Here is a 72,089-nt window from a genome sequence, read left to right on the forward strand (position 1 = left end):
TCTTCCCATTTCTCAAACCTCATTACAGTCAATAAAAACAACCCCAGGGTTCTCTTCTCCACCTTTGAACTTTTAACTAGTTCTGATTTTAATAAGTCCCCACAGAGACCAACAGATGCTCTCTGTGAGGACTTTGCAGACCACTTCAGAAGTAAAATCGATGACATAAGATCCAGTCTTTTAGCCCGTCAAAACACAAGTTTTAATAAACCCGGACAATCATATTTACATGAGGAAACACTGGAAAGTTTTGCCCTGGTTGATGCAAGGACACTTGTTCGAGTTTTCTCCCAGGTAAACCCAACAACCTGCCTTTTGGATCCAATTCCCACATTTCTTTTTAAGACATTTTATGGATTTTTTGAAGAACAAATTTTAAATATAGTCAATTGCTCTCTTCAGACAGGCGTCTTCCCAGCTGCCTTTAAAACGGCGGTGGTGAAGCCCCTTCTGAAGAAGAGCGGTTCTGACCCGAGCGTTTTTAATAACTACAGACCCGTATCCAACTTACCGTTTTTAAGTAAGATTTTAGAAAAACTGGTTTTCATCCAGTTGAATCATTTTTTAAATACAAATAATATTTTGGAGAAATATCAATCTGGTTTTAGGATGAACCACAGTACGGAGACTGCTCTTTTAAGGATCTTAAATGATATTAGGTGCACTGCAGACGTGAGAAAACTCACAGTCTTGGTGCTACTGGATCTAAGCGCTGCTTTTGATACAGTAGATCACCAAATTTTATTAAATAGACTTAAAAATCTAGTGGGCATCTCTGGTACTGTTTTTGACTGGTTTTATTCCTATCTCACAGACCGATATTTCTTTGTAAGTATGGATACTTGTTCCTCTAAAACTCATGAAGTTAAATGTGGGGTTCCTCAAGGTTCGATTTTAGGCCCCTTACTTTTTAATCTTTATATGCTTCCCCTCGGGGATGTCATCAGGGGACACGGCATCAGCTTTCACAGCTATGCTGATGACACGCAGCTGTATATTGCCGTGTCTCCTGATGACACAGGACCCATTGATACCCTTTTAAATTGCATTTTAGATATCAAGTCATGGATGGCAGATAATTTCCTACAGCTCAATGAGGACAAGACTGAGGTCTTAGTTATCGGTCCCGAAGGTCAGAGAGAGAAGCTTTTACCAAAACTACACATTTTTAATCCCTCACACTGTGTGAAGAACCTTGGCGTCATTTTTGACTCTGAGCTCAGTTTTATTCCTCATATTAAAAATGTAACCAAGATTGGTTTTTATCACCTTAAGAATATCGCCAGAGTCCGCCCGTTTCTCTCTCAGGCTAACACGGAAGTGCTGATGCATGCCTTTATTTCCTGTCGTTTAGATTACTGTAATGCCCTGCTCTCTGGCCTCCCGAAAAAGAGCATTTCACCACTGCAACTACTGCAGAATTCAGCCGCTCGGGTGCTGACGAGAACCAGAGGGCGGGAGCACATTACGCCAGTTTTGAAATTGCTGCATTGGCTCCCTGTGTGTTTCAGGATCGATTTTAAAGTACTTTTATTAGTTTATAAATGTGTTAATGGTCTTGGGCCATCTTATTTATCTGATTTGCTTTTATCATACCAGCCCTCGCGGATCCTGAGGTCCTCTGGCGCCGGCCTTTTATTTATTCCAAGGGTGAGGACCAAAATGCATGGCGAGGCTGCATTCAGCCATTTTGGTCCTCACCTTTGGAATAGCCTGCCAGAGGATGTCAGGTCTGCAGAGACTGTTGATATTTTTAAGAGGAAGCTCAAGACACACCTTTTTAGTTTGGCTTTCAACAACTTTTAAATAATTTATCTTTTCTTTTGATTGAAGATAATTCTATGTTTTGCTTTGAATGTTTTAAAGCACTTTGAGTTGCATTTTTATGTATGAAAAGTGCTATATAAATAAAATGTGATTGAAATGTGATGATATACTTTCTATATTTATATAAATAAAATCATTTTTATTTATTTTTATGTATATGAAACAGAAGTATACTTTAATATATATATGAAACAGAAGTATACTTTAATATATATATATATAGATATATACTTTATTATTATCATTATTATTATTGTTGATCCTAATATTGTTATTACCTGATAACAAGACAACTGTGAAAACCTTTTTAACCCCTACTGTCATGTTGTGTGTCAAATTAACCCGTTTAGAAAATCTAGGGAGACAAAAATGATTACTATTTGTGCTAGCCGTTTTTAATTCTTCTTTTATTTATATAAAAGTATTAGATAGTATTAGATACAACACGTAAACAACTAGTCATAACACATACTAGCATGCAAAGCGATAAAGTATGGACTAAATGTTAACACTTAGTGAACAAAACAAAATTGCTTTCCACCTTTTTCCAAGTGCAGTGGTCAATTGCACCTGAGACAACGTCCAGTGAGTCATGGGTGTATATATGATTTATTTATATGAATCTACTATCAATAGACCCCTTGCCGCTGAAGCCAGCAAGCGGGCATCGTAGGTTGCAACTGTTACTGACAACTTCTGTTTTAAGTGCATGTTTTAAGATATGGCATGGGTGAGCATTTCCGGGCCGGTATTCTGCCTGTTTTCCATCTGTCTCTGCTGCAACACACCTGATTTACATGATCATATAATCAGCAAGGTCTGCAGAAGCTGGATAAGGATCCTGATCATTTGAATCAGGTGGGTTGCAACAGGGTATGGAGTAATGAGAGCCTCTCAAAAACCAACTTCACTGTTTGCATCAACTGTTCAGAATATATTACGTCAATATCGTGAATTGTAACCTCCAGAGGTTACGTTTACATTTTGCAGCTTTTTCTTTTCTGATGTAAGAGACTCAATAACAACAATACCAAATCGAAGAGTAATTGTGGTCTGTTAGTCAAGTGTGTTGCACCTGCGTACTGTATATTGTAAACAAAATGAAACCAAAATGCCAAAGAAGTACAAGTATTTAAAACTACAAAAGAAAATGGGGAAAAATAAAACACTCTAGCCTCCTGTGTGCACACAATCATCGGAAAATATATCTGCATATATATTTTAAAATCATTTTTCAGTGACCGAAACCGCAGTTTTTTTGGTGTCCACAAAGCAAACAAAAGTCTATGTTTTTAACCCGGACAAAATATATCTTGGGTAAACTCCATCTGTAAAAATGAAAATATTGTCTTGGGAAATAATTACCACAGGTGCATCCCTAGTCCCTTTTCAATTAATGTGTAAAGTATGAGGTCAAATGAAGCTGAACATGAACAACAAACTATAAGCTGCGGTGGGGGCTATGAACCTGGCTTGCTAGGCTGTGTGCACAAATATTTCCCAGGACTTACTGTGGGAATGGGAGTGGATGATATTATTGATGTTCTCTGCAAAGGCCTTAGACTGAAGCTCCAGGGTAGAGCTTCGTTAGACTTAACGTGACATTCCAATGAAGAGGGGTTATACAGTGGTTGAGCCTCAAAGGATGCAGTCAGCCTCACACCCGTTTTGGGGAGGAAAACATGTGTGGGGCTTGACTTTAACGTTTGTTGTAAAAACAAACTGGCATGGCATTGAATTACAACGACAAAAAGTCCTGCATAGTGCTACACTCGTGCGGTACAGTAAGGGCTATTTTTCATGCTATCAGACTTAAACATGTTTTTTTTTTCCCCCCTTGTTTTGCCCCTGCTGCAGTTATGTAATATTTGCATTCAAATGGTTGGCAACAGGGCGGCACGGTGGTCGACTGATTAGCACGTCCGCCTCACAGTCCAGAGGTCGTGGGTTCGATCCCGGCTCCGGCCTCCCTGTGTGGGGTTTGCATGTTCTCCCCGTGCCTGCGTGGGTTTTCTCCGGGTACTCCGGTTTCCTCCCACATTCCAAAAACATTCATGCTAAGTTGATTGGACAATCTAAATTGCCCCTAGGTGTGAGTGTGAGTGTGGATGTTTGTTTGTCTCTGTGTGCCCTGCGATTGGCTGGCAACCAATTCAATGCTGGCAACCCCCGCCTACTGCCCGAAGACTCCAGGCTCCAGCACGCCCGCGACCCTTGTGAGGATAAGCGGTATGGATAATGGATGGATGTATGGTTGGTAACAACATAATTAAATCAAAATTCTGCAATGAAGGGGAAATCCTCAGAGCCACATCTGTTGGCGGTTTCTGTCAATGCGTGCACACACACACACACACACATTTGGATGTGTTCACGTAGCATTTTAAGTCTAGTTTTTGTAACTAGTGTAAATCAGTGCAGCGTCTACAAAAACAGAGCACTATTTTCACGGAGTAATAATAAAGTGGTACCTTGACTCAAAAGTGCCAAAGGGTGTTCAAGGTATAAGACATCACTCAGTCAATTTTTTGCTTTGTATTAGGAGCAAAAATTTGATTTACGGTGATGATGTCTATCCTGGCTATTCTGTGAAAATGCTGTGTACATTAGGCAGAAAGCGAACAGTTCTTAAAAAAACAAATAAACAAAAGTATGCTTACTTCAATCTGTTTTTTGCCACACCCAGTTGAGGTTTACTGCCAAACTAAACACACACAAAAATAATTACACATATATTTAGCAACGGGCTAAGGTGAGCACAAATATCGCCATAGTAACCTTAAAAAAAATGATGTTTGAACACAAACAGGGGAGCACCACATCCAAACAGCATAGAACAATACTCACGGGTATTAAGGATGTCATGATATCCAAATGTCATGATTTTGTAAAAAATAGAGCTTATATTAAAAAACACACACACACACATTATCGTGTTTTTGTCCATAACACGAGCATTCACAAAGAAATAGGTTTGGTCAGTCATCTGCGTTGTTTGGCGCGAAACCCACCACAAATACCCAAGTAGAGGTAAACCAGCTCAGAAACGAAGCACAAAAGCACACTTTTAGAGTGAAGAGGAAACCGGCTGTTTCATTCCTGCGGAGAGTGACATGAATATCAAGTGTTTTATTGACAGGTGAAATTAACAATCAGAAATGACGTCATGACGTCGTGTGTCGCCGTACACAGTGGGTTATTCAAATGCCGGAGCAACTCTGTCCACTCAATCATGTAAACGGGTTATGCAGAATGTTTCATAAATCGGAATTTTGACCTTAAAGCGAATATTGACTGCATGTAAACATAGTCACTATGGTGCTGGGGACAAATTGAAGGAGGAGGCACGGGCGTCGTAAAATCGAAACGTCGTAATACAAGGACTGCCTGTATTGTAGTTCATTCATAAATATGACAACAGCGTATGTGCATCTAACCCTTGGAATCATTGCAGAAATCAATTCATTGAATGCATCATCGTTATTATCATCTTCAATATATTTTTTCCATGCCCGGCACAATCGGTGAGTGTGGATGCGTGTTTTGTCACGCAGACAATCAGGGGTAGAAGGCAGTCTCCAAATCCCCACTTTGCAGGGGCCGACTTTACATCCCGCCAGTAGAGATCTTCTTGCAGTTCCTTATAAACCTGCATTGCACGCACCAATCTCAGGCATGGGCTCCAGTGAGTCTGTTATCTTCTGACATGTAGACCGCCTGCTTCAATTGGCAGAGAATTAAGTCAGCCGTGACAGTCCCACAACAGTACGAATGCACGCGTGTCTATGAAAAAGTCCACCCATGCACACAGTTACAGTAGACTGAACTTTCCACTACTCATGCACTGGGCACGAAAAGGGGCCCTGAGTGGCTTTGTTTCTAGAGTTTATTAAAACCATACTTAAGATAATTTTCAACACTTGACACTTGTATGTTTATCTGTCACGTGCCCGTTCAAGGCTTTAAGATGATGGCTGATTGATCCTCTATTGCCATAGTTTCCACAAAATTATTTCAGAATCCAAATAAATCAGAGGTTGTGAAATCATTTCAAGCGTTTGCGTTTGTCCTTGAAGTTTCGATATTTTTGTTCAATTTGTTTCATATTCACTCTGTTTTTACCATAATGTACTGGTTTTCATGTTGCTGCTTCTGTGGAGCATTAACCCATTAAGGATGGGAGCCCATAACCGCGTTTCTACCACTAGAGTGGTAGAAAGCGCTGTCGCGTCTTTCTACCCTTAAAGCCGGGAGAGCGCATACATAATTTTCTATGTATTATTTAATTCTCTGTCTCTTACCAATGAAATGCATCAGAATATAATACACGCGACCGTGTCGTATGCCCGCGGAGGATGTTCCGGAATACCTTCGAATGGTGGACGCCGCGGTCGCGAAAGCTCTTAAATGACAAACGGTAGTGATATCGACGACGCGATTGTAGACTTTGAACCAGTAGAACCAATCGAACGTGATATATGGTTAAGATATATGTTTGTAGACAATGACAATATCGACGTCAGAAAAGAGGATGGTAATTACCACTCGACTTTTTAAAAAAAAAATTTATTGAAAAGTAGTGCTGCTCTTGCACTGATAGAATGAGTTTATTTTCACCACTTCGATTGAAACAGTAAATATGAATAAACTTGGGCCTGTGTGAAAGCCACATGTCTAAGCTCACAAATTCTTTTGGAATTATGTTTCTGTCTGCTACAGGGGCTGAGATATTAATTATTTTGGGGGTGTTATATTTCTGGGCAAACTTCAGGTTTTCAAGGGTAATTCCAAAGACGACCTTAGGTTTTAGTGAGCTGTAGAGCCAGGCGCTTTAGGACATAATGGGTTAAAGTGTTTGTGGCATTGGTTAACACTTGAGCTCTAATTTTGTTTCATTTGTTAATCATTCTCATGTCTCATAGGTATTCATTTATTTTCAGAGAATGTTTTACATTAGCATAAGAAATGTTTATGGCTGCACATTATGGAGTTCAGCATACTAACAATTGTCATCTGAGAATGCAAATGGGGCAGGCTTGCCTGCAGCTCATGGAGAAAAAAAAAAGAAGAGACAAAACACCTGGTTAGGTAGCTGTGCTCCACATAGGGCTTTCTCAAATGAAGGTACTTTTTTAATCTTCCAGACAGGAAGCTCAAATTACCATAACAGAATTATACCTCACTGGGCTTGGTTTGTAATTGTATCATTTCTGGCAGACACTACTTAGTAACAGATGGCAGTCAAATACTGTGTAATCTCAATGAGCAATATACATTTAAAAACAAAAACATATTTATGGGTTTAGACTGTCTTAAGTTCACTAACTCCTTCTCCTACAAAGTTCACCACAGATATAAAAGTTTCCGTTTCATTTCAATTTGCCCCATGGTAGTAGTAAAACAGTTTATTGGATGGATTTCCACTGCAGCTCTTGTGTTCCATTGCCTATACAGCCAATATTTTACATCTGTATTTTCAAGTCACCCACATCCGATATAACTGTGTTTACATTTATTAACCACCTCGAACAACCGACCTGCACTTGCTATTATGTATGACATGACATACTGCTTGCTTGGTTTGGACAGGGGGTGCTTACACAAACACAGGAAGTATGTTTACCTAATTAACCACAAAAAAAAACCACCCACAAGATATGTACACAATGTATGCAGTGTATATAAAACTGTATGCAAACAAAGGTCACTGTGTGACCTTAGTCTCTGCTTCTGCTTGCCTCTATTGAAACACATTTACTTATAATTGGTAATTATTAACCAATAAACTAATAGAAATAGAATGTGACGGACTGGTCCGTCTGTCAGTCACTGACAGACATCTGTTTTGCCGACGATTGACAAATGATGGGAAAAAATTAAAATACATGGATTAAGCACAGGGCGGCACGGTGGCCGAATGGTTAGCATGTCCGCCTCACAGTTCAGAGGTTGTGGGTTGGATCCCGGCTCCGGCCTCCCTGTGTGGAGTTTGCATGTTCTCCCCGTGCCTGCGTGGGTTTTCTCCGGGTACTCCGGTTTCATCCCACATTCCAAAAACATGCTTGGTAGGTTGATTGGACTCTCTAAATTGTCCCTAGGTGTGATTGTGAGTGTGGATATTTGTCTCTGTGTGACCTGCTTTTGGCTAGCAACTGATTCAGGGTGTCCCCCGCCTACTGCCCGAAGACAGCTGGGATAGGCTCCAGCACGCCCCGCGACACTTGTGAGGATAAGCGGTACCTATAATGGATGGATGGATTAAGCACAAACGGAAACCCCTTTATTTAGTCCACCGTCCGTCTGCTATCCGTCATTAGTTTTTAGCGGCGAGGCTTCGATGGCCGCAGCGAGCACAGGGAGGAAAATAGTGAGTTGTTGCTTGGGGGACAGATTTGAATGAGGGACCAGGCTGTCAAGAGGCTTCCAAAGCGCAGTGAGTCACTATTTCTCTTCAAACATCATTTGAAACAAGTTTAGTCGGACTCGCCGACGGACGCCCGTTCAAAAAGACCGGACCGGCCTATAGACTGGTTCTATTTTTTTTTCCCCCCCCCGGAAAAAAAGGCGAATGACGGACAGCAGAAGGGTACCCGCGCTGCATACGGACGACGAATAACGGACGCTCATTTTGTTGTAAAATGCCCAGCTCTGAGAACTACAGTTTTAGGTAAGGTAACCCAGGTTGAAATATGCTCTTGTGCTGCCAACTATTGACGAAAGTTAGGACTTTTCATTTTATATAACGACAGCATGGCTTTAGCATTGGAAATAAAATAGCAAGACTCACAAAACTTTTGACAAAATAAATAAAAACAAACATTGCTGTGATTAGTGGGCTTCAGATGTGTAAAGGCACTATAGATGTTGAAATTTACAGATTGATTTTGTTAAATCATGTAGCTGTCCACCATAATAGCAATAGCCACCATCTTAAATTGACTTAAAGATCTTTAAGAATATATATGATAAATTTAGATGGTGTGAAAGACTGTGACCAAATGTTCTCTCTCTCAGATCTCTGAAGATTTGTCTGCATCATGTTGTCACAACCATCAACAAAGAAATGAAAGGAAAGCCCAAAGCCCAAAATTCATTGCGAAATTTAAGCCTAAACTCTGTCAGTCACTATAATGTACTTTGAATGGTTCATGCAAACATTAAAGTTTGCTCTTCGAGAGGCTCTAATTATTCCATACTGGGATCTTGGTGTAAAACAACAATCTTTTCAGCGAAAAAAAATAACAGAAGTTGTCAGTAATAATTGCAAAGTAAGATAGCTGCCCTCACTGGCTTCAGACACGAGGGGCCTTTTGATAGTCCATTTATGTAGAAGTCGTGCCTCAGGTAGAAAGATTTGCGTGGCTTTCATACAAAAACACGGCGTATGGCCAAAAACAGAAAACGCCATACGTCCGAAAAATTCAGATGCATTCAACTCTGCGTACGCAAACTACGCATGAAGCCAAGTACATTCCTTTCGTCTATCTCGGTCAGTGGGGAAATGTACTAGACTTCTCCTTCTTCACAGCCTTGAATAAATATGCAAATTAGTACAAGTAGTGCTTGTCGGTGGGAATAATGACTCTGCATGATCTGCTTATTACATTATCAAGACATAAATCACCAATGGGAAAAAGAGGAACAAAATGTGAGCAGGAGATACGGGTAAACTGGGTTGAGGACTGAAAAACTGTTACCTTTGGCAGGCAGTTGAGTGGTTGCGGCAATAGCAAAACGGCCCCCCATCAACAAAAAAAAGGCATAGAAATCGGCCGTTTGTCCCATGTACTATGCACGCTACTGCACCCGCCACTGCCCGGCAACATCTACAACTCTTCAACCGCTCTAAAGCAAGAAAAAAATGCATACATCAGCCAAGCAGTTGCCATGTGGCACTCTACATTCCCACTGTCATTTCACTCTTGATATATCTGAACGTGAGCGTTGAGAAGTGCATATAAGCAACGCTTTTGTGTGTTTTTGGGCTACACTAGTGGAAACAGGACAGGTGGAATTTGAATGATTTGTGTCTGGTGAATGGAGTGTAGTTGAAGCGTGAGATTGGGATTTGAACCAGTCAAGTGGGCCTTACTCACTGAGTATATTTTTTTTCTTTTGATTGTTGACACTTAAGATTAATTCGAACATTTTTTATATCTGGTTTCAGATCCAAGTTGAAGGATGCACAAAAATGCAACAGTCAGCAATTAGTTTATTTGCTCCTTTTTTATTATAAGTCTCTTTGCATTACACTGAATGCTGCAACAAATGTTACGATGGAACCTTGAAAAGACATTTGTAAATTATCATAAATACCAGAGCTGGGCATTTTACAAAAAATTTGCAGTCTGTTTATCACCATCCGCCTACAGCCAGTTTGCGCTTCCGCCGTCCGTTTATCCGCCATTTTGTCCGGCCGGACAAAATAGTAATCGCCTATAGGCCGGTCCAACTATCGTTTTAATATGGGCTTCCATTAGCGTTTCAGACTACCAACTTTGACAAACTAAACAAAGTTAGCTTGCCATGATTACTTCCAGTGACAGAGAGGACAACGAAGAAGAAAATGAAGCCGCCACCAACAACGAAGAAGAAGCAGCCGCCACAAGAGCAGAAGTATTGACACTAACCATTGCTTCACACAACAACAAGGGTTTAAAAGTATATTCATCCACTAGGATGAATCATGTGTCATCTTCCAAACCGCTTATCCTGTACAGGTTCGCCGGGAGGTGCTGGAGCCTATCCCAGCTGACAATGGGCGAAAGGCAGACTACACCCCAAACTGGTCGCCAGCCAGTCGAAGGGCACACACACACAGACACCGTCACTGAGCGGGAACCGATCCCGCACTGCCCGCACACAATTCAGGCGTGTGTACCACTACCCCATCAGTGACGTAAGCCAATTTTAGGATAAAAAATTAAAACTTGAATCACTGGGCAATACTTGAAACGAAAGACTGACTCATATAAATGCGTAAATAAACCGCCTCCGCCATCAACAAAGATGAAAGAGCAGCAAGATAAATGCTTCTCCTTTCAGCACCATCCAGAGATGACACACGTTTTTCAAATGACCCTATCTCGCGAACCATTTAAGCTAGCAACGTAATTGGCATCGCAACGAATTCTGAAAGTAGAGAAGTGGAGCTTTCTGTCAATCCCGCATACGTTACGGGGCGGAGGAAGCCGTGCATCATAGTGGAAAGTGACGAAGGTGACGTGTTTCATGTAACTCATGAACCATTTGTGCTAACAATGTAATTCCAACGGATTCTGAAAGCAGAGAAGCAGAGCTTTGCATGGATACCACGTTCAGGGCGTCGCGAAAATAGATGATTACATAGACGGGGGGAAAAAAAAGGCTTCTCACTATGCTTAGTCTGACAAATTTTTTACGTTTCCCATTTATTGTTTATCGCCTACAAAATGGGCGAATGCCATAGGCGGATATGCGGACCGGTCCGTCACAATAGGCGGAATGCCCAGCTCTGATAAATACACAACACTGTAACCCAAGTATAAGCCTCAGGACCCACTAAAAAAAGTGTTCCTTTCCTCTCTCCTGTAGATCACATCATGACACAATTACAGTATGGTACCCAGCACAAATATAGTAACAACATAAAGATGTGTCAGCACTACAGCATGTAAGACAAATAAGCAAATAGTGTTTGCTTTGTATTTGTCAAGGGTGTACTTGTAAAAGTGGACAAGGGGGACCAAGTAGAAAGGCGCTGAAGAGGAAGGATTTAATTATTGATCCAGGAGAGAGAAATTCGAGCCCTGGAGGCTAAAGGAAAACGTTGCCACTTGACTTTCACCGTGTGTTACTGTTTTCCCTTTCTGGATGAGCTCCATACTGAAGTCCAAACACAGTCTGTTGAGGCCTTGGGCAACACATTTTTTTTTTTACCAGCCTCAGAGTAAGATTCCATCTCGTCTGAGGTGTTTTGTGATTTATTAATATTGCCCTCCAGTAAATCAACACACATTGCACATACAAGCTGTCACTGGTATTATGTGTTTTTCTCATTATTGAAAAACCCCGTCGTAAAGTTTAAACAGGGCATCTCATTGTCTCATCAACACCCCACATCGATGGCAGTCACTCGATTCATTTCTAATGGAAAGAGTCATGCAGTAGCCTATATCGTACATCATTTTGGAAGAGAACAATAATGAAATGCTTGGCTCCTACATGCATGACATAGGCATGACTCTGATCCATGTTGTGACTACACTTGTTTTTGAATCCTTAAACCATACATAGCCAATGCTCCAAACGCCTTTTTCATTGTTATTGTGACAGTTTTTTCATGGTGATGATGATGATGATGCCCTAAAGCAGGGGTGTCAAACTCATTTTTCTGGCGGGCCACATCATAGTTTTGGTGTCCCTCGGAGGGCCGTTACGACTGTGAACTCATATAAATGTATGATTGCCTTATATTAACACGTGTACACAACAAATTGGTTGCTAACTGGTTTTGCCAGTAAATAGTTTGTGGTGGGATTGGTAGCAAATTCTTGCAATATCTCATATGTAGTGTAATAAGTGAAGACAATTAGAAAGAAACATGTCAAGTCAACACACATGATTTGCCTTCGTGGGCCATATAAAATGATGTCCCGGGTCAGATCTGGCCCCCGGGCCTTGAGTTTGACACCTGTGCCCTAAAGAAATCTTAAACATAATATGTACAGTATACAGGTAAAATAACATCACATTTTTCTTGGGTTAGGGTAAGTGTTATAGAGCAGAACAGAGCAGAGTTTACATATTTAATATTACTGTATTTGGATATTTTTATATTATTTCTGTTAAAAAAAAAAATACAAAATGAGCCCTTAATTTTGTCATTACATGTTGCTTTGTTACAGCTCTAGCTGTTATGAAATGCGCTATATAAATAAAATTGTATTGTATTGTATATATCAGAAAACACAGCAATATGGAACGGTCCTTATCTATTTGTACCTTGCCTCAGTACTTGCATTTGCAACTCACAATTCATTTTCCACGAGCAAGAGTCATCACGAGTCATCCATGGTTTCTTGAGCATTTACAGCTCAACTCATTGTTTTGAAAGAAACTCTAGTTTACAATATTTTTGCATATAGGAATACAAAACCGGGGTCTGATCAAGCACGGCATAAGGTCACACGATATTTTCAAGGTGAACGTAATCCTTAAACCGATCAGGAGAGAACAGAAAAAGAAAATAGCCTCCGGAGAACTGTATCGAATTTGCCGACGTGCTCTTAAAACCACTCGGCCTGATGGAACTTGCTCCCAGAGTTATGATGCTCAGGAATGTCGGCAGTGTCAATCTCCAAAGTTCTTTCCTTGAATGGGAGTGTACCGGGGAAAGCAAGTGTGCCAAACAGAGAATGATGGGATGAAGATGAGGGATGGATCCACTCCCTGAAGGAAACAGCAGGAGCTGTAGAGGTGTCCAACTGTCAGCCAGGCCTTGGGACTCTGTGAAAACTTGGTTTTTGCCCAGTCTGCAGAGAACTTGAAATGGGAAAACACAAAATTACATTAATACACCCAATTCGCTTGGCTACCCAGTACCGGTAAGTTAAACATCTCTATGGACAGAAATCAATGATGGAATGGAGACGGAATGACATTGCTTCAAATCACTGAAGCAATTGCTCAAAGTTTGTGAGAGATGGGAATGACAACCGCCCTGCATTAATCCCATTTACTCAATATGACCCTGACATGAAAGTAGAAGTTTAGAACATTCAGAAAGAGATTCTCCCATCCGTCATCTGCAAACCTTCACACCCAAAGTGAAAAGAATGAGTTTACCCATGTTAGCACACAAGCTAGAAAATTTAGTGCATCAGTATCTCTTTTGCAGAAGCAATACACTGTTGATGCTTTACTTTATGGCGCGTGTTTATGGTGAAGTGGTTTACTTGGCCCTCAAACCCAACTCTTTCAGTAAACTATGCTTCATGTGAAAACAATTGTTAAATTGTGAAATACAATTAGAGCTGCCACTATTGAATCCTTTTCGAATTGATTATCCTAATGACTCTTCCATCGAATAATCGACTAACCAGTACTGTGGCACCAGCGCACTACTCAGAGAGTGTGTGTGTGTTCAGAGAGGCAGAGCGCTCCCATCTTACTACTTTCCAAGCGCAGCCTTTGTTCTAAACCAATCACCAGCTCGTGCTTGAAGTGTTTCCATCTGAACTGCCTGACGCACCGAAGCACCATGTGCCCATTTGGAATACCTGTACACCGGCACTCTGTTTTTGGTGCTTATGGCACTTTTGGACAACCTTCTGTTCGGAAAGTCAGAACGTTATTCAAATGTGCCGTTCAGTTAGTTTGAGTCAAGGCAGATAAGACGGATAGTAAACAGTTGCGTTCAGTAATTGTGAGCAGAGCGCATTCAGCCACCGACAGCAGGAGGAGGAAGATGAAACCTATAACAAATAACTATATTAAAGTTTTTCTTAAAGTTTGTCTTAAAACAGCTTACCTTAACTAGAATCACATTTTTCACAAAAGGTACAATCCTGGTGGATTAATGCGCCTTTTAAATCCCTGTTGATGTTATTGTGCAAAGTGAAAGTAAGTTACCATGACTACTTCTGGCAGCAGTGCTTCTTCTTAGAGGTCTTAAAAAAGAAGAGAGAAGAGAGAAGAACACGACAACAAAGACAAAGAAGAAGGTGCCAAGGGGGGGAAGCAGTAACAGGAGCAGGAGAAGGAGTCATATTGGCTACTAACTTTTGCTTTCCACAACAACAACAACAACAACAACAACAAGGGTTTAAAGATGCACAAATCCACCAGGATTGTACCTTTGGTTAAAATACACCGTGGGATTCTAGTTAAGATAAGCCAATTTTAGGATAAAAATAAAAGCTTTGACGTAGTTATAAGCCAATGCTCTGTGGTACTCAAGTTACTAAAAGTTACATTTATTAAAGGTATTTCACTTGTACAGCACTTTTCTACCTTTGGTACTCAGGGGAAGTCAACCCAAAATGTTCATTGCAAGAATTTGTTCTATGCAGCTCCACTCGTCGAAACACGGCATTCTGATTAATATTGTGTTTGTGGAAAGAGTTAAGCAGCAAAATCCACCCGTTTATAGCCAACTCAGAAGGCGGCCATTTTGTCACTATCGGTTGACATAAAATGACCTCACATTTGCTCAGGGCTCAGGTTGTGGCTCAGCTTTGAGCCATGATTGGCCATTGGCTGCGCCCTGAGCAACTGTGATGTCATTTTCAGTTGACAGCAAGTGGCAAAATGGCCGCCTCCTGAGTTTGCTAAAAACGGGTGGATTTTTCTGCTTAACTCTCTCCACAAATGCAATCATTTCCACAAATGCAATATTAATTAAAATGCCGTGTTTAGACTAGTGAAGGCGCACAAAACATATTTTTGCAAATTATCTTTTGGGGTTGACTTCCGCTTTAATTGTAACTAGTATTTAGAAGGGTGGGCACTGTGTGGAGGCGTTCGTAATGGCGTAATAGAGATGTAAATCCCCCAGAAATAAAAATTTAAACTTTTAAATACATTAATGATTTTAAAAAAGTCAACATCTATTTTGCAGAAATTCACCAGTTGCAGGGCGCTTGGAACATATCACCCGAGAAAAGTGAGAGAAAACTGTATTTGTTTTTGGCAATGTGTCTGTTGTATGCACCACATGCATGGATCTTCAGACTAATTGACAAGTGTATATAAATTCACTGACTTGATAATGAAGTGCATCCTACACGAGAGAAAATATAATCGATTTTCTAATACGGGGGGTTAAGCTAATTTGTATGAGACTGAACCAGAAACAGAAAAAAATCAACAAGTTAACATTTTTAAAAAGTCATTATGACTTGACAGTAGCACATCATAAAGATGATTCATGAAAGACATCAGTCTTCTCTGGCTCCATTTCCTTCCTCTAATTTGATATACAAGAAACCACAGCACCTCTGAAAAAAACTATCAAAATTCAATTATAGACAGAAGGCATAACTTCTGAGGTGTCAATCATTTGTTGCATACTCATCACAGGTGTGCAACTGCAGTCTCTCAAAAAGTAAAAATTCAAACCGACAACAGTTCGTGTAAAACCCCATGAAGAATGAGGTGCTTTTCTAGGGTAACAAGGTAACAGGTCAGCATGAGGCTGTAGTTCCAAGGCAGGGCCCCTGACTAACATTTTTTACTAGCAGCACAGTTGCCCCTAACTTAAAATTTTAGGAGCACCGGAAGACAATTCGGAATGCATATGGGAAATTGGATTGCAAAGTAAGTATTCCACGTCATTTTCACTGTATTTACTGCTAACACTTGCAGAAACTACAATGTTTGCAATGAACAATTTATTGTGCACATTTCACCACAACATAAAACCAAAGTATACGTTGTAAAGCTTAAATAGTAGAGCTGGGCATTTTACAAAAAAATTGCGGTCCATTTATCGCCTACAGCCGTTTAGTACCCTTCCGCCGTCCGTCAATCCGCGTTTTTGTCAGACCAGAAAAAATTGTAATCGCCTATAGGCCGGTCCACCTATGATTTTAAACGGGCTTCCATTTGCGTTTCCGACTACCAACATTGACAAAATACCACTCGCGATTTGTCTATGGTACAGTATTTTGAGAATATGATTGCTGGTTCAAGAAATGAGCCAAATGAACGGAGAAAAACAGTAATACTTCAAACAAAAAGTCAATGAGTTTTGAATTTTTTACAATGTACTGACGTTCCAACAATGCCCAACATGCAACAGTGCTCCCCAAACACTGCCACTGCCCTATTTTAGTTGCGGGCGCAAGTCTAGCACACACAAAGCGCAGTCTAAATGTGCGCATGGGTGTAGTTTTCATTCTTTTGGTGTTGGGCTAAACTTTGCACCGGTTAGAATGAGGGGTAACGGGGCATTTGCACCTTTTTGCGCCATTATGGGATGGAAGGTTGTGTTTTTCCGGCCAAACCTCGCGGCATCCCTCATTTGCATCAAAATCAGCATATTACGGCACGCACGCCCAAGTACGTCATGCTTGAACAGTGAACAGAATTTACACTCGCGGAAGTTGGTGCATGACGTCGGCTCGTAAACTGCAATACTCCCCTTTCGGATGATGTAGTCGGTCATTTGTGTGACGTGCAATTGGAGACCACCTTGCACTTCCTGATCGCACGTGTGAGACCCCCCACCACCACCACCATAATAGACCACCTTTAAGCAAGTCTAAAATTTTGTCTCATTTTTGTCACCAACTGCGCCGGAAGGCGAGGAAATAACGCCCAGTTAGGCGGAGCACGTCTACCAAATTCACAACCGCGCTGAAATAGACCATTGCCCCCGGGCAAAAATGACAATGCGCCCATTTTTACGCCAAGCCCACAGTACGTTTCGTCACCTAATTCCGAAGTGCGTGACGGGTGAGGCTGTTTCGTGCGCCAGCGCACGCATACAGGCGCAAGATGGCCCCAAACACGCTAGACTAGACTTGCGCTGGCACGAAAATGAAGTTCCGCTTTACTCGGAGCGCACGGCCGCCAATCTACCAAAATAGGGCCCATACTTTGCAGGACCAGCATAGAAATAGATTAAAAATATCACTCACCGTTTCAACGTGACCTGTCGTGTGCTAACTGTAGTATTTACGAGGGTAGCGACACAGTGCCATGAAAGTCTTGATGTTGGTTTGCGTTGTCCTGAAACATCTTCGATTAATAATAATCTAGTGACAAAGCATCGCTTTTCATCACTGCCTTTGTTGTTCGATTCCATGGTCCAAGTGCCGCTAGTATGAGTCTAGCTGTGATCGGGCTGGTCAAAGCTAGCCACATGAGGCTAAGCCTGACGCATGCCTTTTTTTAATTTTTTTTTGCATCATCACAACATCTGGCATTGTTTCTGTCATAAAGTCTTTCGAGTCAAAGTGTAGAGCAGAAGTGTGTGGAAGGTATACAAGGAATGCAGTTCTATTTTAATTCAGTGCAAGTTAATCTTTGAACAGGTGAAGGCTATTCTAGATGAGCATACAGCAGGGGGAGATAAAACTCATAAGGAGGTTTCTTCGGCCAAGATAAAAGAAATGTACAGCAAATGGAGTGATGTGCAGCCATTTATCAAAGAGCACCATCCTAATAGAACTGTGGCCAACAGAGAAATTGCTCTTTTTATGACAATGTGTGTCCCACTTATGGAAATGTCCCTGGGTGTTTTTTTTTTTTTTCAATGGAGGAGCTGTTGTCCTTCTACCCTCCTCACTTAAAGTTAAAGCGCTGAGCACTTATGCTTGTTTATTGTGTCATTTCTTCATAATGAATACCACACTGTGGAAGTCTCCACATACATTTTTATAAATACCATACTTGATTACAGTTGGATTCCAAAGTACTTTTCTTACAATAACTCATGCACTCATGGTGCACATAAATGCTGTGGAAACATTCCACCTTGAGCACATCAAAGTGGATCGCTGCTGTCAAATCTCACATACATATTTACTTTAAATATATACGACTATTTGGATGTTTAATGGATGAGTTAGAAATTTGCAGTCCTTTTTTTTTTCTTAAAATAATTTGCGGTTGGGCTCAGTCCCAAGTCTAAGGTTGTACAGTTACTAGAAAAGGGTCAGTCAGTTTCAATGGTGGCATCCCATTTGCATTTGCACTAAAAAGCAAATGGGATATTTCGTGAGCACACGTGCGCCTGTCTGTTTTCGTGGACAGGCACACGTGTGCTCACGTGGGGCTGGGGGTGGGGTGGTAATGGGGAGGGGGTTGTCACACAATGATGTACGTTCTGGGGTGGAAGACAGTCTCCAAGTGCCTACTTTGTTGTGGCCAACTTTATATCATCTGCAAGTGGAGATCTTCTTGCACTTCCTTATAAACGTACATTGCACGCACCGATGTCAGGCATCATGAAGCACGAACTCCAGCGAGTCTGTTCCGCCATACAGGCCACGCTTCAATTGGCCGGGAATCAAGTATGCCATGTTCACACCCACAACGGCACAAACGCCCATTTCTAACTGTGCCCATCTACAAAAATACCCAAAGAAAGAAAACTCCGGCCATGCGCACAGTAAGAGAGCATGTTGTGCTACCCTTGTGCTGGGCACGAAAATAGGGCCATTAGTCTTCATTCCACGGCAAGCTTGGGAAGACGACTTCATAATGAAAAGAGAGAGTGAAAAAGAAAAATGGAACTGACCTTGACTGACAAAAGTGATGGCACTCTGGGTCTTGATCCAGAGAAGAACACATGCAGCGCTGAGCGTCTCGCTGCTCGTGCTCACTCGCTCGTCCAGCAAGAGCACGTCGGATTCGCTGGGCTCCTTGGTAGCTCGACATTCCATAGGGTACCGTGCGTCTGCAAGTTTCCACAAAACAAAGGCTGTTTGTTCAATGAGAGCAAAACATGTCCAAACAAATATCTTTGTGTTTGATGGCATATCACAAGATAAATGACAGAGCATGTCAATGAACCACACATGGTAAAGGCTGCATTATCTGTGCATCAGACATGTGTATAACAGTGATTTACAATCTAGTATATGTATGCTAAAATACGCTTCATTTTAAGGGAATGACACAATGTAGAAATGGAAAAATAAAAAATGATTTTGAAAATCTGTGAAAATCAAAGCTGAATTGAATAAACTTAAATTGTGCATACTCTACTTTGCCACAGTGTATGAAATACTTCCTTGATTTGTAACTTCCATTCAGATGAAAACAAATTAAGCAGCAAAGACAGGAAGTCTGTTGGTTCAATGTTGCAGATTTTGGCACAGACAGCAAGTTTGTTTCCAAAACTTACACTAAACAGCAACTTCAAACTTCAAAGACAACTTTTTATGGTTGTCTTTGAGAAATGTCTTTCTTCAAGGCCAGATTTGTGCAGTGTGCGACTAATAGTTGTCCTATGGATAGATTCCTCCCACCTTAGTAGAAAAAAATAGGAACATGACCAAGCAAAGCTATATTATGAAATAAGTGAATTGACTTTAATTGAATCGATAACCCAAACAGGTCTCTGTTGTGTGGCACTAAATGCGGTGCATGGAGTGACACTGAACTAATGGACCGAACGGCCAGTCTGCTAGCAATTATAAGTAGGCTAATTTGTCAATGTCTTGCACCAAAAATGGGATTTTTTTTTTTTTTTTTTTATATGGGGGTTTGGCATAGCTTGATGACTAACTGCATGCTGACGTGGTGGAAATGGTCCAAGGTTTTATTACTGAAGCCGTGTTCACAAGATTTTGAAATTGTCTTTGTAGTAAATGACTTTGTAGTAAATAGGGATGTAACGATTCACTCAAGCCCTGATTCGATTTTTGATTTTTTTTAAAAACTTGCTACCATGTGTGGTGCTGCAGCCATCCACAAACGCAATAAGCAATAATGTTTAGTGCAAGCGTGTCAACTAGGGCTGTCGCATATCCTATCAATAGTATATGTGCTCGTTTGTCACTGTACAACATTGTATAAAGTCAATGTATTATTATTATTATTATTGATGACAGCAGCTGTATCTATATAAAAAATATTATGGGCTAACTACCCGAGGTGGGCATTCCATCTGACCGACGGGCCAGTGTGTCTACCCGTCTATGATGGATGGCCATGTTGCTAACTTTAGATGATAGACGGGAAACTTAAAAAAAAAAAAAAAAAAGACAGACTAAGCATAGGCGGAAGTGGACGTCCGCCATAACTAACTTGGTCAAGTCCGAACGGACCTCAAAGTCCATTATTGACGGATGCCCGTTTGGCTGGAGAGAGACGGAAATGCGACCCACACTGTGTTGACCTTGTATGTACACCAGGTGGCGGTATAGAATCGTCAGTTTCGCAGGATGACTAAGTAGTTGCTTTGAATACAAGTAGTTTTACAGAAAAGTTCTTGTGAGTTAAGTTTTACATTTCTCTTTTCATTTTTGGAAAGAATGGGGTTAGGATGTTGTGAAATGGTATTTTGCCACCCCCCCCACTCAATTCACCTCACACTCCATACCATGTCATCTACAAATTTGCCTATGAAACACCTGAACTACACCTGTACACCAGTGTGCATGCTTGGTTATGTATTTTTTTTGTAATTATGTAATATTCTATAGAACTGTTGAGATGTTTCCATACAATTGTGAAGTGTGACACAGTTGGGAAAAGACTAGCAGGCCTCATAAAAGGCCTCTTTTTTTTTTCGTCTTCTCATTCCATGTTTCAACAGAAAATGTATCCCCCCACACCTCTGTGCTTGAGCTGGGATGCTGCGTGTCTCCTTAAAATATAGGCAGACAGTACTCTCTAAGGTGTATGTGCTGCACAAAAATATGAAAAACATCTCAGTTGAGCACCAAGGTAAAGACGAAGAAACCTCGGAGGTGAACAGGCCACTGAAAAAAAATGAATAACACTAGTTTATGTCATCAATGCATGTTTCTCTAGATTTAATTGTCCATGCACGAGTAATCATTTATATAATCTCTGTTATTTTGTTTTAGATGTAACTGTCCATGTCTTCATGAATAACATAAATTCATGTCACCGATACATCTCTAGATTTTTATACAATATTTAGGTATGATGTTTTCATAAATATCCAAGTTCTCCAAGTTAGATCATCTGTACATATCACGGCTTGTAACTAGATGACATGGAAAGGTTTGACCTGTGTTCTTCAATGGGAATGATTTCAATCCATGTTGATTTCAACAAGCAAATACAGTTCTGCTCAACCTCTGGTTAACAGCATAGCTAGCAATAAGCTTTTGAGGGCATGTGTAGACTCAGGTTACCCCGACATGTATGCAGCCCTCCCTTCAGGGGTTGTGTGTGGGGGGGCGTGCGTGCGTGTGCGTGCGGGTGTATGTGTGTGAACACGTGAGAAAGGCGTACGGGGGGAGTGAACGGGAGGAATGCAGATAAACGGTTGCTTACCTGCAATTTCTTTAGAGGCTTTGTGTATAAAAATGCATGTCCATTTAGGATGGGTGAGGGGCAACTGGTATAGAAAAATAAACTCACTTTTTAAAACATCTCAATGATTAAAGACATGTATTCTGATTCTTTTTTTTTTTTTTAAAGAGTACTGACATGTAACAAGTTCCCAACATATTAGGTAAGTCACAAACTGACTCTACTCACTAGTTTGTCTGTAAACAGCGTGCAGCGTAACTTGATGTGTTTTTTTTTTTTTAGCTTTAAAAAAAAGTCCCTTCCGCTGTTTCGCTCCCAAGAAGAACGTACCCAAATGGCCTGGTGATAAGGTGCCATGTGACCATCCAACCATCAGCAACTAACTGTTATTTACTCACCTACATAAGGTTTTTACAAATTGGTCAGCCACAACATTTAAAATCAGTACTTTATAGTTAATCCCAAATGCCCAAATATTTAAACACATAACATTTTTACAAATTGGTCAGTCTCAACATTTAAAGTCTGGTCTTTATCATCAACATTTACTTGATGAACCCATGTTGTTATTAATAACGCAATTAACGTCTAGACTAATTATATAGACTCTGTATTTGATAATTATCATCTGCTATTGTCAACCTTCATGTTTTCTTACATCCCCAGCACTTATACATAGACCTGTTACTTCAGTGGATACTCTTGCTAGTACAAATTTTATTTAGAATCCTAAAAAACATGATTAGAGATCATGTCATGTCATGTCATCTTCCACAGTACAGCGCTTATCCTACAGGGTCGCGGGGAGGTGCTGGAGCCTATCTCAGCTGACTATGGGCGAAAGGCAGACTACATCCTGAACTGGTCGGCAGCCAGTCACAGGGCACACACAGACATCGTCACTGAGCGGGAAACGATCTCACGCTGCCCGCACACAACTCAGGCATGTGTACCACTACACCATCAGTCACTCGTCAAACAGAAAAGGAGGAAAACAGTTTAACGCTATATCTCCACAACTTAGTAATATTTCTCAGTCTTTGCATGTTTTTAGCAATTAGCATCAAACATGTATAATGTGTTTAGAAAGAAATCTTTGAATAGACTTTGCAGGATCTTGTTAAATGAATACGTCTCTGATGATGTCGAGATAGTGTTGATCAAAACTTAACGTTGTAAGCTCCTGTTTGTATTGTATGTTTTTATAGTCGGTCAATTTTTGGAGCTCTCTATAAGATTAATAACTATTCGTGCAACTGTGCACTGTGCCATGTTGTGGGGTTGTTAATTGTATTTATTTGATCACACATTGACGAGACAAGCGGTAGACAATTGATGGATTTTGAGAGCGTGTGTACCACTACACTATCAGTGACTTTATTAGAGATCAATGTAAACTAATTTATCAAAGCAGGAGGTAAAACCCACACAATATAATGTTTCTTGTCTCAGCCTAAAGCTCTGTCGTATTTGTACATTCATGCACAGACATCATGAAATAAAAGTTCCTCACCAGTGAATCAGTACTCGAGTAGTCCTTTAAATACTTGAGTGTTCAAGCTTGAGTATCTTTTTATTATGATCTCCTCGCATCCACCTTATCAGGAATGATAAGAAAACAAACTACAAGGTGCAATGTTACATGCACATGCAGAGACACCCTGAGCTCTCCATCCTCTCTCACCAATCTTCCTACAACCAGGTGCTTGAGCTATCAATATCAAATCCAACAGGGGTTGACTTTTTCAATTTGTTGAGCTATTGAAGATTGGAATTAAATTGTTGTGGTGTTGTAAAAGATTATCTGAAATGCTTTACTGGGCAGTCCGTCCCTGGGCCAGACCGGTCAGACCCTCCGGCCCGGCCGTATGCCCATTTTTTTAAAAAATGGCTTTTAGTCCGGCCCACTAATCGGCCCTCATCCGTTTGACGAGATATTTCATCTCAGCCTACTCAGTGAAAGGCTTCTTTTTATCCTTCTTTATACTCCCGTGTCAGCGCGACCGACAACTGCCGCATTGTGACCGAGGTGTTGTGCTGTTGGCGACAGGTCTGCAACACATGCCACGCACCCATCAGGAATTGTTGCTGCTCTGATCGGTCCATTATGTCACATGTTGCGATGACATACAGTTTCCCACACGGAGGAGAGAATGCAGAACGCAGCTTGTTGCAAAGCTGCTGCAAAGCAAAACTAGTTTGGCAATAAAATTAAATGCGTAGTCTAGTCATCTCGGTCCCTTTATGGTTGTAGCAGGCACGATATCCATTGTTGTCGCTGTCTTTTTGAAGAGACGCCCCCCGACTTGGAACTTAACTGTTTCAAAACAACTTGTGTCCGGGATAGGGTGACCAACTCCCTGAAAAATAAATAAGGGACACCTAATCGGCGGGGACGGCCGACCTGACTGCCTTCAACGAGGAATGGGCGTATCCATACCAAAATATCGATATTCCGATCCATAGTGCTCAATTTTAAGTATTGATCCTCAAGATAAAGTAGTGATATTTGCAATAAATTCATATATATATTTATTAATCAATAATTTAGAAGATTCTATTGTTATCCAATCAGAATATTCACTGTGTTGCCAAGGGCAAAGAGCTTTCTGTCTTGGCAGAAACGTCTTTGACAACTGCAGAGTAAAACACAGAGAAAGACATGTCATAGTTGGGGCTTAAAATGAGCTCATCTAATCAATTCAGCAGAACATTTTCACATATTTGTCCACTTACTCTTTACTATATATGTAGTTTAAGTGTAGTATATCGACTGCCTGTACAGTAAAAATTATGCATATCTGTTTGAACTTGTAGTTAATGTAAGGCTGTGTGTGTATTCTTTATCTATTATTCATCAATTTATTACTTTTATGTATCATTAATCTATTTAACATACTTGTCAATCAATTGTACTTGATTATTCCACCCCAAAATTATTATATGTTGTGTGTCCATACAATGCTGACATTAATTTTACATTCCCATATTAACAGGGCTGCACATAATTTTTTTTCATGGGTTACTCACATTAGTACCAGGATATTGACTTTGGTACTCACTAGTGGTTCAACGGATCACATAAGTCACGGTTCAGATTGGTCATGGGTTTTGAGTCAGAGATCGGATTGTGTTTTGGATCAGCAAAAGAAAAAAAGCAAAAAAAGATTATTAGAACTTTGACTTCATTTATTTATAAAACACTTTTGCCCATTAAAAAAAAACTCATAATGCCTAATATGGCCATTTAGGATTTAAGAACGCAATATAAGGCAGGATACCTTGTTATTTTATACACTGTACCACGTATAAAATAAGAAGATTCTTATTTTATACGTGGTACAGTGTATAACAAGGTATTATGCCAGACATTTTGAGCTGATTGTTTTCTTAAAACTACTTATAATTTTATAAAATAAATGAAGACAAAGTTTTGTTTTATTTTTTTTACCTTGAAGTGCAATTTAAGGCACCTTCTTTTACACATGGACAGCGCATTATAAAATAATCTCGACAATATTGAAAAATAAGTTAAAAAATAAAGCAAGGAACAGTTGTTGAAGTACCATCCAGGCACTTGTTGCTAATGATAACAGCAGCTTGCTATTAACGCCGGAGACTTGTGCCGTATCATACAATGACAGTGTAATTAACTGGCGGTTTGTTAGCGACCTAAATTCGCGACTGAATATGACTTTGGGATGCCGTTGCGTTGATGTAGGTGGCAAGTTGAGACGTCGAAAACGGAAGTGAAGTTAGCTGTTACGCCACCACGAAGGTCAACTTCAAAGTAAAAGTCTTACTCAGGCTATTGCATTGGTATCAATGACGCAATGTATTATTTGGTAAGCTTTATTTTGAAGTTAGCCTTTGCGGAGGTGGTGTGTTAAAGAACTGTTGCTCCAATAATTCCATCGACATTTTACAGATTATTTTTTAGTCTGACGATATTACGGGGCAAAGTGCGTCCCTTTACAACTCAATACTTACGTTCCTAAATGTGGGACGATTTTGTTTTTTGACGGATGGCAACCCTAGTCCGGGAGTATATTAAGCTGCGTGCAGCACACAAGTATGATGCTGCCACATCAAGGTGGAGTTCATGCACTTCTTCTGGCATCTTCTACTTCCAGAAATATGCCGTAGCAAACCTGCTGTGTATAGTGGTTTGCTGGTATGCGTTTATTTTGAAGACCGTGAACAGAGGGAAGTGTGGAAAATAAACAACTTCTTGAATGCGGCTTCTGGCCATCTGTTGGATCCAAATAATTATACATACAATACGACAAAACCAACCCCGGGGCTCGCAATGGAAGTAAGCACACGCAGTTGGGTTAAGTAGTAAAGTATTAGTGGCGCACATTTGGAGCGTGTCCACTGTGGGTTCGAATAGTAAATTAGCCAGCTAATGATGCTTAAAAAGCTTCTGCCGTTAGTATCTCTCCCGCAGCGGCGTCAATCACAGACATTTTGACATTTTTTTTATGGGGGCGGAGGGCAGAACGGGGCGGGGGCCGACAATGTTTATGAATAAGGGCCGGGGGGTCGCGGCCAGAAGGGTACCCAGGTCAAGGGTGGAGGGTCGCGGCCGGACCGGCAAAAAAGGGTCAAGTGCCCAGCTCTGCTGAAATGTAAGGAAGAGTATCTTTAGATGTAGTTCATTAGAGCCTAGCTTGTGTTCAGAGTAACCGTCAAATTGTTTGTCAAATTTTGTTTGTTTGTTTGTTTGTTTGTTTTAAGTCATGCCCTGTCTCACTCAATTGTTGTTTGGGTAAGAGCTGGGCCCTTAAAACGGAAACTCCATGTTAAGAAAAATGAAGGTATCAAGCTAAGTTTATGAAGTAATGCCAACCTGAATGTTGTTTTAAACTTACTAACAATAAAATATAAAATGTAAGTATTCATACTAAATGAAGTTAATGTAATTGTTCTTAATTATACTGCATTGTTTCGATTGCTGGCGGCACAGTGGTGGACTAGTTAGCATGTCTGCCTCACAGTTGAGAGGTCGTGGGTTCAATTCCAGCCCCGGCCTTCCTATGTGGTGTTTGCATGTTCTCCCCGTGCCTGCGTGGGTTTTTTCCGGGTACTCTGGTTTCCTTCCACATTCCAAAGACATGCATGGTAGGTTAATTGATCACTCTAAATTGCCCCTAGGTACGATTGTGAGTGCGGTTGTTTGTTTGTCTCTGTGGGACCTGCGTCCAATCACGGCTCAGATTCAGAAAACAGGTCAGCCGTGATTGGTCGTTGTGAGCAGTTGTGATGTAAATTTCAGTCGGCAGAAGACAAAATGGCCGCCCCCAGAGACGGCTAAAAATGAGTGCATTTTGCTGCTTAACTTATATTCCACAAACGTAAAATTAATAAGAATGCCATGTTTCAACTAGTGTGCCTGCCGGGAACATATTCTTGAAAAAAATGTTAGGGCAACTCTATACAAGTAGACTGACTGTCGAGTGGTTGAGAAGGTGTTACTGTTTAACATAAGGGACAGTGTGGATGAGAACAGGTGAATACCTGACAAGCGGAACATGTTAAGTGTTTATTCAAAACATAAAAAACATAGATCGCGACACTTTGTGAATGATCTTTACCATGACCATTTCACTTAAATATGTTTGAGAACTTTCTCTCAACAGGTTCATCAGTAATCACTGTTGAAGTCTACGGCATGTCACTTCTTGTGGTAATAGTACTACTCCAACAACTTTCTAGCTTTGTCAGAGATGTTGACGCCGGTAGGGGACCATGTACTCCCTCTGACCTTATCGAAATCTTCTTTTCATGTAATAACTCTCTCAGAACTATCTGGGCCGTGTCTTTAACTTGTTGATACTTGGTGGGCTCTTGATACAGATTCAAGTTGTAATGAAGGCTAGTGAGAAAGTTCTTGTTACAGAGTAACCTTGTCACAGGATAAAAGTGTCATAATAATAATCTTCCTCCTCTACAGACTGACAATACATGAAGGTAGGGATAGAAGTGTTTTTAAAGTATATACTCACGTTCCATTATTTTTTTCAGTGGCCTGTTCACCTCCGAGTTTTTTTTTTCATCTTTGCGTTGGTGCTCAACCGAGATGTTTTCTTCTGTGGAAAGTCCTCTTGTACCACCTCGTTTTCATAGACCGTACTCTTGTGCATTTGACTCCTTAATTTTACGACTTGAAAGGTCTAGGTCATTTTGGAATGTAAGGGAAGCTGAGGGTTCCTCATCAACTACACATATTTTTGTGAAGCACATACACCTTAGAGCAGGGGTGCCCACACTTTTTCAGCCTGAGAGCTACTTATAACATGAGCAAGTCAAAATGATCTACCACCTACTAAAAATAGGTAGTAGGAGCGTTAGGGTTAGGATTGTATGGGAACAGCCTAACAGTTCTATACAATATTACGTAATTACAAAAAAGTACATAACCAAGCATGCACACTGGTGTACAGGTGTAGTTCAGGTGTTTCATAGGCAAATTTGGAAGCCTCACTGCGGCCAGACTAAATAGGTCTGCTTTTAGGACCCAGAAGCTGTAAAAAAACTCGGCCACGGCCAACGGGAAACGGAAGCCTCGCCGCGGCCATGGAAGCCTCAACGTAGATATATAGATGATTACATAGAAAAAATGTGCTTCCACCTATCCTTAGTCCATCTATTTTTTTTAAGTTTCCCATCTATCGTTTATTGCCTACAAAATGGGCGTCCGTCATAAACGGACCAGTTCGTCACATTGGCGGAATGGCTAGCTCGGGTTGCAGCTTGCAGATACCTCACAAACAAATCCATGACAAAGTAATATTTTTTTTTAATCCAGGTAGTTTAGTTTTCTCTTCCTATCGTTTGTTTGTGTGCAGTCGGGTTCCAAGACAAGGAATTTTACAAATTAGAAATAGAGGGTAGTTCATTTGAGGCTAAAAGCTTAGACCATGCGGTCGCCATGTTTCTCAAACTGAAAATACAGTGGCCTTCAAGGCACAAAGAGTATTTGGTACACCACTCCCTTAAAAAATGGGACTCATGAGTTGCATTGTTAGGTTTCATCACCTTAAAACATGGATTACCTTAAAACAGTTGTGAGTAGACCAGTGAGTAGTGAACAGCAGGTCAAATTAAGTCGAAAAGATTAGAAGGGGAACAAATCGCAATTATTTTCTTTGCAAAAATATGCACGTCCATGACCCTGGTGAAGATAAGAGGTACAGAGAACGGATCGGTGTTGTATGTACCCCCACTAGTCGAAACACAGTATTATGTTTTATATTGCGTTCACGTTCATTGAAAAATTAGTCTGCCATCTGATTCGTACCGTGAACGTCACAGCTCACCTTTTTCTGGGTTTGGTCACGTGATGTTTGCAGTGCGAGCCCGAGGACAGTTGGAATGTCAATTTCAGTCGACCGCACAGGGCGGTATTGGCCATAATGGCCCTTGAGATGGATACAAATTGATTGATTAATCTGCTTTATTCCTATTCCTAAAACACATTATTAATTACTTGTAGAATACAGTGTTCTGATTAGTGGAAGCACAACACATTACTTCAGAGAAAATGTATGCATTTAGTTACTTAATACACATTGGATGTAGGACATGGAAACGCTTAGCAGTCAGCAGCAATTTTCCCTTCCCCTACGTAAATTTGTGTGCAGTAAGGTCAAATTTCACGTCCGGGAATTTTAAAAGAATCATTCATACCACTGAGAGAGCAAGTAAGAGGAATAATCAACATTTGACATTGAAAAAAAAAAAGCCCGTTCACAAGTTTGCGTGCTTTGCACTATATGAGACTGTAGTGAACTTTTAAAGTGGAAATCACCCAAACATATTTTTTTCAAGAATATGTTCCCAGCAGGCCCACTAGTTGAAACACGGCATTCTGATTAATATTGCGATTTTGGAATATGAGTTAAGCATCAAAAATCCACCCCTTTTTAGCAATCTCAGGGGGTGGCCATTTTCTCACTTCTGTCAACTGAAAATGACATTACAACTGTTCAGGGCCAATCACAACTCAACTTCAGAAAACAGGTCAGCCGTGATTGGTCGTTACCTGAGCCCTGATCAGTTATGATGTCGTTTTCAGTCAACAGAAGTGACATAATGACCGCCCCCAGAGATAGCTAAAAATAACTTAACACTCATTCCACAAACGCAATATTGAAATGACTGCAAATATTTGAAATGACAATTGTGGATAGGGAGAAAAGAGTTGCGGGTATCTGAAATGTTCTTTTTGGCCTCTTCAAGCAAAACTGTGTCATATGTCAGTTTTTGTTGAGTATGGCGGCGCCATGTGCACAAAAGCGGTAGTGTTTTGACAAAAGTCAACCCAATTTCCTATGCACGCCAGTGCGTAGTGTCGTGAAATCCTGAGCTCTCGCTCGCCTGCAAGTTGGACTGAATTGCATTTCTATTTCCAGGGGCTGTGTGAAAAATGAATAGCGATGAGGTTATGAATCTAATTTTGTTTAAACAATACTTTTGGTTTTTTGTTTGTTTTGGGGCTTCTGCCATGATATCAGTAATAGCGTGTAGACGTTCGAGTTCCTTATAGCGAAAGGAGGAAGTGAGTATGCCGTAAAGAAATTCGGGACATTTGTATTTTTTTTTTTTGTGTGCCAGGGGTGCTTCCATCCACCTCAAAGTTGCTTAGTGCAAGTAAAAACGATACAGACCCCCCGAGGGCATGACAAAAGTCCCATTCAACTCCTTTTAAGTCAATGTTTCATCAAAAGAGTTGTGAAAACATTTTGTTAAGGTCGATTTCCTGCCCAGTGCTGCTTTAAAACTGACCTCTGAATCACCGATCCGGTGTAGTTGTTACATATTAAAAGGGTTAGCCATGAGACTACAGCCCAAAATACAATGATATTTAACCAGAAAAATAAGATTTAGTAAAGTCAAATACAGTGGTAGCTTAACTTGTGAATTTAATTTGCTCCGTGACCACGTTTGTAACTGGAAACGTTTGTTAATCAACATTCCCATTTAAATGCAATAAATTGGTTCCAGCCCACAAATTGTTATATTAACGCTTTAGGGTATATACTGTATGGATATTTTTTTTCTTATTTTAATCGGTGTGTGGTTGTTAATACAGTGCTACATAAAAATAAGTGAAACCATACTTCACTATAAAGAAATAATACGCAAAAAAAAAAAGAAAACAAGATAATTGTGATTGGAAGACGCGTGTGTGTAGGCAGAACCACCGCTGCACACAAGAGCTTGCTCCTGTGTGGAGCAACCATTGAGTTTTATATGGCGTTTTTACATTTTTTAAAATTCTTTTTTTTATTTTATTTTATTTTTTTTGCAGACGCTCCAATATATTATATACTGTACGTATCATACTTACACCCAAATGTTTGTGCCACTTTAATCAGACATGTTGGCGGCCACTGTGAGAATTGTGATTGGAAGAAGAATGTGTGTGTGCGTGTCTGTGTGTGTGTGTAAGCAGTTTTCTAGTAGCTGCTAAGGAGGAGACATCGTGTTTTATATGGGTTTGTGGGCCTTTATAGCCAACTGTAACCTTTAAATCATTCTGAGGTCTACAAAGTAATTAAGATGATTAAAAAACAAACAAAAACAAAAAAACAAGGCACAGCTCAACTATCGCAATGAGGTACTCACAGAACCAATAATGGTTAAATGGCACAAGGAGCACAGCACTGATCCGTCCATGCTGAGACGGTTTCATAACGAAACACGTTCATAACTAGAGACATATTTTCGACGAACGTCTTGTACGTAACTTGAAAAGCTCGTAAAAAGGGTCTTTCGTAACTCAAGGTTCCACTGTATTAGGGCCCTATTTTCGCTGACAGCGCATTTGCTCTTGGGTGTAAAAGCTGGCGCATCTTGAGTTTTGTGCAGGTGCAAGCCTCCTTTAGCATGTTTGGAAATTTGGCAGACCATGCCACGCAATGCTGAGCATTCCAGTGAACCGAATCAACCGAGGCTATTTTCTTTTACAAGCCACCAAGCACGCACGATCTGGGGTGTCTCCAAGTGGCCACTTTGCAGAGGCCAATTTTACATCATCTGCATGTGGAGATCTTCTTGGGTTTTCTGGGAAACATACTTTGTGTGTGTTAATCTCCTCAGTTTATGCTTCCGCAATGTAGACCGTGTGTCTCTCCTAAGCTGAATTTAAAGAGAATGAGAGGAGCCGCTTCAATTGGCCGGGAAGAATGTTGGCACACACACACACATCACCGAGTGGAAGTGAAAGGTGTGAGACGTACGTACACAACGGAGCGAGGAGAGCCCGGGGCAAGATATGGCCACCAATGCAACAGTAATTAAATCTGGCTTACTCAACCACAAAGACTCCTTGTGAAAAATAACATGCAAATGAAGACACGCATCCTGTGATCCTTTTCACAGGATGTGAAAATTCCGTCTTCAACACAATTAAACGACGGAGACAATCTCAAACTAACGGCGTCTCGAAAATAAACCCCGGTAAGAATAAAATTAACTGTACATAACAGTAGCAAATATTTTCATTAAATCATCAGTTTTAAGTACTTGAACTGTTTTGGTTTTTTTTCAAAAATTATTTTAAAAAATGAAAAGATTTGAGATTCTTGCATAGTATGCTTTGAAAGTGTAGCTGACACTGTTTTTGGCTGTCGAACATATTGAAAAGAAACATTGAATTAAAGGGAGAATGATTAATTAAATTGATTTTTATGCTCTTGGTCTTGTTACGGTCTTGGCTTGTCTCTGTCATGGTCTACTCTTGACTCGGTCACAACTCCCAAAAGTCTTGCTCTTGTCTTGGTCTCAGTGAGTTCCGGTCTCTGGCATGTTTTGGTCTTGGGTCTTGGGTTTGGTCTTGAGCGCAACAATATAAAATATCACGTGTTAGTTCCCAGTGTGCCTTAATGAATGCCAGTACTAGACACCAAGTGTAATGATCCACTTTCACATCACGCTGAGTAGTAAATATTAAAACAGCAAGGGGCCTCTTGGGAAATAACACAAGGTTCCAGTGGTTTCAAAATGTTACTTGACCTTTTTCTTTTTTCTTTTTTCGTTTTTGTTTTTACTTTATCCTCCTTTGGGGCCAAAGATTTTAGGTTCACTGACTTTATATCAATATTGTACTATACAGGCATATCTGTATATTGTACAATGAAGATGTTCAAATATGTCAATCTGTCCTAACTTGCTAGTCGGTAAGAGGGAGTGCTGTTCATCTGAAATAGCCCAAAGCAGTCTTGGCAAAAGAAGACAGACCACAGAAAAACAACTTAGTCTAGTCTTATAACTAAAAGTTATTCAAAAATGGATGACAAAAAGCAACAACCAAGGAGATCACCCCTGGTTCCCTGTGTCCTGCATTAAAGTGGAAGTCAATCCAAAAATATTTTTTCCGGCATATGTTCTCTGCAGGCCCACAAGTCAAAACATGCCATTTTGATTAATATTGCATTTGTTGAATATGAGAAATCCACCTGTTTTTAGCTCGCTCAGGGGGCAGCCATTTTGTCATTTCTGTCAACTGTGATGACATTGAAGTTGTTCAGGGCTCAGATAACGACCAATCATGGCTCAGTTTCAGAAAACAGGTGAGCGTGATTGGTCGTTATCTGAGCCCTGAGCAACTTCAATGTCATCTTCAGTTGACATAAGTGACAAAATGGCCGCGCCCTGAGCTAGCTAAAAGTGGGTGCATTTTGCTGCTTAACTTACATTCCAGGAACACAATATTAATCACAGTGCCGTATTTCAACTAGTGAGCCTGCATAGCTCATATTCTTATTGGGTTGACTTCCTCTTTAAGGGAAAAACAGTCTCCATCATTCCTGACCACACCCAGGAAACAACTTCTTGCGATTGTAATCACTTAGGAATCAGCCTCTACCGATTCACATTATATTTCCAAGTCATTTTTAATGATTGTGCCAGTTGTGGATCACCAAAGGATTATGGCCCAATGGTGACTTTGTTAGTAACTCCATAAAGCAAGGCAGTAACTCTTTCTATAAAATGTTCACAACAAAACTTGGTGTACCTAATTATTTGGGTTATTCATCACCCACTAAACCACCTGTTTGCTTTCTGATGGAATTCACTGACATTACCTTAAAGATTTTTTAAGGGCATTTCGAAAGATCAAAGCCCAATTTGGGGGGAAAATACATCACTAAAGTTTAGGGGGGAGGAACACTTTAGTGTTTCAACCTTTGAGCATGACGTCAGCATATCAGACCACACCTCACAATGTTGCCCAAAGAAAAAAATGTCTGCTCGGATGGAGCTCATTTTCCCATCGCTTGTATTTTTTTATCCAGCTAACTAATTGAGATTTAATGATCAGCTCATCTGCTGGTTTCCACGCAATCAATAGATTTATTAAAGATCAATAAATAAATGAATCAATTATTTCCATTCCTATTGGCAACAGACTGACACTGGAATGGATATTTCTGCTTTCATAATTTTTAAACCAGGAGAAATTGAGAGGCCGACCAAGTGCTGAGCTTCGACTGTCTTACTCAATCATAAATGGCGAGCCCAGTGGTTAAGCAGTGCTGCCAAATAGCTAGCTTCAACCCTGTGCTGTGAGCATGCACTCTGGCTTGCTTGCACAGAAGTAATGGCTCCTAGTCTACCAGGAGCCATGAAATATGTATTACATCCACCAAGTGAGAAGGCAAGATGTATTGCTTTCACCACTGTTAGTTAGCTAGGAGTAGGTAGCCATCTTACACAAACAAAAATAGCACTGATTTCCATGGCGTGTCTTTTTTAGACATCTGGAACATGAGCAAAGCCCATTCCATCTTCAGAATTCAGAATACTGGACTGTATCATTTTTAAAATTACCATCTTTAATTCTTCTCTGCCAGTATTTTTTTATGTTAATATGAAAACTACATTCTTTTGACCTTAGCAGAGGACTGCACTCTAATGAGCGGCCTTTCAAAGTACTGTTGTGTAAGTGCAACCCAACCCAACATTTCACTTAACTGCCAAAACATGCAAACACTACTGCAATAAGTGTCCATACTGCAACTGATTTAAAGGTGTGCTACACTGTACTTCTCAATCAAGACGCATATTCTTGTCATCCTTTTCTCAGATCGTCTGCGATTTGACGTTGAACTATAGCGAACATAAATTCATTCCTGCATCATCCTCCCATGCATTGGAGTTATCTAAACCCTGTAAAACCCATTCAGGATTTTTAGGGCCAAAGGTTAGATCAGATTCTCAAAAATTAGTACTGTATTAGCCTTGCGGGACTAAGAAAGATTTTTCCCAAGGGAAAACAAATTCATTTCCATGCCTCAATCACACAACACCTGTCACAATCTAGATTCAAAGAGTGATTAATGAAGCGTTATAAACTGATCACCATGAAGAACAAGACTTGGCTGACTCACAGTTAACCTCAAGTCAACATAAACTCTTGCTATATGTTTTATGATTGTTTTCTGTTTTGTTTTGTTTTTCTTCTCAGCTGCAAACCACAGATGCGCACTATAACGTTTCAATAACTTGAGCTCTTGGTAATTTGCCTGCTCATGCCTGCTGCTTGCCGCGCTGTTTTGAGCAGGTCTGCCAACATTTTGATCAATTCAAGTTTTATTCGAGGTGTTTCACATATGATTGCTGAAATGCCATCAGGTTTACATATGCATACATGGCAAAAACACAAAAACATGTTGTGTCTGGTTGTTACTTGATATATCAGTTGCTATGCAATTGCTATTGTTCTTTATTATATCAAATAGGCCTGACTATAAGATCGAGTTACTGAGTGACACGTTGTCAGTACGTCAAACCTTCTTCAAGTCAGGATGCAAGCTTTCTCCCCGTCAGAATTCCTCCAGTCCTGCTCTCTGTAGTTACTTTGTATTTTCGTTGATAAAGACTTTTACTTTTCAACGTCTGTGTCACGTCTGCTATTGTCCTTACGTGACAAAAATAAAAGAATGCACTCTCTTACTGTACTGGATTGAATCTTGGGGAAATGTATGCTATGCTAATGTAGCTATGCTGATTTTATGAAATTCATGCATTGATGCTGATTTACCATCACAAAAGACAGGAGCTGAAGTCCATTTTGGATACTGTTTCTGTTTTATTAAATTGTCTGTATTTGAGTTCTAAAAAACTAATAATTATATAGTGGAAATGCTCATACTGTATTTAACGTTTGTGTTCATGAATCACTGCTTTTTGATCATGCATTAGGCCTCTGTGATCCTGAAATATTGCATTGTTTGATGTTCAAAAAATTGGAAATCTTCCCGATTAGGGTAACTACAAAGTCACTTAAAGAAATTAGTGGCGTCAGAGTAGGAAATGTGGATAAAGTTGAGGGCGTATTTGAAATAACTGCTGCTGTATCTTGTGTCAAACAATGACCTTTAGGTATTTCTGCTGTGCTTGTCATTACTTGAAAACTGACCTGTTGTGGTGCTTGAGGCTTTCTGGTGTGATTAACTAAAATGTTTGCCTTGCAGGCTTGAGAGCTATTTGTGACGCAGAAAGAAAAATTCACAAATATGCGTATTCCGCAATAAACTTTAATAGTAAACTTAAAGTACCAAGTACCTTCATATCTTATGTCTGAGTGTGGCCTTCTCTTAAACCTCAAAGGAAATGATACAGAGTGAAACAGCTGGTGCCTTGCTCAACAGCCCCTCAGGTGGCATTCTTCTCTCAAACTTGGGCCACAACCTTCAGCCCTCCAGTCAAGTCGTTTAAATCCCATCTGTGTACTACTACTTCGGATGCCCTATCACCAAAGCTGAACCGCTATGTAATCTCAAACATAGAAATTAATAAAATATCATGTAGATTGGTGTACCAGCTCACCCCAACGATACACTTTTTCTGTTCCTATCAATCAACTAAAACCAGGTATGTTCATTGTGGATATACACTGTAAAAAATGGGGAGTGATATCTACTTGAAAAAAAAACTAGGAAAGATTTTTTTCAATCGGAAATACTGAAAACTTTTATTGTAAAATTTACTTATAGCATTTCTGAGTGAAAAAAAACGTTCCTAGATTTTTTTTAAAGTAAATATCAACCCCATTTTTTTACACTGTACTAATACGTCCAGACTAATCGTCCCACTATGGGCCAGGCATATACTAAAGCTGTACTTGTTTTATTCATATAGTACAAGGAAAGAATCAGCAACAAAATATTATCGTCGGTGTTGTTAGTGTGGTAATAAAACCAAAGCATTGAAAGTATTGCCAAGATGTTGGTATATGAAGCAGTATTGGCTAATTACGGTAAAGTATACTATATGTGTAAGGATACTGTATTTTACTAACTGTGTACGTGTCCGTATTAGTCAAATTCCATTAAAGCCAATGTATTTGTAATGAATTGTTTTTAATTGACTTTATAGGCTGCATGTGTTTTTACCTTAATATAATACTATAAATTCTAGTATAAATGAGATGGGTAGAGTACATCAAATGTTGAAAATTGAATTATTTTGTGGATCAGATTACATTATCATATTTATTTCATTTGTTTATGTTTTATTTAAAGATATATTTCGTTGGTAATATATGTCGCATTTAACAAAGGATGTCTTACTCGGGAGTATTGATCCAGATGATGTCCAAATGGCAGTAATAGATGCACTCTTTATCCTTGTAGGAATAACAGGTGCAGCGCTTCGATCTGGACTTTGGTTCCGTTGCGTCAGAATTCTTTCGAGCCGCGACTCCGCCGGAGTTCAACTCCGTGCTGGGCCCCGAGACGCCTCCGGGGCTGACCTCGGATATGACCCAAGCATCACACCTCAACACACCTTGTATTGCACAGGAAACACATGACAGTATTAGGAAAAGAAGGGAAAGTTTATCGCACAGCTTGCACGACGACGTGACCCACGTACCTTGTAAGAAAATTAAAGCAAGGATTTTGTAAAGCATGATTCTCGCCTGCATGGGAAAAGATCCTTATTGCGTGTGTTAAATATTCCCAAATTGCAAGAGAGCCTGGTAATAATGCGACGACGCGGTCATATTAATCCAACACGTGTAAAAATCCACTGATGTCCATGTGCAGATCCTGGCAAAAACAACCAAACAAAAACCCTCCAAAAAGGTCGTTTATTCCTCCGTAGCGTTCATATTTGTACCTTAATGTCATAAATCCTGCACGCAATGCTGTGTCGACCTGCCCTCACTAGTCCCTGCAAAAAAATGCATGTGCCCAAACTCTCTCCGTGTCGCTATCTCACAGCATGTGGAGTGAAGAGCAGCGTTCTTGTCCGCCCCCTAAAAATCACAAATGAAGATCGATGGGCTTTGGATAGGCTGGGGTACACCCCCGCCACACCTCCCACCACCCCCTATCGAATACTGTATGCGTGAAAGGGAGGGCGCCACTTGAGCTGCTGTTGATGCATGGCACAGGAATGAGGGTATGTTTGCTTAGGTTACAGTTAGGGGCGTTGCTAAACATACAGATCGACTGGGGCACAAACCCCCTACTACAATGGTCCCCCAACCACCGGTCCACAGTCCAGTACCAGTTTGCCGGCCACACAGATCATATAATTTAAAAACATCGCTAACATTTTCTGGCGTGGAGCATATAAACGCCAAATGAACAAAGTACATTATCACCATCGCAGGAATGTAATGGACCGTTGGCGGTCCACAAAATACCACTCGGATCATGAACCGGTCGGGATCACTGCCCTACTGTATTCCCTTTGTCTCACACACACACACATTGCCCCACAGCTGCACTCTTACAAAAACTACTACTTGAAATGTTAATGAATGTATTGTTCTAAAATTATTTGAACAATTATGAACAAACAGTACAACAAAGGCATGGCAAAGCTGTTTTTGTGTCACGTTACCAGACCTCAAAGTGCATTGTGCCCTCAGTGCTATTGCACCCTAAGGAAAGCTGTATAGGTGAGTGTAGTGGCAGTGTTAAAATTGATGGTGCCATGGATGTGTACAAACCTAAAGAGGAAGTCAACCCAAACATTTTTTCCAACAATATGTTCTATGCACGCCCACTAGTTGAAACAAGGCATTCTGTAGTCTTTTTGTACATCTCAGGCCACTGGCTGTCGACTGAAAAACAACATCACGGTTGCTCAGGGCTCAGATAATGGCCAATCATGGCTCAGCTTCAGAAAACAGGTGAGCCATGATTGTTGATACCTGAGCCCTGAGTAAACCTGAGGTCATTTTCAGTCAACAGAAAGTGACAAAATGGCCACCCCTGAGATGGCTAAAAACGGGTGCATATTGATTCTTAATTCATGTTCCACAAAGGCAATATTAATCAGAATACCTGACAGCCATTTGCAGTAACAACACCAGTGCTTCTTGTTAACATTTAGTTTAATGTAATATTTAGCCTCTACCAGAAAGTTCCAGGAGATATATAATATCTTTCTACCCCAAGCTCAAATGATCAGGTTGGACCAGGGGTTGGCAACCTTAAACAGGCTAAGACCCATTTGGACCCAGTTTCCACGGAAAATAAAGCCCTGGGAGCCGCAAACACCTTTTCACATTAACCTCCCCAAAACATTTTTAAAACTGCTTTTTTGAGTTGTCAGGCACCACTTTGTTCAAGTTGTATAATAACTGTGTTACTGCACACTCACGTCAACATATTACCACCTACAAAATACATTCAGTCGGATATTTGACGCTTGAATTGATTAAAAGAGTACAAAAACCAAGCAGGCGACATCCGAGTACTTAAAGGTCCGCGCTAATCGTGCCCCCAGCCTTTGAAACGTCACACCTGCAAACACACCTTTTTACACCTTTATACAATGCAATACGACACATCTTTATTTTGGCTACAACGCCTTCACAAAACGCCTTCTTTTTGGTTTAAACCCATGAGTGATGCAGCACATAAAACAATGATCCAATTAATTGCATCTAAAGTGTATATTAAAATGAAACGGAGACTTACCTCACAACACTCGTGAGGGGGTCTTTTTGCAATGAAGCATCTCATTGATCCATATTAAACAAGCCAATGTAATCCAGCGCACACACTTCCGGCCGTGAAATTGTACTTTATTTGAGTATTTTCTATTTTCACCGCTTTAAATTGGCTAGAATTGCATGAAAATTACAGATGAAGTAGGGACGGATCATAAGAATCGATTTGTGATTAAAAAATTGCCATATTTGGACGTCCAAGATTGTAATTTTATTTTAGTATTTCAAGGTCACAATAATCTTCCAATTTACAACTACAATCAAACAAACAAACACACACAAGTAAAATAGTTTGTTAAGATATTGTGCAGTTTTGGTGTCGCTGGCAGCAGGCGTGTCAGAAGACAGCCACGCATGCCGACTGTTTCCTATGCTGTCAAACATCTCTGACGAAGACGAATGATGATCACCAAAATTACACAAGGTCTGGAGAAAGAAGTTAAAAACTTTGACGAAAGAAGACATGATACACGTTTTTGAGACAAATAACATACTGTAAGGAATTGGGTTATCTGTATTGTGGTGACATTTGTGTTTTGCTAAATTGTGTTGTTTCCGAGGTTCCTGAATGCATCACGCGACTCGCTGGATTGGAGGGGTGTGAGAGCAGGGGCGGAGCCAGAACGTGGCTAATGGGTGGGCCTGGAAAAATCAGGTTGGGCCTGAATATTTCTTTTACTGAGCACAATCATACTGTTCCGACGCATTGTATATTCAAATAAAATGACTATGAAGTTCAGATCTTCCTTAGACAACAATTATGCCACTCTAATTATTCAATAAAATTGAATTCAATAAAATAAAAAAACACAACGAAACATAAATTCAAAAATAATTTAACATTAATAAATAATAAAAACGTAATAATAATAAACATTTTTGAAATACAAATTTTAAAGTATATATTTTTTTCATGAATCTCACTGGGTGGGCAAGTCTGCCCACCCATAGCTGCGCCCCTGTGTGAGAGTGAGAGAGGAGTGAGCGGACAGCGAGAAGGACCAGAGATCCATGTGTACTTATGACTGTTGTTGCACTGTAGTTGGAATAATAAAAAGGTAGCCGTGTTGGAATAATAAAAAGGGAGATAACTAAAATACGGCTGACATCGTGTCTTTGGAAGACGTTACAATACACTTCAATCGGACACCTACAATTTATTTTCCCAAGCCACAAAGAGCCGCAACATAAGGATGAAAGAGCTCCGCATGCGGCTGCGGAGCTGTGGGTTGCCACCCCTGGCTCGTACAGACCAAGCAGACGGAAAAATTAATGTTGGTATCAATTTTAGCATTTGACAGCAAATGCATTATTCTACTAATAGGAGAAATGATCATTTTCAGAACAGGACTAACTTCTCGCAGCATGGCTAATAAAGGCATATAACTGTTTTTTGTTAACAAATTCACACAGAAACTGGATATATTGTTTTGTCTCATCATGATCTGCGAGCCCGCTGCTCATGTCCCAATCGCGAAGTTAGCTTCATATTCCATACTATTGATGCATGTTCAACAAGCTTCCCGGGAGTGGAATCTCCGATACTCAACGTGTCATTGCAATGACTTTTTCAAATTGTGTCTTGAGAAATTAGCCGTATGTCAGTGGCAGGGCCCACCTGCCAGCACCACTTGACACACAACGAGCAGGGTAGGGGAGCGAAATTAGGGATCGTCTATAGCGAGCAGTTGACAAATTAATAAATATTGGAACACACTACGGGTACAGGGCGGCACGGTGGTCGACTGGTTAGCACGTCCACCTCACAGTTCAGAGGTCGTGGGTTCGATCCCGGCTTCGGCCTCCCAGTGTGGAGTTTGCATGTTCTCCCTGTGCCTGCGTGGGTTTTCTCCAGGTACTCTGGTTTCCTCCCACATTCCAAAAACATGCATGGTAGGTTGATTGGTCTTTCTAAATTGCCCCTAGGTGTGATTGTGAGTGCGGATGTTTGTCTCTGTGTGCCCTGCGATTGGCTGGCAACCAATTCAGGGTGTCCCCCGTCTACTGCCCGAAGACAGCTGAGATAGGCTCCAGCACGCCCCGCGACCCTTGTGAGGATAAGTGGTATCGATAATGGATGGACTACGGGTACATGTCTGTGACATATTAACAACTGTTTAGCAGTTTTATCTCTCTCTCTTTCTCTCTCTTTCTCACTCTCTCCCTCTGTCTCACTCTCTATTTTCAGCGTACCGGTCAGTCCGATGGTAGTCCACACTTGATACTGGGGCTCGAGAGCAGGGGCGGAGCCAGAACGTGGTTAATGGGTGGGCCTGGAAAAATTAGGGTGGGCCTGCATATTTCTCTCACTTCACACAATCCTCCTGTCCTCCTGTCGTATATTCAAATAAAATGACAAACCAAATAATAAGGAAGTTCAGATCTTCTTTTGACAACCACAACTATGCCATTCTTAATATTCAATAAAATAAGAAACATAATTTCATAATTTACTAAAAATGTAAAAGTATATATTTTTTCATGGATCTCATTGGGTGGGCAGTTTGTCAATCTGGGTGGGCCTGGATGTGCACAGGCCCACCCATGGCTCCGCCCCTGGGCTCATCTCATTAAAGGAGTCTGGCGACCCTCTGGTTAGAACTGTATGTAATCAGAACACAGCATGATCTCTTTAATATCCCATCATGCTTTGAATGAGTCCAGCTGTGTGATGAGGGTCATTTTCCTGTTGATACCTACTGGAGTACCATCACAGGGTAGAATCTCAGTTCTCAGGGTTCAGTTCACTCTAGTCGCTGATGGTGTAGTGGTACACATGCCTGAGTTGTGTACGGGCAGCCGTGGGATCGGTTCCTGCTCAGTGATGTTGTCTGTGTGTGTATCCTGCGACTGGCTGGCGACCAGTTCGGGGTGTAGTCTGCCTTTCGCCCATTGTCAGCTGGGATAGGCTCCAGCACCTCTCCGTGACCCTGTACAGGATAAGCGGTTTGGAAGATGACACGTGACAGTTCACTCTAAGTGCACAGAGAAAACAAGCTTAAAGTTACACTTGGGTGGGATGAACATTGGCACTTATATGATAGGTCTGTATTAAAAAAATGTTGTTAGCACTAAAATTGCCCCCACCCCCACCAAAAAAAAAAAAAAAAAAGCAAGAGGTGATTTAAGAGTATTTTTGGGACACACATGCCGGGGACTTTGCCCCACCCACAAATTGGGTTCAGTCTGCTTGACTAATACATCAGCCTAACAACGTCATTGAAGGAAGGGCGAAAGCAGTTCATGATTGTTTCATGCCTTGCTTTTGTTCACGGCCTGTTGTTTTGGACAGAATTTTGAACATTTATTGCAGCAAATGTGCCCAAACGATGCATTGTGGCTGGGTGTAGAAACACACCGAAAGAAGGGGCCAGTCAAAAAATTCCTGAAGGATAAAAAAGTGAGGAAATTGTGGACCTAAAAAAAAAAAAAGACTGAAATGGCATGGACTTGGCAAAACAAGTGTGATTTGCCCTGCACAGTTTGATGACTCTGATTTTGAAGAGGAAGTGCTGTGGTCGGAATTTGGAGTTACTAAATCCATAAGGCTCAAGCCGACTGCCACCGGAATAAAAAGCACTATGTGGGAGGAACTCAGACTTAGAGATGACGGGCAGTCCTGACGCTCAAAAAGGGAGAATAGAAAGGTAAGTCTTTTGATGTTCATTTTGTTACTTTACTTTTTTTTCATTTTAACATAATCTTTACAAAAATACTGACTGAGGTTCTTCACTTTTAAATTTTGTAAATGTACTGCACATTTCATTATAGCAACTGACAATGGATGGAAAGGTTTGGATATTTTTTCATGGTGGCACAGTAATCACAGAGGTCGTGAGTTCGATCCCGGCTCCGGCCTCCCTGTGTGGAGTTTGTATGTTCTCCCCGTGCCTGCATGGGTTTTCTCCGGGTACTCCGGTTTCCTCCCACATTTCAAAAACATGCTTGGCAGGTCCATTGGACACTCTCTATTGCTCCTAGGTGTGATTGTGAGTGTGAGTGGTTGTTTGTCTTTGTGTGCCCTGCAATTGGCCGGCAACCAATTCAGGAGCTGGCTGGCCATGCCAGGGGCTGCAGAGGAGGAGGCGGGGTTTGGACAGTTTTGCCATTTGTGAGGCACGCTGAACAGTCCTTGACCATGGCTGCTACATCACCGTCAAAGCCTGGCCACCAGACCAAGCCCTTGCAGCGTTGCTTCACCCTCACAATGCCCAGGTGTCCCTCGTGAACCATGGCTAGGATGTGGGGCCTCAAGGTGTACAGGACCACAGTACAAAGCCCCCTAGCCATGCAGACATTGTTCCAACAGGAAAGCTCACCCTTAACCCCAGGAAGGGTGCAAATTCCTCCGACACCTTCGCGGGCCAGCCCTCCCGGGTGAAGGTGTAGAGTTTGGTCAGCGTAGGGTCATCTGCGGACGCTGACTGAAGTTTTTGCAGGGAGACTACAGCTCGCAGAGGTGTATGCAGCATGAGGATCAGACCCTGTTCCAAATATCATGGTTGGCGTCAGGTGCAGAACTGGGGGTGGCACGGGAGAGCAGGTCCGCCACCACGTTGTCCCTGCCTGGTGTGAACTGAGTGGTGAAATTGTATGTTTGCAGTCTCTCAGTCCACCTATACAGCTGCAGCGGCTTGGACCCCGACCCAGTTGTAGCCAACAAGGCCGTGAGAGCGTGCTACGTCCCATGATGGAGCTGGGACAGCACAGGCCCAAATGCAGTGTTAGATGCGGCGCAGGTCACAAACGTGGTGCTTAGTAAGTCAAAATGAGCGAGTACTGGTGGGGAGGTGAGCTGCGTTTTGAGTCGGTGGATGGCAGCTGAGCACGCAGGTGTCCAGAACCAAGGGGTGTCCTGCTTCAGAAGGGCACGCAGTGGCGCTGTCGTATCGGAGTAGTTGGGGAGGAAGCGCAAGTAGAAAGCTGTCATCTACAGGGAGGAGCACAGCTGCGCGGGGCATGAGGGCTGCGGCAGGCGCAACATGGCATCAACATTCAAGTGCAGTGGATTTAGGCCATCAGCGGTCAGGCGAAATCCCACAAACTCAATAGCAGTTGTCGCAAAGATGCACTTCTCCCCGTTGAGAGTGAGGTTGCGGCTAGCCAGCACATTGAGCACCTTGGGGAGGCGGGCGTCGTGTTGGTCACATGTTGCCCCGTGCACCACAATGTCATCCATGTACACAACCACACCTGGGATTTCTGCAAAGATGGTGCCCATTATCTTTTGAAAATACTGGGGGCAGAGCTGAGGCAGAAGGGCATGCAGGTGTAGCGGAAAACCCCCATGTGGGTCACAAAGGCTGTAGGGTTACGACTGTCAGGGTGCGGGGGAACTTGTAGGTGACTGTGACACGGACATGCACGAGCGGTGGATAGTGAGAACAGAGGAGCAGAGGCAGGTTTTCTTCAGGTGGTCAGCTTTCTTCTTCCTCTTTGTTTTTCAAACAATACAAAAGGTGCAAAGTGCAAAAAGTGCGTTGGAGGATTAAAATGGAGTACGGCTTCTCCAGCAGTCGCTTTTCCACTGATGTTATCCGTCACCTTCAATATGTTAAGTCAATTGGGTAAAATCATTTCAACTCCACAGGTGTAAATTATTATCTCGTTAACCAAGTTAAAACCCTCCAACACTAAACCATAATCCAAAACTAAAGAGATACTAATAAACTAAAAAGCCTGTATCCCAAACCAAAACCATCTAAACAATAATTCAAATACTAAAATTTAATTAAAGTCCGAGTGACCACCCCCACATGTTCCTCCACACGGATCATTCCCAGTGTCTGGTTCCCAGACAGAATCTTCTGGCCAGACACTGCCACAGGTGTGCTCGTTACAGTAACCTTGGCGCAGGTCTAGTTTTGTGAATACAGTGGCCCCATTCGAACTTGGCAGCCAAATCCTCCGCTGTGGGCAGTGGATATTTGTCAGGGATCACCGCCTTGTTAGCCATCCTGAGGTCAACGCAGGGCCGCGGGCCTCCCGTCTTTTTCTTCGCTGCCACCAGGTTCGAAATTCAAGGGGATTCCATGTGCACAAAACAAGTCAAAGCCCAAGAGGTTGGCGCCATGACGAGACACTTGGAAGATGAAAGTAGGGAAAGTTCTGGAGCCGTAGCGTACGGCAAAGGTGGCGGTGACTACCATGCCGATCTTAGTGTGACTATATCCAAACAGGTCTTCGGCATTGGCCTTAATCAAGAGCAGGGGAAAAAGACATCTAGCTGTGGACACATTCCGTCGAGACCTTGAGGCTACAGTGTTGAGCAGTAGCGGCTAGCACACGCCATCCGTTTGCACTGTGCACCACTTGAATGGCTCGGCGCAGGGGCCCACAGAGTAAATAGTGGTTGGGCTCAACCGGCCAGGCAAATGGGATGAAAAGTTTGATGAGGGCGTAGAGCGGCACACCCTGGAGAAGTGGTTCATCTTCCCACAGCGCTGGCATCTCTGTCCGGTGGCCTTGCAAGCGGGTGCACGAGTGGGGTGTGAGGTAGAGCCTCTGTTGGCGCAAGGTCTACGTGTGACAGCCCCTTGACATCCGGCCACCTCGGCACAGTTGGAGGCAGAGTCATCTGAGAGTTGAGAATTTGGAGTAACAGATTGTACCAGCGCAATAGAGCGCGAGGCGGTCGGCTTCGCGAGCCGCGCTGCCAACTGTGCTGCATTCTCGAGTTGGAACGCCATTTCCACAGCCTTCGAGAGTGGTAGGTCATGCGGCGGAAGTAACAGCTTCTCTCATAGCTTGGAATCAATTGTGTGCTTTGCTAACTGATCCCAGATCATCTCGTCCTCCAAGCGGCCAAATTTGCATTGGCTCTCCAAGCACTGCAAGTTGGCAACGTAGTCATGTACCGGCTAGCCCGTGTGTTGCCGTCACTGGCGAAAGGTAATCCGCTGGACTATAACACTCTGTGGAGCAGCGAAATGTCCGGCCAATAAGGCAACACAGTCTGCATATGTCTGCGCTGGTCCGAAAAATGCGTTGTTCCTCGCTGCCCAAGTTGTGCACTAGCATAGCCGTTAGCCGTGCATCGCTCGTCTCGTCTAGTCCAATCGCCGCCAGATATGTTGTAAAAGAGTCATACCAGCGGGACCACAGGACTGGGGGCTCACTGGGAAGTGCAAGGAAGGAGGGAGAGGAGCAAAGTTAAATCCAATCTTCGTCGCCAAAATGTTGTGTCTGAGAATATGAGGACATGACTTCAAACTGCCGTAGCAGGTGTACGCATTCACTTTACTGGTATTTTACGACCCTGCTGCAACAACGTGTAGCAGTACGGCATACGGCCATATGCTACATACAGGATAGAGGAATATGTGAGCTGAAAAATAATAGTGAAATGAGTTGTCATAGACTTTTGCTGCCGAGTGTTTAAAGATTTCAGTGTCTTTATAATTTACTAAATTAAGGGAGCGGCACGGTGGTCGACTGGTTAGCACGTCCGCCTCACAGTTCAGAGGTCGTGGGTTCGATCCCGGCTCCGGCCTCCCTGTGTGGAGTTTGCATGTTCTCCCCGTGCCTGCGTGGGTTTTCTCCGGGCACTCCGGTTTCCTCCCACATTCCAAAAACATGCATGGTAAGTTGATTGGATACTCTAAATTGCCCCTAGGTGTGATTGTGAGTGCGGATGTTTGTCTCTGTGTGCCCTGCGATTGGCTCGCAACCAGTTCAGGGTGTCCCCCGCCTACTGCCCAAAGACAGCTGGGATAGGCTCCAGCACGCCCCGCGACCCTTGTGAGGAGAAGCGGTACAGATAATGGATGGATGGATAAATTAAGGGATCTTTATTGTTAGTGTATTTTTTATTCTGGTGTAATTTCTTAGAATATCACCCAAACCGAACCGAAATGTGATTTAGCGTACCGTTACACCCCTAATATATACATACATACAGAGCTGGGCACTTGACCCTATTTTGCCTGTCCGGCCGCGATCCTCCACCCTTGACCTGGGTACCCTTCCAACCTCGACCCCCCGGCCTTATTCATAAAAATTATCATCCCCCGCCCCGTTCCGCCCCCCATCCCAAAAAAAACAAACAAAAAAAAACAAAACGTGTATGAGAGAGAGAGATCCTAATGGAAGAGGTTTATTTAAAGTTTATTAGCTGGCTAACTTACTATTCAAACCCGCTGTTGACAGCTTCAAACGCGCCTCTAGTACTTACCCAGCTAAGTGTGCTTACTTCCATTGCAAGCCCTGGGGTTATCCATCCATCCATTATCTGTACCGCTTCTCCTCACAAGGGTCGCGGGGCGTGCTGGAGCCTATCCCAGCTGTCTTTGGGCAGTAGGCGGGGGACACCCTGAACTGGTTGCCAGCCAATCGCAGGGCACACAGAGACAAACATCCGCACTCACAATCACACCTAGGGCCAATTTTAGAGTATCCAATCAACTTACCATGCATATTTTTGGAATGTGGGAGGAAACCGGAGTGCCCGGAGAAAACCCACGCAGGCACGGGGAGAACATGCAAACTCCACACAGGGAGGCCGGAGCCGGGATCGAACCCACGACCTCTGAACTGTGAGGCGGACGTGCTAACCATTCGGCCACCGTGCCGCCGCCCTGGGGTTGTTTTTGTCATATTGTATAATTATTTGGGTCCAACAGACAAGTCTGCAAGCATTCAACAAGTTACTTATTTATTTTCCATACTTCCCCTCCTTCACACTTCTCGGCCTTCAAATTAAAACCACTACACAGCAGGTTTGCTACGGCGTATTTACGGAAGTAAGGAAGACGCCAGAAGAAGTGCATGAACACCACCTTGGTGTGCCAGCGTCATCCTTGAGTGCTGCGCGCATCTTGACTATACTCTGCACACAAGTTGTTTTGAAAAAGTTGTGTTCCAATTCTCATGGCGTCGCTTCAAAAAGACATCGACAACAATGGATATTGTGCCTGCTACAACCATAAAGTGACCGAGATGACTACACGATGCATTTAATTGTATTACGAAAACGATCTGGAAGGAGGCTGCTAAGGGGGAACGTGGGTGAGTAGCTTCTTTACACACACATACGTGACATAACACCCATACCGCTGCCAAACTAATTTGCTTTGCAGCAGCAACGAGCTGCGTGCTGCATCTTCTCCTCTGGAAACTGAATGTCATCGCAACATGTGACATAATGGACTGATCAGAGCAGCAACAATTCCTGATGTGTGCGTGGCATGTGTTGTAGACCTGTCGCCAACAGCACAATGCGTCGGTCATGTGAATCAACGCGGCAGTTGTCGCTCGCGCTGACACGGGAGTATAAAGGGGCCTAAAAGGAAGCCTTTCACCGAGTAGGGCTGAGATGAAATGTGGCCGCCTCGCGACCACGTCACACGCATGAGGGTCGATTAGTGGGCCGGACTAAAATCCACTTCCGGCCATGCTTAGTCCAGCCCTTTTTTAAAAATTTGTCAGCCCCCTCCCCCTGCCCCAAAAATGGGCGTCCGGCTGGGCCGGAGGGTCCGACCGGTCCGGCCCAGGGACGGACTCGCCAGCTCTCATATATATATATATATATATATATATATATATATATATATATATATATATATATATATACTGGTCCCGTTGCATTCAAACTTATTCATTACTTAGCCATTTCCGTGCAGGGCTTTAGTTCATTCAAACAAAAGACCCTCTTTTAGTATGTTTTTAAGCTCACCAAGATGAACATGTGTGTAGGAGCCGTTTGTGAGTGGTTTCTTCCTTTTGGGCTACGTGCTTTTGTGTCTTGCATGAGCTGAGAGCACGGATGCTCCACTTTCACAGTAATTGGTAGTGTCACCAGGCGGAGTGGTCTTTCTTATTTGAATATGCGCTCATCTGTGGGTATTTAGTGTTTGGCTTTGATCATGTGGTGGAGTGAGCGTGGGGAAGAAACCTTTTGGTCACCATGAAGAGCAACTGTCAACTTCATGTTGTGGAAACAGCTGTTCTGTCCAAAAGAGGTACCTTGCACGGAATGAAATGAAGTAAGTGCCTGTCAGCTTTTCCGATGCTGTTGATTGTGTAACAATAGGATTGTTAATTTATGGGTATGTGTTTCCCTGGGGGACCGTTAAGTTGTTGCACAACGCTCAAGGCGGGCATAAGCACAGCGTATGTGAGACACACTGTTGAGATAAAAGTAAGTGAGAAAATGTAAGAGCTCTAACCGTCCATTCCGTATAGGAGACAGAACAGAATGAAACATTGTGGCAGTGGTCTAGACGCTAGTTGGAACGAGGAGTAACAACAGCCGTGTGTGCGCGCAGCTGGCGGGCTGATTGAGCGGAATGGCGCAGCAGGTGTATTGAACGGGCAGCGGGTGTCGGTGTTGTTGTTGGACTCCATTAACTTAGTGAAAACATGGGACTGCTGGAAGGAGGAATTTACACAGATCTCACCATGCCCAGCGCAGAGGAATGTGCGAAAGCGAAGGTGTTCTACTACCTTATTGACGCGAGTGGGAGGGAGCTCTTGGCCACAGTGTTGAGTGACGACTCGTCAGCGAGGAGGTCAGTGATGAGGTTGTTACATGATCATTGTACTGCGAAAGTGAATGAGACTGTGGAGAGGTACAAGTTCTTTGTGAGAAACCAAGGAATGGATGAAACCATTGACAAGTATGTTACGGATTTGAGAGTGCTGGCCAATGGATGCAACTTTGGAGACATAATTAAGGACTTACTAATTAGGGACCGCATTGCTTGTGGAACCAATAGCTCAGTAATGAGAGAGAGACTCCTCAGGGAAGATAGACTGACGCTAGAAAAATGCCTACAAATATGTAGTGCTGCCGAACTGTCAAAAGAAAACAGTAGAACACTGGAAGGACACACTGTGGAGGAAATACATGCAACACAACACAATACAAAGAAAAGCAAAGGTGATGAAGTTGATTGTAAGTTCTGTGGCAAAACACATGAGCAAAGCAAAACTAAATGCCTTGCATTTGGTAAGAAATGCAAAACATGTGGGAAAGAAAATAAGTCCAAGTCGAAAGTAGAACAAGGCAGGAAATGTAAACCAGTGCATGTTGTCTCAGAAGAGGATGGTGAAACATATAGGACATAATGATAATTACTGGGATAAATGCCAATGGGAACAATGAAATAGTCCACCAGGTGAATGAGCGACTCAACAAGGGACAGCAACTCTTTGCAGGGATGATGGTAAATGGCACACGTTAACTTTCAGATTGACATAATCCCCATGAACCTCCGAAGACCAAACACACTGGTGGAGCACACAGAGAGAAATCTAGTGATGTACAAAAAGACCAAGCTGTGTCTGTTAGGGAAATGTAGGTTTAAAGTGAGAAACCCTCTAAACAATAAACTGTACACATTGGAGTTTTGAAGTGGTGGACCAAGTGGACAAAATCCCCATATTGGGCAGGAAGGCCAGCGAGGCCATGAAACTAATTGTAGTACAAATTAAAGTACAGTAGGAAAACACCCTTGCCATTGATGACATTGTGAAAAAAGAATTGAAACAGATCAAAGAAGAAGGACGAAGTGAATGCATGACAATGGAGAAAATGAAAACAGAGTTTGGAGATGTGTTCACTGGCAATGGCTGTTTGGAGGGCGAATATAACATTGAAATAGAAGTGTGCCGCCAGTTAAACTACCAAAACAAAGAGTTTTGTTGAGTTTCTATGATGACACCATTGAAAGTGGAATTAAAGGATCTGGAGAGGAGCGGTATTATAGTTGCATTATAGTTGAGTGTAGCACTGATTGGATAAGTAGCATGGTTACAGTGACTTAATGAAATGGCAAACCGCGGAGCAGCATAGACCCAAAACCACTCAACCAAGCACTGAAAAGGAGACATTTGCCACCCCATTTGGCCTGTGCCGTTGGTTGTGCATGCCGATGGGAATAAGTCTGGCGCCAGAAGTTTTCAAGAGAAGACTCATGCAGGCACTGGAGGGAATACATATACATCATCGCTGATGATGTGTTGGTCACAGGTGAAGGGTCATCGCTGGAAAAGGCAAGTAGAGACCATGACTACAAACTCAGATGCTTCCTAGACAGATGTAGAGAGTGAAACATCAAATTGAACTTTGAAAAGATAAAACTATGGCGACAGGCAGTGCCGTATGTTGGACATCTGTTGACAGCTGAGGGGCTGCGGATAGACCCGGAGAATGTACGTGCCACCCGAGAGATGCCAAGGCCGACGGATGTTAAGGCAGTGCAGAGACTGGTTGGCATGATAAACTACTTGTCAAGGTTTTATGACCACCTATCTGATGATTGTGAAATATTACGACAACTTACACCCAAACAGAATGTGTGGGAATGGACTGACATACAGGAGGAAGCGTTTAACAGAATAAAGGACTAAATTGCCATTACACCAGTTTTGAAGTATTACAGTCAAGATCAGGAGTTGACACCGTAATGTGATGTGTCAGAAACTGCTCTGACACAGAGAGGTAGGCCTGTAGTATATGGGAGCAGATCACTGACACAGACAGAAAGGGGCTTTGCCCAAATAGAGAAAGAATGCTTAGCTATAGTCTATGGGATGGAGAAGTTCCACCAATACGGCAGGCAGGTGACAGTACAGAGCGACCACAAACCATTAGAAAATATTCACAAGAAGCCACTTCTGAATGTGCCAAAGATACTACAGAGGATGTTACTCCGATTACAGAAATGTGACATGAAAGTGACCTATGTACCAGGATGTGATATGTTGCTGGCAGACACACTGAGTAGGGCATAATTGCCAGAGGACATTAAGGCAAACATAGAGACTGAGATAGAGACCGTATACATGGTGGACTACCCATCTATTTCAGCTGAGAGGCTGAGCTCCATTAGGGACGCTACGACAGTGGATGGGAAGATGCCTAGAGTAATTGGGATAATTCTATCTGGGTGGCCAAAATGCAAAAAGGACATACCGACAGACATTCAATCCTAACACTCATTCCAGGAGGAACTTAGCTACCAAGATGGTATAATGTTTAGAGGGGAGCGAGCAGTGATACCAGATTCACTCAGGGCTGACATGACACACCGTGTACACTCTTCTCATTTAGGAGTTGAAGGTTGTCTCAGGAGAGCAAGGGAGTGTGTGTACTGGCAAGGAATGAATGAGCCCATAAAGTCTTTCATTTCCAAGTGTGACATCTGTAGGTAAGTGGACCCCAAGCAGCACAAAGACACACTACATCCCCATGATATAGTATGCAGACCCTGGGCCAAAGTAGGGATAGACTTGTTTTCCTTTCACAATTAAGGACTACTTGATAACGGTGGACTACTACTGCAACTTTTGGGAAGTGGATTATTTGCCTGACATGACAAGTAGCACTGTAATTAGGAAATTGAAAGCACATTTTGCTAAGCAGGGCATACCGGACGTAGTATTGTCAGATAATGGACCACAATTCTCCTCCAAAGAGTTTTGACTGTTCAGTGAAAGATGGGAGTTTGAACATAGGACGTCTTCGCCATGATATGCCCAGAGCAACGGGAAGGCCGAGTCAGCAGTGAAAACTGACAAGCGACTGATGGTGAAAGCTGCAGCTGCAGGATAGGATGCGTACTTGGCTATATTGGATCACCAAAATACACCGAGCCAGGGCTTGGGTACAAGCCCGACGTAGAGACTTCTGAGTGGGAGAACGCGGACTCTTCTTCCTACCAGCTTCTAGAGCCGGAGGTAATCGACAATGCAAAAGGCCTGTGCAAGAAGAGACAGCGACAGGAGAGATAGTACAACCGCACAGCGAAAAACATGGACATCTTTGGGAAGGGGGACGCAGTGAGAATTCAGCCGTTTCAGCCACAAGGAGCCTGGAGGAAGGCGACAGTGTTGAAACCAGTGAGCCACAGATCGTATGTGGTGGAGATGGAGTCAGGGTAGTACTACGGAGGAATCGACGTCACTTCTGACGTGACCTTCACCCATCCGCCTCTCCTCACAAACCTTAGGTTGTGGGGAACACGGCTGAGGTGGAGAGTGAACGAGGCCGTATTGGTGACCAAGCAACTGTCACAACCAGGTCTGGTCGTCGGGTCATAGACCTCGATACCTGGAGGACTACACACAGTGATGTTAGTTTTGGAACTCTTGCGTAAATTAGGAGTCAAATATGTCAGTTGGTAACTAGGAAAAAAGAAGAGAAAATGTAACAAAAGAGAAAAGAAGACAAATATCTGTTCATATTTTTTGGGTCTGATAAGATTTTGTGTATGCTTCGGGATACAAGATATCACTTTTTCATTTTTTCAAGCATAAGACATGGAGACATTTTGTTTGATAACACTGAAATGTACAGTAAACTACATTGGATTGGGGCTTTACATATACATATTTGAAGTAAGATGGTAAAGTGCATTAATTAGTTGTGATTACATTTATTTTCATTATCTTTTATTTCCAAATATGAGAATTGTGAATCTTATGTTTTGTTTTTTTATAAGTAAACTGAATCATAGATGTTGAAATATGTTGAAAGATCTAACAATAGGATTGTTAGTTTGTGGGTATGTGTTTCCCTGGGGGACTGTTAAGTTGTTGCACAACGCTCAAGGCGGGCGGAAGCACAGTATATGTGAGACACGCTGTTGAAATAAAAGTAAGTGATCAAATGTCAGAGCTCTAACCGTCCATTCTGTATAGGAGACAGAACAGAATGAAACAGATTGAACTCATTAAGCAACATTCCAGCCAGTGCCACAATGTGGATTGTAGGAGCCATTTCATGTACATCTGTAAATCACCAAGTTGACCGTTATGTGTCACCATTGTTCACATTTATTCATTCATATATTTGAAATTCTATAATGTATCTGTTGTCAAGCATTTTAATTATACCTGGCTGATCAAACATGTTTGTAAGAAAAAACACGCTTCATCAAAGGACTTATTTCACCAATGCGATCAAGCCGGTCAAACAGTCCAGTGTTAAGTCCCCTGATTCTGCTTCTTGAGCCCCCTTTTTCCTTGTGTGTGTGTGGGTGCGCGCGCGTGTGTGTGTGATTGTCTTTGTGCAGTTTTGGAGAGACTATTGGTGCTGGGACCTGGTGTTTGCAATCTTGATCAGTGGCATATATAAGATGGTCCCAAATATCGCTTCGTCGTCAGATCAATTCTCGAATTAGACTTTGTGCATCCAGCCACTATCTCAAGTAATTCCAGACTTTTGACCCTGCTTTGTTTTTAATTTTCAGTTACCTTGCACGCTGCCTGCCAACCCTCCGCTGTGAACTGCGACCAGAAAGCCCCTGGATTCACTCTCGAATACTGCACCTGGACAACTAGGTGCATGCTCAACTGAGCATCCAACTATGTTTGACTCTATAAACTCACCGTTGTATTTCCCAAGTAGTCTCCAGTCTCTGCAATTGTGTCCTCCACACGCGCAGATCCCTGACACCGTCTAGTCACCCTCAGTATCTTAAAGATAGATTAGCCACTACCAGTTGAGATGATGGTTGAATCAATATTGTTTCCTCCACATTGATTAAAAACCATTCTAAAATGTGCATGTAGATGGTTTAGATGATGGCTGAATCAACATTGATGTTGTGTGTTTTATGGTTGAAAAGCAAACATTGACTCAACATTTTATCAACCTTGCGCTTTCTGTATAATTTCTACTTTAGGTCTCAAGATACATTCAATAGTTAAGATGAACCATATTTCAACATTGATTCACCCCTATTTTGCTATCTGGGTAGCCAAGGGGTGCCAAGGAGCCGCTGCTAACTGCTACATCTGTATCGCGGGCCTGTCTTCAGCCACCAAGTGCCTTTCTGATGTCATTTGCTGTCTCCATTTGGCACTCTGCACGTCTATCCTGGCGGTGTCTTGCTGTGGACAATCTCACCTTGACTCAGAGTTCTTAATCTCTGTGCCTCCAGCCTGCGGCTGGCAGGTAGCGCTGGGCTAACATTCTGCATGACCGGGACGATGCTGACCTACTCCACTTTGCAGCTGCACACCTTCAACAGCTTCTTCGCGACAACTTACATTAAACCCATTGGACAACTTGGACTCCTTCGCAAACCCCACAACATCCACAGAAGTTCCTGGCAAAAGTTTGTTACTGTCAGCCTGGTGGCTTTGGCTCTATCGCTTCCATTTGGTCTGCTCTGCGCCTCATTGCACATCTGCACATCATCAGAGTACTGCCCCTGTTAGAGGAAATAACATTGTGGGATTACTGGAAAGGAATAGACGGCACTGAGGTGATTATGGTCTGCTTAGACCAGGGGTCGACAACCTATTACACTGAAAGAGCCATTTTGACAGGGTTTCCCCGGAAAAGAAAACACTAAGAGCCCCAAACACTTTTTGACATGTAAAATGAAGATATACATATACAGGTAGTCCTCATTTTATGAACGAGTTCCGGTCCTACACTGGCGATGTAACATGAATTTTGGTGTATGTCGGATATCACCGTTAAAGTTGAATTTTACATAAAAATTCTTGGTATAAAAAACGAAAATACATTAAAATAAAACGCACAAGAAGCTGTACTTAGTATTACTGCTGAGAAGTGGATGGAGAAGGAGGAGAGGCGAAAAAGGCAAAGATACTGCCGGCATGCAAACAGACATGATCGAGACACTATGCGCGTGCTCTTTGCTCAACCGCGAGAAATGCTGGTCTTTGTAGTATAGGAAGTGCTTGTATGCGGAAGTGCCTTGTTTGGCGCAAAACCCATCGCAAATACATAAGCAGAGGTAAACAAGCTCAGAGACGCAACACAAAAGCGCACTTTTGGAGCGAGGAGGAAACCGGCTGCTTCAGTGCTGTGGTGAGTGACATGAATATTGTGTTTTAGTGACAGTTGACAAAGCGGAAACAAGCGGTAACAAGCGGAAATGACGTCCATTTCAGTCACGACGCCGTGTGTGGGTGGGTTATTCAAATGCTGGAGCAACTCTGTCCACTCAATCATGTCAACGGGATATTCAGAATGTTTCACCCCTGAATATTGACTGCATGTAAACGTAAAATATAAAAATGGAGGAGGAGGCACGGGCGTTCGTAAAGTCGAAATGTTGTAGGTCGCGTACGTTGTAATACGAGGACTGCCTGTATATATATATATATATATATATATATATATATACACACACATTTGAAGAATATTGTGTTGCTTATGAAATCCATGCAGTCCATCCATATTTCAGAAAATTTAATTTGATTTATTAAATGAACACATTTTGAACTCTTACAAAAAAACCGCAATTGAAGGTCTCTTTCAAATGAATGGACTCGGTGGGGGACAAGAGGATGTTGGCCAAGCTGTCATCTGTCAATGCTGGACAACCCCCTCCAGGGCACCCTAACAGCACTCCACAGCTCCTTCAGTGACAGACTGACAGAATACTCAACATTCCCCACTACTGTTAGTCTAGTTTTATTTTTATCCAATGCTGTTCCTTACATTTCACTACAGCACTGCAGCACTGTCACTTACTAGTATTTTTCCTCTGTACTATGTACAGGCTAAAATGAGTGTTCCTCATACTTTTTATGTAGATGTATGTTGGTGGGTATATACATGTGTATATACACATGTTACTGCGTATATTTACATAGGTTTGATCCTGAATGTTTGCCGTTAATGTTATACATTAATGGCTACATTATGCCGCCGTCCCTGTGTGACCTATATCTTTGCTGTTGTAACACTGAAAATTTCCCCACTGTGGGATCAATAAAGGCCTTCTTATCTTATACTAGATCTGATATTGTCCATTGTAATAAAGTGAATGAATTGCCTGTTTGTTAAAAAATATATTACATTCCAAATGCAATTTTAGGAATAATAAATTATTAGATTTATAATAGATTATTAGATATTAGAATAATTAGATTATTTTCCATAATCGTTCAGCGCCCGTCCATCAACGTCAGTCCGTCATTATTTCCAGCTAAAGGAAACTGTAATCGTCAGTCTGTCATGCTTTTTTTGTATATGTATTGTAATTGGTGTTGGTGTTGTTGCAAAGGGCGCCATTCAAGACTATTGACTACGAGTGTTAAGCTAATACATACAAATACAAGAAGACTGTGTGGACATGATTGAAAAAACAGATAAAGCCTCACATTTGTAGCATTAAGAGAAAAACCATGGCAAAATTTACATAGTTTTAGCACTCGGGGTGAATAAAAACAGCAAATATCTTAAAAACTAGAGTGATTTTTGAAAATATAAAGCCTTATTGAGCGACATAAAAATACCCTAAAATTGTTTAAACTTTCTTGGTAACAAAATGTTTGTTGACCAGTGTTAACAGCTTGAATAACATGAATGAATAAAGATTGAAAACAGACCAATCAAGTGTAAATGCTTTTAAATCTAGGTTAAAAACTGCTATTTTTCCCGTACCAATAATCAAGGTATTTCAAAGCATTTTTAAAATCATGTTTTCCAAAATCATGAACAACCAATTTTCATTTTTCATAAATTTGTAACATTAAACATTAAATATCATGTTGGAATGACAGTACAGTAGTTGAAGTGGTATGATTTTAACATCAAGGTACCGGTGTATAGGTATATATATAAATATTTTTGACAACATTTTAAAATCTACCCCAAGGAGGCTTTATGGGTCTAAAATTGGAAGGATCGGAACCATCTTTACCCTTTTTCAGAATTTAGGGCAGAAGAAATTAGGGCATCATTCAACATGCCAATATCTTGTGGAAGACGGGAGCCAAGATATAAATATACCTCTTATAATACTCGGACGGGAAGCCATCCAAACCTGCTGAACGCCCACCTTTCATAGCTAGAATAGTACCTCTGATTTTCTCTTCTGTTATCTGGGCATCCATCTTACTTTTTAGATCTTTGGAAATCGTTGGGATTGTAAAATGTGAAAAAAAAAGACTGAAGCACCTCTCCACTTGCTGTATTTTTAGAAGTATAAAGATCCTTGTAAAAACTTTCAAAAACATCATCTATTTCTCTGGATGTAGTTATTACCTCATTGTCCCTCTTAATCATCGGAATATTGTTGGCATAATCCCGTTGCTTTAATTGCCTTGCCAAAAGTTTGTTACTATTTTCACCTCCCTCATAGAAATTAGTTTTGAGTCTGAACAATGCATATTCAGCTCTCTTGTTATATATATCATGTAAGTGATATTTTAAATTACAAATATTTAGTTATAAATTATCTGAATACATAAATAGCCAAATCTTTCTCTAGTTCTCTAGTAAATCACTCTTTCAAAGTTTTTTTCCTTTTCGTATACTTTCCTTTTTCATTTTGATGAGTGGGCAATGGTCTTCCCTCTTATATATACTTTCGACGCTTCCCATACTGAAGATATTTTCTCAGTGGAGCCAATATTAATAAAAAAAAAAAAAAAATATATATATATATATATATATATATATATATATATATATAAATATATATATATATATATATATATATATATATATATATATATATATATATATATATATATAATAACATAATAAAATCATTTTAAATCTTCCGCTGACATAACACTGAACAATTTATCCTGTAATAACGTAATATTGAGCCTCCAGCGACCCCTTTTACTCAAATTTGTATTCAAATTGATATGAAGCTCCACCGTACCGTGGTCACTGAGGGCAATGGCCCCTATTTTACAGTCCACTCCTAAGTATACTAAAGTATTAGATATCAGATAAAAGTCTATCCTCGAGTGTTTATGGCTATGTGAATAAAAGGTGTGTTCCTTCTCACAAGGATTTACGAATCTCCAGATGTCAACTAAACTCAGATCCTTAGACAACATCTGAATTACAGCCTTTGGGTGTTGATCTGTAACTACACTCCATTTCTTTTACTAGACTATGAGCTATGAAACATTTTTCCAACCCAGCTCCTCTTAAACTTCTCAGCCTCTACATTCTCCTTTATATGGGGCTCCTAAATAAATGCTATTTAAATAAATAAATGTCCGTGTTTTGGATTTCAAGTATGCTAACACCTTTCTCCTTTTGGCCTGACTCCCGCAGCCATTTATGTTCCACGATACAATATTAATGTACTTATTAGTCATATGTTTTTAAACTGAGATTATATTGTGATTCAGACGGTGATTTCTCCATCATGTGGTAGGTTTCAACAAAAACGAAATGTAACATTTTAATAACAATGACATTAGACCTTTTCAAAAATACCGTCATACTGTGGAATTCAAATCCAAAAACAAAAAAACAAACAAAAAAAAAAACATAGCAACAAAGAACATGGTGTTGCTATGCAGTCCCCACCCTAGGCAAGTACCTAGGCAACACCACCATTTCCTCCCTGACAAATCAGTCAAAACAAAGAAACAACATTTACATAAACGTAACTATATTTTCTATAAGCAAATTGCCCTGTAATTAAGTTGTTTTACAATATTTTCAGCCTCTACGCCATCTCGTAATGTCTTCACAATGTCCTCGCCATGTAAATATGAGCGATGCAGGATACACCAGCCTGTGCCGAACGTTAAGCTCCCGTAGGGGCTTCTTCACTGGGAGAAATGCTTTTCTTTTCTCTTCTCTGCCAGCCCCCGAGGTCACATCCGCAAAAAAAGAGAGTTTGCAGCCCTCTCATTGTATTCCACGTTTCTCCTTAGCAGCTTGCAGCACTTTGTCTCGAGCCGAAGAACGTAGAAAACTCCGTGGATTATTTGAGTCAGGTATGGTGGCGTGGGAGCGATGGGAGCTTTCCAACTCGAATTCGTTGCCACGGAATCCGAGACCTTCAGAAATAATCTTCTCCGCGTACCGCATTACTTTCCCGGTCTCTGCTTTAGCTTCTTTCAGCCCCACCATCCTCACATTATTCCTCCGTGCATTCACGTCTTCATGTCCGATACCCACTGCTTAACTTCTCCCAGCCTCACTTGCATATTCTCCACCGAGTGCTTGAACTCCTTTCTCGTTTCTTTGATCGCCGACACATACGGCAATCACTGGTAAAGTAGCGTTCATTTGTCCAGCGGAGTATCGCTCTCTGGGTAAGCTCTACTTCTCAGCGGTAGCTAGCTTCTTGTCAACGTGCCTGTGAAAAAGTTGGCTCTATTGTTGGCCATTTTGTCAAGTTATCACTTGTAAACTGATAGCAACACTTACTGGAGTCAAGGACACAGATAGCGTGATGAAAATCAAGTGTATGTTTCAAATTATTCGGAATTACATGACGTATGTCGGGAGCTGTATTAATTTAGTGTCGTCTTACTCGGTCAACTGACATGACTCCTCCCGACTATCATTTTAAACGGGCTTCTGTTAGCGATTCCGACTACCAACTTCGACAAACTACCACTAGCACCCCCGAATCAGTCCACCCAATAAAATTAAAAAGTCCACAATTTATTTGTAAGTACAACTTTTTCAAGTTTAAAATATTACATTGAATAAAAAAAGAACATAACATTCTGGTCATTACAACTAAATCAGACACTATGAGAGCAGTAAAACACATTTTATTTCCCCATCATGTGGGGTCTCATTTTAAAAAGCAGTTAAGATCCGTATGGGCATGTACCCTTCTTAAGTTGCTGGAAGTTTACATTAGCTGAATTACTCAGGCACTTATATCCATTATATGTACCCAGCTAAAGAACTTTCTCTTCTGCCATAAAATGCTGTTTGTCAGACAAGAAAATCACTTTTGGATCCCACATATAATTATGATTATATTGTTAACCCAAGCCCCACCCCACCAAAATAGAGCAAAGCAAGACGTGAGACCTCTCTTTCCTCTCTTTCACAACAGACACACAGCAATTACTTATCTTTTCCTTTCACCTAAATTTGACCTGCATGAGCTATTTTTGTCAAATGCATGACAGACATTCCTGTGGAAATACATCACGCTATTGTCACGGTAATTTTCAAGAGAACACACTAATGAAGGGATCACACAGGAGTTTAGGTACAAAAATCAAGGTTATTACCCATATAGTGAGGAAAACAAGGCAGACAAAAACAGGAGCAAGTATAAGGTCATGTCCGGGGGGAAATATACAAAGAAAAAAAACAGATGGACGCCACACTTAAGTAACAAGCAGAACACAGGAAGGCTTTTAACAGAGCGAAAGGTCTATGAGAAAAATATTGGGAAACTAATTGTGAATGAGCAATGCATTGCAGCCTGAGGGCAGGGTTTGATGGTCTTGAGCAGGGGATCCCACACATTTTTATAAAATGACAAAGTCCAAATCATCTACTGTAACTACTTTATTACTTAATTTAAAAATGTACTTAGAAGTACTTATGTACAATATAGGTGTACAGTGCATAACTGCAAAGTGACAGATTTCACAACTGGATGATGGGCGGGAGCCTACTTTTTTTTTTGTTTAACTCATTAACTGCTGTTGTCATGCAGTTATACATAGCATGAAACTGTGAGGGCTCGAAGTGATTGCGTTAATGCCATGAGGCCATTGAGCAGGTAGAGAAACAGTTGAAAAAAATAGTAAAGCTATTGAAAATGGCATGACTGGTGCAGCTGAAAATCCATCCGAATACAGCAGTGCTGGGCATTCCATACCGGGGGCGGAACGGTCCGTTCCTCTGTCCCGGACGGACGCCCATTTTTGGGACGGAGGACAGGGGATGACAAGTTTTGAAAAAAGGACGCACTAAACAAGGGCGGATGTGGATTTTAGTCCGTCCCACTAATCGTCCCTCATGCGTGTGAGTTCATCTCAACCTACTCTACGAAATGGCCAAACGACAGAAATCGCCTCCGAACGCTTCAAATGTGCCATTAGTTACCCAACTGCACGTACTTACTTGCATTGGGAACGCCCCGGCGGGAACGTTGTGCACTGCACACGCTCGGTGCAGTGGAGGGGAGAAGAAAAGGAAAAGAATGATACGAAGAAAAAGAAGGAGAAAAGGAGGAGCGCAAGCGATTGACTGCGGGAAATATGAAACCTGAATGCCGCAGACGCTTCATTCCCGCACATCGGAGAGGGGAGGGGCTTTGCTTGGTAGTAGACGATGACTGGCAGAACAAAAAAAAAGGTTTCGACATCACAATCAAGTGGCTGACACTGTGCTAAAGCTAATGCAAACAATATTGCCGTTTTAAAGGTTCAACAGTAAATGGTAAAGTTCAACAGATGTAAAAAAACTCAAGAAAGTCAAAACATACGAGCTATAACAAGCTCCTCGATCACAGTTCTCCAAGCCTGGTCTCTTTTTTTTTCTCTTGTCCCGGTACTGGTAGTTTGCCACGTCATATAGCTCGGGATGTCCGCATACCACAACGATAATCCCACACAAGACTTGCCGAGTGTACAAGACGCTGTGTGTGATGAAATACTCCCCGATGCCGATTGGCTGCCTCGAGGCAAAGAGGGAAAACGTTCATTTGTTCAGCCGCGTCAAATGGACGAATGGCCGTATTTTTGGTGCCTCGCTCCATGTCACACCACTCTAAGCACATCATCTGCGAGGCCCCGCATGTAACCGCGCCTGCCCGCGCTAACTACATTGACTTCAATTGAATTGCGCCGCCAGATTCAACTGAACATTCAACATGTAGCAACACTGAAACTGCTCCTGTGCGATGTGTTTCTCCACACACGGACTGAGGGTGTTCCAGTAGGCGCTCCGGAAGTGGAGGGCAAACCTGCGAGCTAATCAGCAACCCTACCAATGGAAGCACGCCCCGGACCGGGTGTCTCCGCCCATCCGTTCAGAGATTGACCTCTCTCCCGTCCACTGCATGGACATATAAACAGGGGTGCGCTTACCTGGTACACAGGCGCAACAGAAATCACTCTCGAAATCATATTCAGTCGCTAATTTAGGACACGAACAAACCGCTGGTTAATTACGCTGTCATTGTATGATACGGCACAAGTCTCCGGCGTTAGTGGCTAGCAGCTGTTATCATTAGCTAGTAGATCAACAGCTGCTCCTTGGCTTACTTTTTATTTTTAACTTCTTTTTCTATATTGTGGACCTAGATTAATTTGTAATGTGCCGTCCATGTTTTAAGAAAGGTGCCTTAAATCGCACATCAAGTCTTTTTCATTACACAAAAAAAATAAAAATAAAAGTGTCTTTATTTAACTTATAACAACACGTTTGCCTAATAATTGTAAGAAGACATTCAGCTCAAAATGTCTGGCAGGATACCTTGAAACTATACACTGTACCACTTACAAAATTGCGTTAAATTGTGTTCTTAAATCCTAAACGGTCATATTAGACATTAGGATATTTTATTATGGGCAAAAGCGTTTTATAAAATAAATGAAGACAACGTTCTATTTAGCTTTTTTTTTTCCATACAAAAAACGATCCGATCTGTGACTAAAAATCCATGACCGATCCGAACTTATGTGATTCGGTGGACCACTAGTGAGTACCAAAGACAATCTCATGGTACTCATGCGATTACCGCATAAAAAAAAGTATGTGCACCCCTGCATATAAAGAATGACCGCTGTTAAATAAAGCATTACATTATAACTTGACTCACTCACTTCGTCTCCTTACACACATACAACCTGTGCTGAAAAGTGGTTCGTCAAACCGTTAACCCAGAAGTGGGTGCTCATAAGCTCTAAAGCGGATTTGAAGAGTAAATTAGCCAAATAATGAGCTTTAAATAAACCTCTGCTAAAACTTTCTCTAAGTAGACAGTCACTCTATCAAGTACTCTATGACAGAAATTGAGAGACGAGAACCTCATGCTCTTGAGTGATCTCAACAAAGTAGGACAGATAATTTATGACTCACTATGCGTCACAATTCATCCATGCTATCACTCACTCATGAGCAAACTAGCGCTTCCGGTATGTGGCGTCGTCTGCGTTTCTTAGACACAAGACACAAACAGACCTGCAGGCAGCAGACTCAAGATCAAACTAAACACATAGGGAATCTCTCATAAATTTCTGAACTCTTCACAACATTTCTAGAGTGAAACCACATGCCACAGTATTAAGGTGATGAGTAAAATCCCTTCCCAGAACATAACATTCCTCATTTTAGTCCCCTTTGTTTGGAGATCTTTCCTTGTCCATAAAATGGCAAATGGTCGTTTACATAAAACTGTATGACTACTTGACTTATGTTTCACTCTGGCATGTTTGAAACAATAAAAATTGATGATGTGATGTTACCTCTGGGCTAGGGTTGGCTTTTAAACACAGTAATCCCTCGTTTATCGTGGTTAATGGGGACCAGAACCCCCCGCGATAGGTGAAAAAACGCGAAGTAGAGGTTGTCTTACATCCATTATCCAATCCGCTTATCCTCACAAGGGTCGCAGGCGTGCTGGAGCCTGTCCCAGCTGTCTTCGGACAGTTGGCGGGCGACACATCGAATTGGTTGCCAGCCTATTGCCGGCCACACAGAGACAAACATCCACACTCACAATCACACCTAGGGGAAATTTAGAGTGTCTAATCAACTTACCATGCATGTTTTTGGAATGTGGGAGGAAACCGGAGTACCCGAAGGTAACCCACGCAGGCACGGGGAGAACAAGCAAACTCCACACAGCAACACAATTTGGCGACGAGGATGAGTGCGTCAGTACCGTGCCCCACGTTTTTTCTTCCACATGTTGGTGATCCGCCTATTCCCTTTGCAATTTGGCGGAAGATGTTCGAGAACTACATGCTAGTTATCAATGCTACCGGGAATGCATGGCCAGATGCACGGAAGAGGGCCGCGTTGCTTCACTGCCTGGGCCCAGAAGGACAGTGCCTCTTCTACACTTTACCGGACTATGGCGACACTATGGCTACAGCAATGGATGCGTTGGAAAAACACTTTGTACCAAAAGTTAACGTCGTGGCCTATAGACATACGTTCAGACAACGTGTTCAGCACTCGGATGAGTCAGCTACTCAGTATGTGGCTGCGCTGAGGGAACTGGCCATGTCTTGTCAATTCGGAGGAATGGAAGGTGAGATGATAAGGGATCAGCTCATTTCAAAAACACATCTCCGTGCTGCACGAGATAAACTCCTGCTCGAGACCAAATTGACTCTAGACAAAGCAGTAACCATTGCTGCTCAAGTTGAAGCTGCGGTGAAGAATGCCACGTTGCTAACAGCTAACAAATTAATCCCAACAGAGGTCAGTATGGCACAGACCAAGCTACTGGGGAAAGAGAGATACGGGTCCCGCACAGTCCAATGCACATGACCGGAGCAAACCTACTTCAAATGGCAACAAGCAGCTACGAAGATGCTATAGATGTGGATCGATTCAGCACATGTAATACCATGGCTAATGCCACAGGTCAGTGAGGACGCCATTTCACTGGTTGACAGAAACACGCCCAGCCTGTTTTGTGTGTGTAATCCGGGATAGCAATTTTGTTTTAACTAACTGTTAACATTTAGTACTTTATCCCTTTGCATGCGAATTATGTCCTTTTGGGACATGTTTAGACCGTAGAAATCTCTACCAGCGTATAAATTTAAGGGCTACTATATATAAATAAATTTGTCTTGACTTGATTATTCCATTGATTGTTCAATTGATTATTAAATATTATATATATTGATCATTTTATTAAATATTCTGATAAAATTTGATTTGGAATTAAAGTGTATTGCAAAACCATTTCCCCCCATTATTGTTTATTAAACAATTATTGTTTATTTGGTATTGTTTAGTGATTTAAAAATCAACTAAACAACAAATGAACAGTATCATACAAGAGGCAACCTTTGTGAAACTGATTCAATTACTGGTTTGGTTATTAATTTCTAAAGTAAAAGCAGGTATTTGCAAATTTAAAAAATATTTTTACTGAACACAAAAGATTATCAGTCTGCTTTCATGACTACAGAAATCAGAGAATAACTACTATTGAGAGGCTGAAATCTGAGGATTTGGACAATTTTAGAATAAACAATGGCTCTAAATGATTACTCGATTATTTAAGTAGTTTAACTAGATTAATTTGATAATCGATTAAGTTGTTGATTAATTTTGACACCTCTAGAATATACTAGCACCCTCTGATGCCGAATGAAATTTCTGCCTTTTTATTTAATTTGAGATGTTTATATGGAGCATTTTCTTTCCATTTGCTCATTTGTTTTCATTGTAATTGAAATGTTATTACTGAAAATGTCTATTCAGATCGATACCTTACTTTGTGCGATAATATGTAGGCTACCGTGCCCCATACATGCGGTAATTGTACATAGCAGCATGGACCCATTTCTACATTGATACAGGTCTGTTTAATGGCACATGAAAATAAAGTGAGAAATGGTAAGTAGTCATAGTATGTTGTATAACTTTTATAGAATAACTGAAAATATCTACAACGCAATAGAAGACTTTTCTGTATCGTCCAGCACTAGTTTGAAGTGATAATTATGAGGAACCTTTAATCTAGACAGCACCAGGCTAACACATGGCAGTGGAAGTTAGCCTTGGCTAGACACGTCTCACGTGTTTTATGAGAAAACATTTTTATTGCACAAAGCCAGGGGATCTACAGACATCCCCCTGTAGTGATGTTGAGCTTCTGAGGTAGAGAGCACAGAAACAATAAATAGCAGGTATAAGCCAGTTGATATGAAGAGTGAGTCCCACGCACATCACATGATGGTAAGGAAATTATGAAGCGCAAATGGCCTGTAGTGTAGCCACGGATATCACACGACCTCTCCTATTGTCGTTGCAACATTCACATGTGGGGTGCAACGGTGGGCGACTGGTTGACACGCCCACCTCACAGTGCAGAGGTCGTGGGTTCGAGTCCAGTCCTAGCTTTCCTGTGTGGAGTTCTCCCCGTGCCTGTATGAGTTTTCTCCGGGTACTCCGGTTTCCTCCCACATTCCAAAAAAATGCATGGTAGGTTAATTGATCACTCTAAATTGCCCCTAGGTGTGATCGTGAGTGCGAATGTTTGTTTGTCTCTGTGTGCCCTGCGATTGGCTGGCAACCAATTCATGCTGTACACCGCCTACTGTGAGAAGACAGCTGAGATAGGCTCCAGCATGCCTGTGACCCTTGAGGATAAGCGGATTGGTGAATGTTTGAGTGGACATTCACCAGTGGGGTGGCGTGTCTCGACCAGCTTCCTGGTTTGACCCCTTGAACAACATACTGAACCCCAGTCAGGGGCACTGTTAGGGTGAGATGAAGGGGATGATGACGGTTCTAAGAGCTCATTGTCTGACAGGCTCTTTAGAAAACAGTATTTTCATTTTGTTGGTTTTACATGGAGGGGTCTGAAGCCTTTTTTTTTCATTGGGCCCCAAATGCCAGAAATTGCTGCATCATCTCTGACAATGAGCTCTTACTTTCCTACTCCAACATTCCATATATTGCATTCCAGTGATTGCTTTATTCCAACATATATGTAGTGTCCACCTGTGCTCGTTGACACGACCCCTTGTGTTACCTCTTGTCTGACCATGCGACAAGGCAGAACAATTCTTGTTTATAGACCCAGGTTAACAAATTAAAGCCCGAAGCCCCTCGTGAGACATCTCTCTAAAACCTACCGTCGTCTTTGGAGTCGCCCTTGAAAACCTGATATTTTCGCCACCTACAAAATAATTAATATCTCAGCCCCTGTAGCAGATACATAAACATAATTCCAAAAATATTTGAGCTTAGACATATGGCTTTCACACAGGCCCGAGTTTATTCATCTATACTTTTTCAATCGAAGATGCAAGTGATGCAAGTGATGGCCGCTAATAATCGATGTGAAATTCTTCAGTCAGGATTTAAAGCTCATCACCCTCATCAATCTACTAAGACGGTTCTTGCTAAAGTGGATAATGATCTTCTCCTAGCTATGGACTCCGACACCTCATCAATACTACTCTTACTTGACCTTAGTGCTGCTTTTGACACCGTCGATCATAACATACGATTAGAACGCCTTTGAAGGATGTGTTGGTATCTCAGGCTCAGCACTTTATTGGTTCAATTCTTACCTCTCAGAAAGGACGCACCGTATAATTCATGGCAATGCGACTTCTGAGTTTTGTAAAGTGACATGTGGAGTCCCACAGGGATCCGTACTAGGACCCCTATTGTTTAGCATCTACATGCTTCCGCTTGGTGATATTATACGTAAATATAACATTAGTTTTCATTGTTATGATGACAATATCCAATTATACATGCCGCTCGAGGTAACAAACCCAGCTAATTGCTGTAATTTAGAGGCGTGCCTTACCGAGATTAAACAATGGATGTTTCGAAATTTTTATGCTTTCTTAACTCCGATAAAACCAAGATGTTGATTATTGGCCCTGCTCGTCATCGGCACCTATTTAAGAATACCACTCTGAGGCTCAATAAATGTATTATTACCAGGGCTGCACATAACTGGTACGCAGGTACGCATCCGCAACAGAAATCTATGATGTGCACCGTCATTTGCGTCACGACGCGCATTTGCGTACCTGTACACACTAGTGGTAAAAAAAAAAAAAACACTAGTGGTGCAGTGAAACGAATCATCTTTGATTGGTAATGATCAAGCATTGGCTAAGGATGGGCATGATCCGCAGAAAGGTTGGTGAAAAAAACAGCTTATCGGAAGTTTTAACTTTTAACACTTGCTACAAACACCAACACAACGCTGTCTGGAAATCGTATTCAGTCGCTAATTTAGGACACGAACAAACTGCTGGTTAATTACGTTGTCATTGTATGATAGGGCACAAGTCTCAAGCGTTAGTGGTTAGCAGCTGTTATCATTAGCTGGTAGTTCAACAGCTGCCCCCTTTTTTTATTTTTTTTTATTTTTCTATATTGTGGACCTAGATTACTTTATAATGTGCTGTCCATGTTTTCAGAAAGGTGCCTTAGATTGCACTTCAAGTCTTATTCATTATGAAAAAAAAAATTAAAAATAAAAGTTTGTCTTCATTTAATTTATAACAACACGTTTGCCGAATAATTGTAAGAGAACATTCAGATCGAAATGTCTGTCAGGATACCTTGAAATGTATACACTGTATCACTTACAAAATTGCGTTAAATTGTGTTCTTAAATCCTAAACGGCCATATTAGATATTAGAAGTTGATATTTTTTTATGGGCAAAAGCGCTTTCTAAAATAAATGAAGACAAAGTTCGATTTAGCTTTTTTTTTTTTTTTTTGCTCGTATAAAAAAATGTCCGATCCGTGACTCAAAGTCCATGACTGATTTTAAGGTTATGTCAACCTTATGTGATCCGTTGGACCACTCGTGAGTACCAAAGACAATCTCCTGGTACTCATGCGAGTACCGCATGAAAAAAAATTATGTGCACCCCTGACTATTACCCAAAGTGATTCAACAAAAAATCTTGGTGTTATATTCGACCCAACTCTGTCTTTTCAAATGCACATTAAGAATATTGCTAGAACCGCATTTTTCCATCTCCGTAATATTGCTCAAATTCGTCTAATTCTGTCAAATAGTGATGCAGAAATTTTAATCCACGCGTTTGTTACGTCTCGCCTAGATTATTGTAACGTCTTGCTCTCTGGTCTTCCCATGTCTAGTATTAAAAGTATGCAGTTAGTCCAAAATGCCGCAGCAAGACTCTTAACAAGGACGAGAACGTTCGATAATATTACTCCGATATTAGCCAATTTGCATTGGCTCCCAGTCCACTTGAGATACGATTGCAATGTTTTGCTACTTATCTACAAAATACTGCACGGCTTAGCACCTTCCTATCTTGTCGACTTAGTGATACTGTATGTTCCGATCGGAAACCTTCGGTCACAAAATGCCGGCCTTGTAGTGATCCAGAGAGCCAAAAAGAAGTTTGCAGGCTCCAGAGCATTTTCTATTCGGGCACCGATGCTTTGGAATGCCCTACCCGCGGATATTAGAGGCACTACCTCAGTAGAAATGTTTAAAACACGACTTAAGACTTATTTGTACGATTCTGCATTTAGTTGAACCGTCTGTTTTGGCCTCTTTACTGCCACTTCTATTCTTTTTCTGCCCCCTTTTCCCAGGCTTGGGAAACAGGTGATGACGACCGAATTGGAGGTTGCTGTTTCGATCCAACAGCAACTGACTGCTACGAGATTGGAGGCTGATCACATCCTCGGAGGCGGTGCTATGGAGATTTCTACATTGACCATTGGGCCCCTGCTCACCGATGTCATCTTCCTGCAGCACTTCATTTGATTAACCTTCACATGGGTTTAACAAACATTGTATAGTACTATAATGTGTGTTCAATGTTGCCCACTTGGCATCCATTGCAGCCTGATCATCCTGGAAGGGGGATTCCCCCATCTGTGGTCCATTCTCAAGGTTTCTCACTTTTCCCGAGATGTTTTTTTTTTTGTTTTTCCTTGCCCTCCTGGGGGTTAAGATCAGGGGATGTCGTGTATATGATCTGGTGCATATGTGAAGCCCTTTGAGACTTTCCTGTGATTAAGGGCTATATAAATAAATTTGACTTGACTTGACTTAACCATACATCACGTTGGTTTCACGGCTTTAAAGTCCGCGAGCGTGTCGTCTATATCACTGCCGTGACTTATAGCAGAGATCCCGCCTTCGACTCTGTGGCCATTACTCGTCGAAAAAATTCCAGATATCCTCCAACAACTCACGACACCGTCACGTGTATATTCTGATGCAGTTAATTGACTAAGAGACCGATAATTTGATTTTAAAAAAAGAAAATGACGTATACTTAATGGGCTAAGTATTGTGATGTAAACCTGGCCACTCGAAGCTTGCGAAATAAAATGAAAAAGAATGTAGGGAGGAAAACAGAGACATTCTGGTGTAACGAAATGTTATGAATGAAATGAATTAATTGGAATTCCTGCACCCCGGTTCTTGTCATCAGAGTTAGGAAATCCAGGTCCAGAAAGTAAAAACCCTGCCACAGTTTGGATTTAGCCACAGGTACTTCTTCACCTCAGGAAGCTTGTTTACCTGCAAGTTGAGTAGAAGCACCTCTGGCTAAAGCCAAACTGTGGCAGGGTTTTTACTTCCTGGACCTGAATTTCCCATCGCTGATTACAAGAACCGGGGTGTAGGAAATCCAATATGAATACCTTTTTCACTGATGAGGCTGCAGGGCCTTTGGGCCTCGTCTAGGAATTCCTAACACACTATGCACACCCTGTGATTGATTAGTGACCAGCCCAGGGTGGACTTTCTACCTCTTGTCCAAAGGTTCTAGCTCACCCGCAGCCATAATGAGGACAAGCATTTTAGAAATTGGATGCATGTATGGCCTAAATTCTTTGTTACTGCATGTTTTTACTTGACTTATTGTATGTGCTGTACTGAATTTTGATCACATTCAATACTCTCTGGATGAAGTCACTGTAACATTCCAAACTTATACCAGGAATCTAGT

The 72,089-nt window shown here is 41.6% G+C and overlaps 1 protein-coding gene across 1 annotated transcript; it reads right to left on the reverse strand.

Annotated features, from left to right (window-relative positions):
* Positions 1–10,064: 10,064 nt before the first annotated feature.
* On the reverse strand, positions 10,065–38,020 carry edn3b (endothelin 3b). Its single transcript, XM_086042719.1, has 4 exons — positions 37,657–38,020; positions 37,353–37,569; positions 19,055–19,213; positions 10,065–13,350 (listed from the first exon to the last, which is right to left on the reverse strand). The coding sequence occupies exons 1-4, from the start codon at positions 37,706–37,708 to the stop codon at positions 13,296–13,298; spliced, it is 483 nt and encodes a 160-aa protein (XP_085898845.1). The 5' UTR covers positions 37,709–38,020; the 3' UTR covers positions 10,065–13,295.
* Positions 38,021–72,089: the final 34,069 nt, after the last annotated feature.

This window comes from Filicampus tigris, chromosome 1 (assembly GCF_054856515.1).
Source record: "Filicampus tigris isolate MCC_2025a chromosome 1, RoL_Ftig_1.0, whole genome shotgun sequence".
NCBI classification, from domain to species: domain Eukaryota; kingdom Metazoa; phylum Chordata; class Actinopteri; order Syngnathiformes; family Syngnathidae; genus Filicampus; species Filicampus tigris.

What these genes read in the sequence shown, in the direction of transcription:
- edn3b (XM_086042719.1), bottom strand. Translation starts at nt 37,708, where the DNA reads ATGCAGGCGAGAATCATGCTTTACAAAATCCTTGCTTTAATTTTCTTA. An exon ending in TGCTTTAATTTTCTTACAAG is followed by an intron (nt 37,570 to 37,656) that starts GTACGTGGGTCA and finishes GTGCAATACAAG; the next exon opens with GTGTGTTGAGGTGTGATGCT. An exon ending in ATCTGGATCAATACTCCCGA is followed by an intron (nt 19,214 to 37,352) that starts GTAAGACATCCT and finishes GGAAACTTGCAG; the next exon opens with ACGCACGGTACCCTATGGAA.